The sequence below is a fragment of the Canis aureus genome, chromosome 32, assembly GCF_053574225.1.
Source record: "Canis aureus isolate CA01 chromosome 32, VMU_Caureus_v.1.0, whole genome shotgun sequence".
NCBI classification, from domain to species: Eukaryota; Metazoa; Chordata; class Mammalia; order Carnivora; family Canidae; genus Canis; species Canis aureus.
Window position 1 is genome coordinate 38,872,220 of NC_135642.1, and position 71,024 is coordinate 38,943,243.

Consider the following 71,024-nt stretch of genomic DNA (forward strand, 5'->3'; position numbering starts at 1 on the left):
TTCTTTGCTTCATTTTTATCTAACTTATTAATGAAAATATCACCTAACATTCATGTAGAAACTACACTTATTCATCAATCGTAACAACTTGCTACAGAAACAAGGGTTTAAGAAATATCAACGAAAGGATTTATAATAAAGGGTATTGTATATTTTATTATTTATGTCTTGTGCTATGATCCTTTATAGCCCTAAAATTCATAATAAATTTATGCATGTAGATACGTAGGCATGTATTCATTGCTAGAGCACCAACTGTTTAATTGCCTACCGGGACACCACTGAGTATGATGGAAAGTACTCAGGTCCTGGAATGAGACAGACCTGGGCTAGACGTCCATCCAGCACATCTGCTTATAAGCTGTGTGACCTTGGGCGAGTTACTTGACCTTTCTGAGTTTCATCAAGATGAAGGCAATGTGGGATCCCTGGGTGGCGCAGCAGTTTGGCGCCTGCCTTTGGCCCAGGGCACGACCTTGGAGACCCGGGATCGAGTCCCACATCGGGCTCCCGGTGCATGGAGCCTGCTTCTCCCTCTGCCTGTGTCTCTGCCTCTCTCTCTCTCTCTCTCTCTGTGACTATCATGAATAAATAAGTTGAAAAAAAAATTTAAAAAAAAGATGAAGGCAATGTGCTAACATTGTTGAAACAGTATGGTCTAGAGGCTAAGAACCCATGTTCAGTAATGGGACTGCCTGCCTTAATCCTGGCCCCCCTCCTTACTAAGTGTGTGACATTGGTCCACTTGCTGTGAGCTGGTGTAGTAGCCAGGGTTCTCACAGAGAAGTAGAACCAGCAGGAGAGTATATATAAAAGAATTAGCTTACGTGGGTGTGGGGGCTGGGGAGCCTGAAATCTGTAGGGCAGGCCATCAGGAGCGCAGGATGGAAGCTCAGGCCCAAGCCGAAGCTCCAGTCCACAGCCAGAATATCTTCTGCTTTGGGGAAACCTCAGTTTAGCTCTTAATGCCTTTCAACTGATTGAATCTGGCCCACCCAGATTAGGGAGGATACTCTTCTTTTCTTAAAATCAGCAGATTGTCGACGTTGACCACATTTACAAAATGCCCTCACGGTGACACCGGGATCAGTGTTGCAGAGTCCTGCGGCCTGGCCAGGTTGACACCTAACGCATGACAGTTGGGAAGAAGGAGCGCAGGGTTGAACGGCACAGGAATGGGAGGCGCTGACACCCTGCCTGGCCGGAGTGAGTGCCCACTCCGCGTCAGTGACCACGGTTCCTGCTGAGACTGAAGCTGGCTTCCCGGGGGCAGGATGGCCACCGCACAAGGAAGGATCAGAAGCCCATGTGGGCAGATCCGGTCAGAGCCCCAGAGCACGGACTGGCTGGCTGTGTAGACGACTGTCCGAGGCTTTGCCTGGAGAAGGCTGGGAGGGCAAAGAGACAGAAAGGACCCCCCAGCTCTGGGTCCCACCAGGGCTCCCAATGGAAGGCAGCTATACCTGGGTGGCCCCTTCGGGTCCCCTTGAGGAGTGACTGGCTCACTGGTGGGAGGCCTGTGGCGGAAAGATGAGGTGGTTACCAGGTGACAGTCGGGAGCCCCTGCAGGTGGGCCGACAGACGGGGGCCACCGGGTGTTTCATTAGCTACCGGCTGAGGATTTGTGTAACTTTCATTTGCCGCCTTAGCCAGGAGCTAGGTTTAGAATAAACTCCAGGAGATGAAGCTCAAATTGCCTAACTAGGTCCCCAGGCCCCAGGCAGACTTCTGGCACAGCTGTGTGACCAACAGAACATATCTGTGAACCTCACCTGAAATGTCCTTCTTCCCTCCGTCCAGTGCTCGCTCCTGATCACGTCGACCTTCCTTAGACTCCCTGGGAGCCCGTGTCCCCACAAGCTCCATCCTCCTCCCCCCGGAGCCCTGCTCCCAGATGCCAGCTTTGGGCCAGCCCAGCCCCTCCTGCACAGTGCTCGGGGGGGGGGGGGGGGGCAAGAGCCGTAAAGGACCCTGTGTCCGTCCAGAGCTGACGGGTCCAGGCCCACGGCTTGAGTTACCATCCCCACGGAGGTCTGAGGGCCCAGGGAGAAGGCAAGCCAGGAGAAAGGCTCAGATCACTTCTGGGGGGACGTCCAGCACCTGGACCATCGGTGCGGGAAAAGTCTCGGAGCTCCAGGCATGCTTTGCGCATGAGGGTAGGGCCCACCAATAGAGCTTTCGGAGTTAGGAAGAGATGAGGGGAACGGTGGCCGAGGGAGCAAAATGACTTGCTTTCCCCCAAACAGGCTGCTGCTGAGAAGCAGAGCCAACACCCGATTTACTGGGGTGCGGGCCCTGCCCCGCCACAGCCAGCAAATGAGCAGGGGTGGCTTTCTTGATTCGGAGAGCCACCAAGAATTCTAAGCAGGCGACCCAGATTCCTAGGTGCCGCCCTCCCTGGCCAGCCCCACCTCAGCCGTGACCCGGTGGCCTTGGCAGCTTCCCTGCCAGCCCCACTTGCCTGGGCCTCCGATTACTCTGCACACAAGGGCTGAGCAGTTCTACTCTGGCTTGTCTGGGGGGTGTTGGAGCCCGGCTGAGCTACTCCAGCGGCAGAGGGCTGACCTGGGATGGCACTGCTGGGAAGGTCCCCGGGCCCTGCCTACGCTATGGCCTGGCCACCTCACCAGCTGTACCGCCCCTTTGCAGCGTCCTCCCTGATTGGACCTATCGCACCCCGCAGGCCACACTGTGGCTTTAGACACGCAGCCACTGCTCCCTTGGTCTGTAACACACTCTATTGCTGTCTCTCCGAGTTTCTTTTTCAGGTCACTCCATTTAGTAGCGCTGCCCCTCACCCCCATTTCAACCCCCGCGGTCAAGTTCCAATACCACCTTGTATATTCTTCCTAGCAGCCCATAAAGCGTTGTTTTAGTTTACATACCCTGTTCTTCTTTTAGACCGTGAGCTGTCACTGTGATTTGGTTTCTTCATCATTTAATCCCCAGAATCTAGCCCAGTATGTGGCACTGTTTGGCAAATTAGAAAAAGGATGGACAGAGGGATGGATGAATGAGTGCTGGCTGGATGGCTGGATGGATACAAGGATGACAGAATGAAAGGATAAATGGATTGACGTTGACTAGATAGATGGGTGGAGAGATGATGGTTGGATGGATGAGTGGATAGATGGGTGGGTGTGGCTAGAAGGAAGGAAGGATGGAAGGATGGATGGATAGATGGATGAATGGATGGTTCATCCATTTGATAGGATAGCCAACGCTACTTTTTTACATCTGTGGAACCTTTATTTCCCAGCACAGAGAGTCTTCCCCACTGAAGTTTTAAAGTATAGCCTCACTTACATTTCCAGAGGATCCTTCTATTCTTCATGTCCTCCTCAGCCAGTTCTGAGAGAAGCAAAGCAAGAGTTATTGGCTCCACTTAATGGATGAGGAAGTGAGATCCGGGTTTTGTTCATGGATGCCTAACTAGTTTAAAGCAGAATGGAAATCAGACTGCTCACGTCTTGATTTCTGGCTCTGACAGTATGAGACAGAGAGATACTGGGAGGCAGGGGAGGCCCCAAGCCATATCAGGCCTCAGCTGACTCCCTGTAAGAAGCAGAACAGAAGTTGGTCCCACAGACCTGCCGCAGCTCTGGCCTAGGCACCCCCTGGACACCCCAGAGACAGGGTGAACCCTGCCGTCCTAAACAAGCCATGTCTGATTGAAGCCTTTGGTTCCTCCAGGAAGGAAGTAGCATTACGAGAAAAAAGGAGAGACTGGAAAGATTTAGAAGGACAGAGAGATCTCCTTTGCCCATCCCTGCTGGACCAGGACTGGCTTTGTAAGTCTATGGCTGCAGCGCGGAGGCAGATGGAGGAGAGCACTGAGCCTTCCTCCTCTAACCCCAAAGTCCAAGTTGGCAGTGTCAGGCTGTCTGGGCTTCCTGGGAGAAGTCAGCCTGAATGTGATCTTCTTGAGGACAGGAGTACGAATTGGCCATTTTCAATAGCCAATTAGATGAGTAACAGCAATCTCGCGTATGCGAAAAGTCCTACCAACTTTTTCCCTGTTAATCTTTAATTTTTTTAAACTTTATAAAAATATTTTCGGATAAAAAAGTTGCAAAAAGGACACAAAGGAATTCCCCAACATTAATGTTTTGCATTCGTTTATTTGCTTTGTAATTTCTTTTATAATTCTCTCTCTACATGTACCTGTGTATGTGTATACACATGTATATATACGTATATACACATATACCTATTTGTGTATGTGTGCAAATATATATATATTTAATATATATTCAATTATTTAATTATATTTTTGTATATTTAATTTATACTTATATATTTTATATATATAAACATTTTACATATATATTTTATATATATATATATAAACATATAAAATATATAACATTTGAGAGTAAATTAAGGTACTTTTGCCTCTTGGGATGCCTGGATGGCTCAGCGGTTGAGTATCTGCCTTCAGCTCAGGGCGTGATCCTGGGGTCCTGGGATCGAGTCCCACATCGGGCTCCCTGCTCAGTAGGGAGCCTGCTTCTCCCTCTGCCTATGTCTCTGTCCCTCTTTCTGTCTCTCATGAATACACAAATAAATAAAATCTTAAATATTTCTGCATGTTTTTACTCAAGACATTCTCTTACATAACCATAGTATAGTTGTCAAAGTTAGGAAATTCACATCTCCACAATAGTGCCTACACTCTATCGGCCTGAGTCAGATGTCCCACTCATATCCTTCCTCTGTCCAAGGATCTCACTTGCACTCGGTTGCCGTGTCTCTTTGGTACAGGGTCTTTTAACTGGGAACAGTTTCTTGGCTTTTCTTTGTTTTTCACGACCTTAACATTTTTTTGCAGAGAACCAGCCAGTTATTTTGCAGCTGCCCTTCGGTATGAGTTTGTCTGGTGGTGTTTCCTCCTGATAAGGCTCAGGTTACGCAATGTTGGCAGGCTGACGCAGAGATGATGTGGTCCTTTGCGGTGCCTTGTATCAGGAAGGGCGGGATGATGATTGGTCCCCCCACTGGCGAGTGTAGCCTTGATCACTTGGCTCAGGGGGATCTGCCGAGTTTCTCCACTGCGACGTTATTCTCGTTATTCCCGTTCCCTTTATAAAGTGTTAAGTATCTTGGAAGAAGTTTTCTCGAGTCTACATAAATATTTTGTTTCTCATCACACGCTTGCTCGCCAATTTTAGCCTTGCGGGCCCTCCTGGCCCGAAGCAGTTCCTGCTGTGGTGGTTGCCATAGGTGATTTTCCAGTTCCAACATTCTATATTTACTGGTTGCAATCCCTCTGTAAGTAAGAGCTCTCCTTTCTCCTCATTTACTAATTCACTTATTTCTATCAGTGTAGACTCAAGGATTCTTTCTTTACTATGGGTTATAATCTGTTACTACAATTAATTAATTCCACCGTTTTATTTTGAAATATTTACAGATTCCCAGGAAGTTGCAATGATAGCACAGTCCTACGGACCCTTCACCCAGTCTCTGGATGGTTGCATCTTACATAACTATAGTGCAACGTCAAAACTGAAAACTGACGTTGGTGCATGTCCGTGAATGGCAAACCCTTGCAACCACTGTACTCAAGACCCAGGGATGCTCTATTGCCACAAAGATCTCCCCTGTCCTATTCTCTCATAGTTACGTCTCACCCTCTGCCACCATCCTTAATCTCCAGCGACCACTAATGTGTTCTCCGTCTCTGTACTTTTGCCATTTCCAGAATGTTCTATAAATGGGACCTACAGAATGCGACCTTGTGGGATTGGGTTTTTTTGTTTTGTATTTTTTGTTTGTTTGTTTGTTTTTGTTTTTGCCCTGCATACTGTCCTTGAGATCCATCCACGTTGTGTATAGTGACATTTCATTCATTGCCACAGCTGAGTCGTATTCACGGTGTGGATGTACCAAGTTCATTTAACCACTCCTCTGTTGAAGGCGTTTGGGTCGCTTCTGGTTTGTGGCTATTACACATAAAGCTGCCACAAGCAGTCATGGCCAGGCTTTGCCATGTGGACACGTGCTCATTTCTCAGGGCTAAGCTCCCAGGAGTGCGAGTGCTGGAGGACATGGGGGACGTACATTCACACTGTCAAGAGATCACCAGATTTCTCCAGAACGGCCGCACCACTTCACATTCCCATCAGCACCGGGCGAGGGATATTGTCGCTAGTTTTAAATTTTATATTAACATTCTGGTGAGTAGGCAGGGATATCTCATTGCAGCTTAAATTTGCATTTCCTTAATGGCTAATGATATTGTCTATCTCTTCAGGTGCTTATTTGCCATCCATATATCTTTAGTGAAATGTCTCTTTGTGTCTTTTGCCCACTTTCTAATTGGATTGTTTTCTTTCTTGCTGTTGAGTTTTGAGAGTTCTTTATACATTCTAGATATATATAAGTCCTTTGTCAGATACGTGGTTTGCAAATATTTCTCCCTCATTATCTGTGTTCAAGCCCAAATTGTCCTTGCTGATTTTTAAAAGCGAGTTATCATGCATGCATCTGACAAACTGTTTTCTAGACCTTATCATCTGCTGGGTGGTTGCCCAGGAGCTGTAGATAAGATGGATAAAGCAGGGTCTTTGCTCATGAGGTGCTCACAGGCCAGTGTTGGGGTGCGGAGTGGAAAAGAAAAACCAGTGCATTTCAATGCGACACAGCCAATGGCATAAAAAGGCATGGATGTGGTGTGTGGTAACACAGGGGTGAGGAAGATCGGCCAGGGAAGGTGGGAAAGTCGGAAGGACGAGTCTCCTCCTGAGTGGCAGGCAAGGGATCCTGGGCATCCTGAGCAGAAGCAAGAGAGCTCATGCAGATGTGCTTGAGTAATTCAGAGTTCATGACAGCAGGGCTAGGAGGCCAGAGGGCACTATGGGACAGGTGCCCTGGGGAAGTCCTTGGAGTTGGGTTGGCATCTTGGAAGGCACTCCCTGGTCATGTGACCATGCACTAGATACTCACTTTCCTCAGGCTCAATTTTCTTACAGGCAAAATGAGTTTCATGGTGTCTCTCCTCCCAGACCCCAGCAGGATTAGAAATAATATGCATAACACATCTAGAACAGTGCCAGGGAGATAGAATTAGATGCTTCATAAACACTAGCCTTGGAAAATTCTTTTGGAAGAACAAAGGAAGTTTGAATATTGGCTTGCACGAGGGAACCTCAGCCAGGGTCCTGCCCCTTCCGAGGGTCTCTCCCTTGGGACCCTCCCCTCTGTGGTTCATCCTGCCTGAGGGAAGGGGCAAACCTCCTCCTGTCTACCTCAGGCCCATCTCCCTGTGCCTGGGACCACACCCTTGTGTCTCCCTGGAAGCAGGACCGTCTCCACTGATTCGGACACACTTTTGGCTCTTTAAGCAGCGCTTAACTTCCCTGGGCCACCAGGCAGCCACCCGGCCTTTCTTTCTGAGCCACCTTTCTTGGGACAGTTGTTTATTATCACTGTCCCCACTTCCTTCACTCAGCGTGGCCTGGTTCCCTGCCCCCACCCCAGGGACTTCCCTGGTCAAGGTCATCGTGGCCTCTGTAACACCAACATGATTCACTCTCTTTCACCCGATTTCCCTGCAGCATTCAAGAAGGTTGACCACTTCCTCCTTCTTGAGACATTCTTTGGAGGTTTTCAGAGGTGGGGCCCATGCAAGACTTTACCCGGAGTCCATGTGGGAGCCTCTTCTGAACCCTCAGTAGGTTCTGTACCCACTTCTAAGGAGAGGTGTCCCCGGGGTTCATCCCTCAGCTCACTGTCCTTCTCACTCAACATGCCTGCGCCTCTTCCTGGTCCCTTCCTGAGCCCTATCTGTGCCTTCTGGTAGCTTCTTCAGTTGGGAGCAGGGAATGTCTCAGATCTCTATTCTCCCACCCTCAGCCCTCTCTTCTGAACTCCAGACCACTGGATCCAACTGTCTATTGAATATCTATCTATACCTCAAACTCAAAGTGAGTGAAGTCAAGTCCCCCTGCCCCCCACTCCACTCCAGATCAGCTCCCCCTCCCCAGATTCCCTCTTCCACAGAACAGTACCGACATCTTCCAGCTGCCAAGAACAGGATGAGAAAACACAGGGAAAACAATGTTGGAAAGGCGAGTGACAAGTTCAGTGTCCACTTATGCACCAGGCAAACTGAGGCAGAGATGCCAGGGAGCCACTGTCAGTGTGTGTCTGGAGTGTGTCCCTCAGGGAGAGGGATCATGGAAGGAGACAGGATTTGATGCTGTTCTTGCTGAGCCAGAGACAGAGACACAGGCCCAGCTGGAAACCCCAGCCCCTCCCCTGCTCCCCCCTCTCCTCCCCCCCCCTCCCAGTTTGTGCTTGCAGACTCAAGCCTCCTGACTCTAGGCTTGAGAGTCGAGAGAAAGCGTAATGATGTGCAAGGGCAGAGAAGGAAGGAAGGAGGGGTTCTGCTTGGTTAAGCAAGGGGAAAGGAGAGAGCCAAAGGAGAGGGAACTGGAAGGCTGTAAGTAAAAGTAGCTCCCGGGGAGGGGGGGTGGGGGAGGTACAGGAGTAGAGGCCAAAACAAGAAGTGAACTTGACGCGTTTATGTGGTTTGGAAAGGAGAGACTGAATTACCCACCACCCCACACCTCACTGCGAATCTGTGAATTTGCACTTCCTGCCTTACTCTAAGAAGGTGGGGGCCAGGAGCAGGGGGGGGGGACCACGAATGACAAGACTGAGATAAACAACAATGACAAAAAATAAATAAATGAAGACACCCTATGACACATATACAGTGGCAGAGGGACATTTGTCAGGCAAACAAAAGCACAGGCAGTTGTCTGTCTTGATTGACACCCGACAAACATTTGTTGCGAATACCCTAGTATTTAGCACTTGAGATACCACATTTTATCTTCACTGCCATCATGTGTAGTATTTTTTTATCCCCATTTTACAGATGAGGAAACAGACTCAGAAAGATTACCTAACCTGTCTGTGGTCACCCAGTTAAAAGTGTCGACAGTGTCTGATTCTGATGCCCATGTTCTTTCAGTTGTTTTGTCAAGGGTCTATGTTACCTTTTTTTCATGTTAAAGTTTGCAATCAGGAGGTTTAGGAAGTTAACTAGTTCTACAAGGTATATTAAGGAAAACAGTATTCACCAGCATCCCTCTTTCATAGATAACCACTTGCAACTTTTTAAATGATTTCATCTAATAATTATCTTTATAACTCTATATAGCATGTTTGTATTACTATTTCTTCATATTTCTATTGTAGGCATTGTTGATTGACTTTCCATTATGGCAGAGTGGGTTTTAGCTCTTCCTCTCACACATACACCTGATACACACGTGCACATCTCCTAGTCTCCATCCTAGTCTCCGGTCATATGGTTACTTTACTTAGATCGATAGACAGTGCTATCATTATTATGATGGAATAACTACTACAGCTGATTCATGTAGTAAACTAAGATTCCTTTCTTTTTCCTGACACCTTTTGTGTTTTTCTGGAGTTGATAGTTGCTTTTGTTTTTCCTGTTGCTCGCAGTTTCCTATTAACATATTCATTCAACATTTAAAATGGGCATTAGGAGATCCCTGGGTGGTGCAGAGGTTTGGCGCCTGCCTTTGGCCCAGGGCGCAATCCTGGAGACCCAGGATCGAATCCCACTTTGGGCTCCTGGTGCATGGAGCCTGCTTCTCTCTCTGCCTCTCTCTCTCTCTGTGTGTGATTATCATAAATAAATAAGAAATTTAAAAAATTAAAAAAAATAAAATAAAATGGGCATTAGTTTTCTGAAGATAGTTAGACATATTAATCAACATCCATTTTTCTATTTGTTTCATTTTCATGAACAGTGTTTCATGAGGTTTTCTTATCTTCTCCAGTTGAGACGGGCTACCATCTATGCCTGGGTCATAACTGTCATCTTGGTCTCTCCCATAATCATCCTTTGAGGGATTCCCTTTGCGTCTATATCTGTTTTATGTTTCCCTCTTTCTTAGTTTACCCTCGCCTCCATTTTGATTGATGTCTCCATTTTTCAATATTTTTCTGATCAAAGTGTGCAGGGGTAAAATTTTAAAATCTGAGGATCTTTATTCTTAGGCTGCTGTTTTCCCTCAAAGAAAAGACTTCCAGGGTCTTGCCTAGATAGTATAAATGCAGATGCAGCGTACTGGGAACAACTGAGAGAAGATGGTTATGGTACCTCAACATTACGCATACAAATGTTCTCTTATTCTCTGTTTTCAGCTCAGACCTCCAACCTCAGCTGTGCCTCATTGGTGCAGAGATTCCCTCTTATCTCCAGGCTTTGGTCACGGGAAGAAATAGATAGTTGCCTAGCTATAAGGAACAAAGGGAAGGATCTGGAGTTCTGATTGCCTCTGGGTAAATTGCCTTCACTCAGTAATCTTTACTTTTGCCCTCTCTCTTCACTTGCTTCCAGAAGTACCTGATCCTGCCAGTTCCTGAGGCTTTTGAGGGTTGTACTGTGTAAATTGATTTGGTTCTTAGCTTTTCCTAATACCAGCTTAGGAGTACCTGACATTTCACCTGCTAAGTTGGTTACCACTTCTCTACCTGCTTTCCGGTTTCCAAAATTTTGTTATTTTCTTATTCTTATGGATTTGGGCCTTTAAGATACTTGTATTCAGCTTCTATCTTTACCTGGGAATCTGAGGCCATTTCTACCTCCTCATACACAAGTATCTAGTGTTCAGAGTGGGCGGGTCTTATATACATGAGTCACTTCTCAGTCTCAAAAGTTTCTCAGAGAGAAAGGAAATGAGCTTCTTGGTGTGAAATCAACACATTTCCCACACAGGAGTCAAGACACCTGAAACCTAGACTGACTTGCTCATTATCTTCCTGGGCAACCTCGAGCAAGTCATCTCGCCATTTTGCTGAATCTGTGTTCCCATCAGTAAAACAATGCAAATGTCACCTGCAACCCTGCATGAAGATAATGAGAATCAAATGAGATGATGGGAGATACAACTCTCTGCACAGTTTTGGGCACCACACAGATAGCTGAAATTAACATTCCTGGTCTCTAATTCAGGAAGCACCTAGTATGTGCCTATGCTAGGTCCTCAGGATTCAAAGATGAGAAAGCAGGTCCTTTTCCCTGGAGAAGCTCATGGCACAGCAGAGGAGGCAGATGAACAACAACAACAACAAAAGGATTGCAGTATAGTGGGATAAGCAAGACTGCAGGTGGTAGATGAATGCACTGCAGAGAGAGACTAATACTGCTCAGTGGGTTGGAGGCCAGAGGAGAGCTTCATAGGAACTAGAGAGAATTGTATCAGTCAGAGAAGAAGAAGGTGTCCAAGACAGAAGGACTCATGAGCAAAGGAAAGGAGACAAGAGCAGAGAGCTGCAAGGCCATGGGACTGGAGCTGTGTGACTGGATTGGGGCTGGTTTGCGCCTGCCATCTGTGCTGTGCTCTTTCTCTGTCCTCCAGAGATGGGGCTGATCCTGGGCAATGGCATGGTTGGATCTGCTTGAGGGAAGGTCACTTATGGCAGTGAGATGAAGGGTGGCTTAGAGAAAGGCCAGTTGAGCTCAAAGGCCTATAAGGGTGCTGTTCCCATAGTCCAGCATGAGAGTGATGTGGCCTCAGGGAGGGCAGGAGCTGGGCAGATGCATATATTTATTTGTGGGCTTCAAGAGATATTTATGAGGCTAAATAATCAGGACTTGGTAATCAACTGAGAAATGTAGGGGATGAGAAAGGTTTAGGAATCTAGACTGACTCTGGCATCCAGCGTTGATGGCTGGTTGGCCAGTGGGGCTGTTCTCCAAGTTGGGAGGGGGGCTGAAGGAGGAAGAACAGGCTGAGTAGAGGAAAATGAAAGAAGGTAAATGGTTTCAGTGTGGACATTTAGAGTGTCACAGGTCTACATAACACAGGGAGGGATGACAGTGAGAGAGCTGCAAGTGTGAGTCAGGGGAAAGGCTAGAGATAGCAGCCAACTGAGCATCAGTCACTTAAACATAACCACCACTATCACCGCCATCATCACCATCACCACCATCACCATCATTATTACCACCACCACCTTCATGACCATCAACTCCACCACCAGGGTCACCATCACCACTACATCATCACCACCATCATCATCACCCCCACCACCATCACTATCGGCTCCACCACCATCCTGACCTTTGCAGATTAGTCCCACTCCTCCACCTTCTCAGAAATTATTATCTTTTCCAGGACACGAATCACCGGGGCCCATGCCTGCCCATGGCGGATGTTCAGAAACTATGAATATTATATAGTCAATTCGTGGTAAGTGGCATTAGTGTCAGAAAAACAGAGTCACTTAGTCCTTGCCCACCTCACCCAACCTGCCCAGGGTGTCATTTGAGTGGTTTGTGCATCTACCCAGGCCCTGGGTCTGCAGACTGAAGACTGCCATCAACTCGGGCACGCAGACTGCAGGGACCACTTTCTCAGAGTGGTGAGACTACCGCGCTTCCCCGGCCTGTTTTAATCAGCTGGTACCCAGCACAGGAGTCTCCCACTGTGTTATCTGTCCCTTACCACACCCTTACTACCTTACTTACACTTACCTATTCTGAACTTGCATCCCCCAAAGAAGCCCTCCTTTCTCAACTTCCCACCGGCCCTGCCCTGGTCTTCCAGATATCCTGCTTCACAATCTGCTGCTCCCCTCCAGCTTCATCTGGGACACGGCTGTCCACCGAGGCTACCACCTCTCACATGGCCCTCCTATGCCAGGCACGTCCGTGGTGGTGTGTTTGTGTAGTGAGCTCCTGGCTCCTCCTGAAGATTCTCTCAGCTGCTCCTGGCCAGAATCAGACCTCATTTTCTCATAGAAGCATGTTCTCACTTCCCTTTTGGAGTTAGGCATCAATATGCATTAGCTACGTGACCATGGGCAAGCCACTGACTTCTCTGAGTCTCAGCTTCTTCATCTGTAAGATGGGAATAATACCTTCTCCTTTTTAGGGTTGTCATCGACCTCGATGACATAGCCAAGGTAGGTCAACGGGGACACTGTGTGACACATCCTAAGTGTTAGATACATTTTCATTGCCTGTTTTTTTCTCTAACCTCCAGCCTGTCACCCCAGGTTTCATTTTTATTATTATTGTTATTTATGGTCTTGTCCAATCTACCCTTATCGGGCACTACATAGGAGCAGAGTATGCCTCCCATACACATTCAAATCTCCCATAGCTCTGTGCCCATGATAGGTGCTCCATAAATGTTGGCGAAATGACTGGATTGATCCAGTGGCGGTTCAGCAAGTGCACATCCTTGCTCATTTGTGAGTTACCCTTAAAGAAATGAGAAGGCATGGGGCAGCCCGGGTGGCTCAGCGATTTAGCGCTGCCTTTGGCCCAGGGCGTGATCCTGGAGACCCAGGATCGAGTCCTACGTCGGGCTCCCTGCATGGAGCCTGCTTCTCCCTCTGCCTGTGTCTCTGCCTCTTTCTCTGTGTCTCTCATGAATAAATTTTTTTAAAAAATCTTAAAAAAAAAAAAAAAAAGAAATGAGAAGGCACCTCTTTGAGATCCTTTTGCACATTCTCCGACCAAATGACACCCGTACGGGGGATTTTTGCACCCTGCTCCCATGCAGTTGTGCAGATACAGCAGGCTTGGCCGGATTGTAAGTCGGTATCGAGTGCTCAGAGGACGAGCCGTTTTCACCCGCCCATGGATGGGTCTGCACTCATCAGAGGAGGCTTCCCGGAGAAGCGGAGAGGAGACCAGCAGTCCTCCTGCAGGCTGCACGTCCGAATCGCTCGGGGGCTTTAAAGACCCAATGTCTACAGGCCACACCCGCGCCAATTAAATAAAGATCTCTCGGAGGTGGGAGCCAGACATGAGCAATTTTTATAGCTCCCAGGTGACTTGTGTAGCTGAGTTTGAAAACCTCTGGGTTAGAGGCTGGTTTGGGAAGACTGGGGGAGAAGGTAGGCCCTGGCGGTGTGACGCAGATGCCCGAGTGTCACCCCCACCCCCTCGTCTCTCCCCTGCGGCCTGTGTTCTCCTTCACTTTTTTTTTTTTTCCACTCACCTCCAGTTCACTTTCCCCGCTGACGAGACGGAACATTTCCTTCCAGCGCCTGCATTAATAACACCGTGTATCCCCGGGGAGATTAGGAGCGTCTCTATGTTCAGAGGCCCCTCGCTCATCAAAGGCTGAGGGCGCGGGGCGGGGACGGGCGGGATTTACACGGGTAACTCCAATTAAGACAAATGTCAGCAGCTCCCTCTCCGCAGCCCGCCGGTGCTCCTGCCCAGCCGCGTAGCGGGTCTTGGTGCGGGAGAGCAAGACTGTTTTGCTGTAACTGTCAGGCTCTGACAGAAGCAGCCAGAGGAAGCCAAAAGAGGGCACAGGCAGGAGGACCGTCCTGGTGCAGAGACCCTGCTGGGAGGCGGCTCCCAGGCCCCACCTCCCCAGCATCCTCCATGGGGCGCTGCTTTGGAGACGCGGGGGGGGGGCGTGGGCCCTTCCTATGGGGTGACACTTAAATGCCTGCTTCGAGGGCCCCCAGGATTGCCCTTTTGTTTCCCTGAGGCTGCTCTGGGGCCCCCATCTGCTGGAGGGAAGAGCCCCTCCTGTGCAAAATGCCATCACGTGGAGGATCGCTAGAAATGCAGAGTCTCAGGCCCAGTCAGTAGCCCCCATCCCTGGTCAGACCCTACAGGTTCATGAGCCCCCCAGCAACGGGGACATACGGCAAAGTTTGAGAAGTGCTGCAGTTGTGCATCTGGACTCCGGGGTAAGACAAAGTTGTGTGTGATGAGGGCGAGGAGATGCTGCGCCGTCAGGGGCTCCAGGCCGGGCTCGGCCAAGGACCTTCAGGATCGCCGTAGCCAGATCATTCTGGCACCCATTTTTCCAGTCCGTACAAAGGGGGACAAGGATACCACCATGGGGGATGAGCGACTCATGGAAATGTAGGTTATTATCGTGATGGAGACCCCCCCCCACACACAAACACAAAAAGAGTAGCAAACACGTATTAGGTACTTAGGGTGTCCCTGGACTGTGGGATGGATTATAGAAACGACTCACCTCTCTGATTCTGCTGAAGTGCTATTATTACCCCCAAGTACAAATGGGGAATGGTGGCCCAGGGTGGCAAAATATATAATTGACCCAAGTTTAGACAGGTGGTAAAGGCCCGAGCACACGGAACCCGTTATGCTTAAGCTTTATGCATTCACCGAACCCCCACCCCCCGCCAGAACCACCTTCCATCACTGCTTTCCCAAAGGCTAAGAAGCCTTTCCTCTCCTGGGCATCGCTGGGCTACCTCCAAATGGCAAAGATCCCACCGAATTCACTCTATCCCAAGCCGGAAAGCGGGGTCCCAAGCCCTGTGAGATCCCCCGTAGGCTGTGATCCCAGTCACAGCACTCACGTTAGTGATGGGCAGGGGGCTGTCCTCGCTTGGCTTCTCATCTTTCTCACAAGACTTCTTGGGTCAAGAGAGCGTAACAGTGGGAGGTCTCTGAAAGCTTACAGAAGCAAAGCCATGGTTCCTGCGGACCTTAGGATCAAGAGACCAGGGTTCAAATTCTAATTCCGCTATTTCTGTGGCCCCAGGGAATTTGCTTGATCTTTGCCCGCCTCAGTTTATTCCTCTGTAAAATGGGAATAATAAAAGCCTCATAAATATGTTGAAAAGATAAGCTGTAGTTTGTTCAGAGGCTCTGGCCCAATGTGTGGCACATAGTAGGCACTCGGGAATGGGCAACGACGGTTCCTCGTTATCATCATCAGAGGCAACAGCAAACTCTTCCCCGCAAGGGAACCCTGCGGGTTGAACAGAAAGGTCCTGGTACCAAGGATATCAAAGAGGGATTAGCTGGAGCTCGTTGAGCCAGCGGGCTGGCCACGTCTGGGTGAGGGACGAGCACCGGGTTTCGGAAAGCCCTGCAACCAGGGGCCCCCTGGTTAGTACGATAGCAGAGAGTTGCCAAATGATCCGGAGAAACAGAAATGGTTGGGGTTTAATTTAAAGCGCTCGTGATAGAAAGTGCTTCTAGAGTTTTGCTTTCACTTTTCTCTGCTATCCTGAATAGAGTGCCCTGAGCCTTCCCATGGCGACTTGCAGTCGCAGCTATGAGCAGCGATACGGGATGCCCTCAGGAGCCCTGGACAGAGGGAGGATCCCCCACAAGCCCACAGGAGGCCAATAACAGATCTACCGCTGTGCTGCCCTTACTGTGCCGACAGTGAGGCCTCCTGTTAAAATGGAAACTTCTGAGTGGGAAACACAGTAAGACATCGTGGTCCATGACCTTGGAGTGAGAATTGATTTCTTGGATTAACAGCAGGTATTTGGCAAGGCCCCGGGGTGGGAGTGGTCCTGGTTTGAGAAGCAATGAGGGGGAGGGAAGGACAGGCCTTGGCCTTGGGGCTGCCTCAGGTGCAGACAGGCAGGGACTCAGACTATCCCCATGGATTTAGTAGTTTAGGAGGTGCCACAGGGAGGGTGGCTGAGGGGTGAACTCCCGTTGTCATCACTGGGAACGCTCTGGGATCCCGGGGCCAGAGAGGAGGTCACGCAGGTGGGTACATGGGGCAAAGGCTTCCATGCTGATCGAGGGCCATGAGCTTTTGCTTCCCTGGAGATAACATCCCGGTGGCTCAGCCTTGTCCCCGAGGCCCCCTCTCGCTCTGCATGGCAGCCTGTATCTCTGTCTCTATTTTTATCTATACAAATAGCCTTTTTAAGCCAACAGTTCATACGAAGACATGGGAAGCATGTGCATCAAATCTGCAGATGACTCAACGCTGGAGGGGATGAGAGAATTAAGGTTCAAGATGAGCTCGACAGTCGAGAATGCTGGGTCAAAAGCAACCAGATGAAATTTAACATCAATAAATCTAATGTCTTGAATGCCGCTTCCAGAAAATCAATTGCACAAGAGCAGGACGAGGGAGACCTGGCCTGACTGCAACTCGCATAAAAAAGATCAGGAGATTTCAGTGTGCCTCGAGTACATCTCGGGCCAGGGAGTGGAGAGGGAAGGGGGACGTGCAACAGCATCCTCATGCTTCTGCTGTGTTAACCCTTGGTGGGGGGTGGCGCTGGGGGGTGGGCTTGCGGGGGGTGCCGAATGGCTGTGTCAGAGAGCAGGGAGTGACAAGGGGGCTCAGGGCACAGCGGGGCAGAGCGGCTTGCCCAAGTGCACACAGCCAGTGGGTGGTGCATCCGTGCCCTTGACCGCTCCACTCCGCTGCCTCTCTGTTAGACGACACCTTGTCTGCTTTCTCTTCCCCATTTTACAGCTGAGGAGACAAGGCCGGAACCATGAGCACGATTCGTCCACAGTCGCCCAGTGCGTGAACTGCGGACTCGCCCCTCCTGGGGGCCTCTCTTCGGGCCTCTCTTCCTCCACCGTGCTGGGTGGCTGCCAATCCATCAGGGCGGCTGAATGCTTCCCCTAAAGGAGCCAGAGCCCGTGTCAAATGTTGGGTGGCACTCATCCCACAAGAGGCTCCACCCTCCCCTTCCTATCAGCATAATGCACAAGATTTAGCTTTTTCTTTGTCACCCGGAGTCACAAAGTCAACAATTACCATGCCTAATTGAACCGCAGCAGGATATTTGCACTGCAGAGAACATGAGACCCTATATCCAGTGTCCCTGTTTGTGTGTGTGTGTTTTCTTTTTAAGCCTGTTTTCCAGGGCAACTGCTCATGGCCACACCTCAGGCCTCTACTTCTTTCTAATCTGTCACAATTCACCAGGCTTTCCCATTAAACGAGACATAAGCGGAGCGTCTGCTATGTGCCAGGCATGCCACAGGGCCTTTCACATAGATCATCTAGGTTAAACTTCGTGGTTAAACTTCGTGATCATCTAGGTTAAACACAAGGTAGGTGATGATGCTCCTCGTCTTCCAATGAGGAAGTTGGCTTCATAGGGTGACCAGCCGTACCACCTTGCCTGGGACTAAAGGGTCCCCCTCTTCAGTCTCGGACAAACAGGGACAGATTGGTCACCGTAGGCTTAGAGAAATGAACCAACTTGCCCGCAGTCCCACAGCTGCAGAGTGGCCGCGCAAAGATTGAAAATCAAGTTTCCCTGACAGCAAACCCATCTGGGGGGAAATGAATGCAAACAAGAGTCCATGGATTCTGGTCAGTTCTCTCACCTCTGCTGCAGACTCTTGGGAGACTTGCTTTGCTTATTTCCTTATTTTCTGCTCTGTGTTCAGAAAACCAAGTTCCCGCATACATGAAACAAGGAGAGGAGAACCTACCTCCTAGGATTGTTCTGGGCGTCGGGGGTTGTTACAAAGAACAAGAACAGCGCCCAGTGTGACAGGAGTTCAAGAAAACTGCATTCCTTCCCTTGTACCTTGACTCGACTGCCTGGTGAGCGAGGTACACTGAGGTTTAGGGATGAGAAGTTAGTGGTGCGGGGCTCCGATCATAGTAAGAAACATGGCTGCCCTGCTGTGATAGATTTTGGGACGGGGATGGTCACGTCTGAAGATGGGCACGTCAACTAGGATGCGTGGTTGTGATGAGGGGCCCAACAAAGGAGGTCCCCCAAGCCACAAACGAAGGAACCAAGGAAGAAGAGATAGTGGAAGGCAGATGGGGAGGGTGACTCCCAGGCTTCTAAAGGCTGTCAAGAGGCCTTGACATTGGATTGAGGCCCATCCAGAATAGGGGGCCAAGTTACGGGGAGGCGATACTGGCTGGCTCTCGGAACTTTGCAATGAGCAGGTCAACGGAAGGAGCTTTCTCAGAGGGTGTTGGCCTTCCTTCCCATCACGGGAGGCATGCGAGGAGAGCCTCGGTGACCATCTGCAAAGAGCGTCCCCACAGAGCATGTGATGCTGGGTTAGACGAGCACTCAGCTGTCTCCCAGCCCTGGGACCCTCCAGCAGACATTGGCTCTCGTCCCTACAACTGTAAATATTTGTGCATTCCCAAGTTATAAAGTGGAGCTCTTGGCCTACAAAGGTCAGGACGAAAAGCTTGTTTGGGGAACAGTTTGCTTAGTGTTTCTTTAGGCCGTGTTTCCAAGACTTCTTGTCATCTGTGTTTGGAGTGGACACAAGCTGCAGGATTATTTTTCTCCCCTGCAAGGGGAGACTTGTTCAATAAGAAGGGGCACAAATGGAGATCATTCCAGAATGCAGAAGCAAACCTAAAAGGCAAGGACACGCCTATGTGGCTGTGGTGGTAGGCCAGATGAGCAGAGAGGATCCCATCCTGCCCCTCCTGGTGTAGGTTCAGCCCTGGGGTTTTTTGTCCCGGTGCGCAGGGCTTCCTGGTGGGAGCTGGAGGGGCTACCCCGCTCAGCGCAGTGAGACAACACCCCTTGGGGTTGGTCCATCATCTGTTTTACAGAGATGGGGACATGGGGGAGGGCAGGGAGGGCTATGTTGTAAGTCTGGCTTGATGCTTCTAGCTGGGTGCCCCTGAATGTCAGCTTCTTTCCCAGGAGCTGGCGCAGGGTGGGGGTGGGGCAATGACGACGTCACGCGATGGTTGAACGTTGGGAGAGTCTTAGTTCCAGTGAGGATCACAGCCTCCTTTTTATCATTGTCTCTTTCCTTCACATTCTGGCTCCTCTGCTGTGTTGTCATCCTCCTGAAAACACAGATCTGAGCTCATCACTTTTCCGTACCTCTCAGGAGCTCCTCTCCACTGTCCATAAATATGTCCTACTTTCTCATAAGTATGCCCTTTCTTTTGGCCTGGAACATCCTACCCTTCTCCGTGCTTTAGCTTCCATCTGCAGATGGAGGTAAACATATTTGTCTCATAAAGTTGTTGTGGGGACTCAATGAGTTCATACCAGGAGAGCCCTTAGAATAGCACCTGGCATCTCAGGGTAGATGCTTCTGTTATTTTTTTATTATGATGGCCAACCCCTATTCATCCTGCCTGGTGAGCGAGGTACACTGAGGTTTAGGGATGACCCCAGGTCACCTGCTCCACGAAGCCTTCCTGGTCCTACCCAGACAAAGCCAACCCCTCCTCATCCTGCGAGACCTTGGGTTACCTGCTCCGTGAAGCCTTCCTGGTCCTATCCAGACAAAGCTTTGATTTTGGTTGGTTTTCAGTTTTTGTTTCTTGCTGTTTACTTCGGGGTTCCGTGACATTTACATACTTAACCTCTCAGGATATTTTTGTTGAAAGTATCAACCTATGTACTGGTCTCTTCCATGAGACCGAGGGCTCTTCGGAGGGGGTAAGGGGCAGGCTGTATGCAGCTCTATCCTTAAGAACTAGTGCAGTGTCTGGCACCGAGCAAGGGCTTCAAAATATTGGTGTTGCCCCCATGAATGGAAGGATGAAGAAATTAGAGAAACTGTCTGCTGGTCCTGGGACCTGCCCCTGTGGGTGCTTATTAAGATGGTACTGCTTCCGCCTCAGGAGACCCTACGCCAGTCTGCATCCCCACGCCTGTCTCCCCCCTCTTCCCAACACTGTTGGGCAGACATCTCTTTTCCCCACTTCCCTAAAACGTTCTGAGTTTGGAAAATAGCAATCGTTTAGGAAAACGGGTAATTACCAAGGGCTCAATCATGGAAAACATGCAACTCCTGGAGTCCTGGTGAAATGTCAAGGATTTGATTAGAGCAAGCCCAGTCCCCGGTGACCTGAAGAAAATATGATCTGTTTGTCCTAGAGGGGGAAGAAGGATCACTCTTTATTTACAAACCAGTCCGGCTAATCCCTTCTGACAATATGGGAAGTCATTCTGCTCGGCTGAAGCATTATTTCAGGGCTCCCTTAAGGAAGAACTATCTTCTACTCAATTAAAGCAAAGCCTGAACTTGCTCTGACCCCGTCATTGCTCGGCCAGGAAAGCAGGCTCAGCTCCTTCCAGCGGGGTGGCTGCCCGGGCTTCGGGCCGGGTTCTTTTTCATCAGGATGTCTCAAGCATTTATTGGGGTGAGAAGCAGGGGAGTGGAAACCATTCCTCTCCGGTTCCTTTCAGCCCGGCCCAGGCTTGGGGGCTGGGAGAGGAAGGGGGCGCTGTAAAATGATAGGGATGGTGTATCCCAGCACCAGGGCCCCTTGCCCACCTGTGCCCACCCAGTTCCTGCTTGGGGCCCAGCGGTCAGGATTGATGAACAGCCCCCCCAATGGCCCCACGACGCCCCTAAAAGGCTTTTAAGCCCCCACCTGTGTCACAGGAGAACTCAGCTTCCATCCTGTTCTATGTAGGTCAGCGCCTCCAACTCAGGACCTGCCTGCCAAGTCCCGCCTCCGTCTGCAGGAATGAGCCGTATCGTTATTTAGTGGAGACCAAACCGAGATGCATGATCTCACTGGAAAAGCACACACTCGGAGAGTCTCACCTCCCCCTTCTCCCAGGCTCCCCCAAGTCCTGGGGAATCCGGAGGGAGAGGCCTTGGCCGGGCTGACTACTCTAGGAAGGGGTACATTAGCGGAAATCTGCTGAGGAGGAAAGTGTAATTTTCTTTCTGCTCTTCTCAATTACCAGATAATAAGATTGCTAAAAATCCAGTAGTATGAATGTCAACATTGGCAGGGACAACCCCAGGAAATTTAATTGCACAATGGGTGCCAGTTAAAGATGGTATGTGCTCCTCTCGGCTTTTCTTAATTCTAATTAGGATAAAATTTACTGATCTTACAGACTCACAAACAGAGGCTTGTCGCTAAGCCAGGAATGGGTTCTACCCACACTGGCTTCCTTTTCTGAGTCCCTGGCCTTTCCTCCCCAACACCCTGCCCCGACCCCCCAACCAAACATTATCTCTGATTGGGGCTTCTAGCTGGTCCTGAACATCAGCTCTTCAGTTTCTTTGCCATGTCAGAGGACCAGATGTTTTTTATTTGAGAGCAAATTGACACATTAAATTACGCTGTGCAAACATTAAAGCCAGCCGCGTGTAAACAGGCCGAGATTCATTGAATTTTACGGGTCACAATAATGTTTATGTAATTTAACAAATTCCTGCCCCGCTGCCGAGTCTGTCCAAGGGGTATTCATTTAAGGGAGAGGGGACCTGCCCAGAAGCTCGCCATCCCCATCCGCCCCACCTCTGCCTCTCAGAACTCGCCGGGTTCAGAGCTGGGCAGGAGACGTCCCCACGCGGAGCGGGGGCCACTGCTAGGGCTCTGTCTGTCTTCGGGACATCCCCTATCTGTCTACAGATACGTAGGAGACCCTCTTTGGCACTGGACGTCGCTGGGTTTGCTTGTCCGGGATGCAGGCATCCCTTCTGTGGATAACAGCACTGGGATTTCTTTGTTTCATTCCCCAGCTCCCAAGGCCCCCTTGGGGCCAAACTCCACACCGCCCTGGTGGTGGGCACTTGATTCAGGCCTGGCCCGTCGGAGCATTTCACCCAGCCTCTGGCTGCGGCCTGGCTCGGCTACGGAAACGTCATCAAACCCAGGCCGACGAGCATCAGCCCCAGGACTTGTGCAGAACTGAGCAGAACCCCGAGCTCTCCTTCCGCTGGTCCGGGTAGGTGGCAACAGGCAGGTTGGGAGCTGCTGGGCACCGTTTGCCCCCAGGTGGGACGAGGCTGCTTGGGAATTAGGCCAACACAGAAGGAAGTGAAAATGCAGAAGGACAATTCCCAGGAGGTTTTCTGAGCCCCTGGATCCAGCTGCGGTTCAAGTCTACACTTGGGCTTTTTGGTCATGTGAGTCGATAAATGCACTGTCTTGGTTAAGTCAGGTTGAGTCGAATTTCTGACACTTGCACAGAAGGGTCTTACTCAGTGAGGCAAGAGATGACCCCATAGCACTCTGCGGGACTAGGACCCCAGGACCCCCCCCCCCCACCGCCCTGTTTTTCACAACACTGGCCTCAGCCCCCATGGGTTCCACTCTCATCTCTGATTCGCTAGTGCTTTCCTTGGACTCCCTCCACCCTCCGCTCCAGCCAGGCTGGTTTCTCCCTAAATACCCCGCTTTTCTTTCCTCTCTGCCTTCTCTTATTTTCCTCTTACCGCCTGCAGTGCTGTTCCCACCCCCTCCCAACCCCCCATCTATCTGTCCATCCTTCCAAGGCACGTTTAGTTCTCATTTCCTCGAGGAAGCCCTCCTCCTCTGAGCTCCCGGAGGGCCTCAGTAGGTTCCACATCTCTTTGCCCCTTAATTATATGAATTGAAAACTTGGCACAATTTTGTACCGCTTCTTGCATTGTGTGGTTGTTTTCTTCTCTTTCGTTTCTTCGGAGCCTAAAAATTTCCTGGTACAGTGCTGGGGCCATGAACTGAAAGATTATTAGTATTTGAACGTATGTTAGGGGTTTGAAAGATCACCCTGTCCCCACAATTTACAATGGAAGAAACTGAGGCCCCAGAGAGTTGAACTGACTTGCCCAAGGTCACACAACTAATTAATGGCCGGACCAGAAGTGAAATTCCAGCTGAACGTTCTTTCCACAACACCTAGCCCCATCGATTTGGTTGATTTATTTTCCAGGTAAGTATATGTCGAGCTTGAATTGGGTTGGCATCTTACCATCTATTAATGGTACTGAGTCAGCAATGAGAACAAAGAATGATGGACTTTGCCCAATCAAAAGATCTGGTTTCAACTTCCAGCTGGGCTGGTGTGACCTTGGACAAGTCCTTTCATCTTCCAACTCCATTTCACAACGGCAAAAATGAGGGTCTCGACCTAGGTCTGAGGGCAAGTAAGCTTCGTTTGTGAGACGACTTTTATCGCTTGGTGGGGTTGCCTGCGATGTTGTGTGGGAAGGATCTGAAGGGGCATCTGGGCTCCAAAGGAGAGAAGGTCTGACCTATTAGCCCTGGTTCTCTCAAGATCAGGGGCAAGCGTCAGGGCACGTCAGCAGGCACAACACATATTTGCCCTTCCTGAACTAGATGATTTTTGAGGTCCCTTCCTATTCTTTCACTCTTGGTCATTTCTGTCCTGGTGAAAATGCAAATACAGATCCGTCTTCAAGATCTCCACTGTCATGTCCTGTCACCTTTCTGTGTAGCCTTCATGGTACCATGAAACCTTTGGGCTCAGGAACCCACACCGCCACCAAAAAAATTCACTTGGGCCCTACCCTAGATCCATTGAGCAACTGAAATTTGGGGTTAGCTTGGTAGACGTAGTGTGGATGGGGTCAAGTGCCAGAGAGGGGCATGATGTCATGGAGAGAAGCTGATAGCCCGGAACTCTGGGCGTTTGAGAAATCTACTTCCATTTTTGCAGTGTTTGGCATCGGGCAATACGCATCCACCCAACGCCCAAGGGGAAACAGAACTGGAACAAACGAACCCCGCAACTCTGGTAGGGGCTCCCCTGGAGGGTCAGGGGCCTAGAAATAGGGGGTCGCTTGGGGGGTCTTGTTTGTCTGTTCTCTCCTGCAGAAGGAGGCGTGCAGATGGTCCAGCTTCTTAGGTTTCAGAGAAGTGCCCAGCTAGAAGGCGCACACTCTGTCCTGTTTCTGAAGGTCTGGCTTTTCCCTAGGGCCCTTTCTTCCTCTCTTTACCCATCTTTCAAGTGGAGATAGCAGTCCTAGTACAGCAAGGCGGGGAGGAAACGGTCCACTGAAATAATCTCTGTGAAGTATCTGGGACACGAGGCCTGGTAGGTGCTTGGCAATGTACTTCCCTCCCCTACCCCGAACTCCATTCATCTCCAGTCTAAGGAGGCTCAGACATTCATTTAACAAGACTGCCCCTGCTAGGGATGCGAAGATGAGCAAGGCATAGAGCTCTTGGTGCTTTTCTCATTGTAGGTGACAGGAATAAAATCCAAAATAGTTATAGCCACAAAGGGAGGGGCGATCTATTGGCTCACAGAAGTGAGTAACCTTCATGCACGGCTGCATCCAGAAGTTCCAATGATGCTATTGGGGCTTAGGCCTCACCCCCACTCTCTCTCCTCATCCCTCATGCCTGCTTTCTCCACCTCCGGACTTCTGATTGGCTTCACTTGGGCCCTATGCCTGTGATAGAGCCAATCATCAAGGTTAGGTAAGATGGGGGGTTCTAATTGGTCAGGGTCATGAGGTCAGGGAAAAGGCAGGATGGGCCCCAGCCAAGCCTCATGGAAAGAGCTCCCTCTAGGAAGGAAGGGTTCTAGGATCAGGGGAAGCCAGCCAGGACAGCTGGGTGGAATAAAACCACAGGCATCTTGACAGTGTGGCTGAAGAGGGGGCATCTTCTCATTTAGGAACACGAGTAGGGTGCACACTGGGGTCGCCCTGGCCTTCTGGGGATTCCTACACAGAGAGCCCTCCTGCCGCCCTGGCTGAGCAGGGATGATCACGACTCCTGGTTGGCACCCAGCCCCCGCCGGCTGCCCTGTCCAGGGGCAACCAGCCAGTGGCAGTGTAACCAGAGGTCTCTGGGTCTCTAGTTTTCTCGGGAGGACATAATAACATGGTGCCCACCGCACAGCCGTGGCCTAGGGGCCGGCGGCAGAGGCTTCTGAGGCTTGTGGTTTAGTTCCTGCCAATGCCAACTCCTTGCTGTCTAACTTTAGAAAGCCATGGTTGGCTTCCCTTGCATCAAAGCAGTCAAAGTACTCAACTCCAGAGGGTGTGTATTTTTAAAACAACAACAACAAAATCAAAACAAAACCAGAGACGGGGGAAAAAAAAAATCCAATGATCTCTCAGAGTCCAGGAGACTCAGCACACAGATCCCCGAGCTTCACGGAAATGCCCAGTGACTGTGGTCAGCCCGAATTAAACATATCTACTCTGTTTTTAAAGCTAAAAAAAAATCCTAAATGACCTTTAATTAGTAGCCCAGTTCTTCCCTTCCCATCAAAGCCAAGTGTTTCATGCAGAGCTACATTTCCTAAAAAGGCCTGGGGCTGGGAGAGAAGTTCCCTCACCTTGCACATAATGATGCCCTGTGAGCGGCAGCCAGCCCTTCCCACTGGCTTCCAGGCCGTGCCAAGTGGGTGCTGGTGTGAGGGCAGAGGGAGAAGAAAGCGCCCAGGACGAGGAAGTGCAGCCACAGCGACAGGAGGCCTGTAGGTCCCCAAATCCGAGGAATCTGCTCTGCTCTCTTCCTAGACGTGTGAACTTGAGCGAGTGCCCTCCGCTCTGTGTGTCAGTTTTCCCATCGATGAAGTCGGCGTCCCAACTCCTGGCCAGCCCACCTCCTCCTACTGAAGAGCTGTGGGCATCCTGAAAAGTGCCAGACCCTCTACAAAAGGATGAACTCATTGCTAACCTATTGAATGCCCTGCCTGCCCGTCCCCTCCCCTCTACTTCTTTTTATTTAGACACTCCTCCTCCTTTCCTCTGTCTTGGCCCATCTTCTCTGTCTTCTCTTCCTTGCAGTCCCTCCTCTCTTGTCCCCTGGGGGCCCATGGTCCGTCTGGTTTCCGAGCAATGGAGAGCCTAACGGTGCTCCGGGTACAAGGGAGGAGGGTGGGTTCCCTTAGGGGCCGAGCTGAAGCTGTGTTGGCGTCGGCACTCACTCGGGGACTCCATTTGTGTATCTTTCCAGGCCATCTGGCCTCCTCCCACCGCTTGGACACGAGGGCTGTACGAAAGCATTAGTCCTTGTAGATCCAACGGGTGGCGCAACCTTCCAGATTTTCTTCTGCAGTCTACCCGAGTTGGCCAGACAACTTACCCTCTGATTAGGGGTCACACATCATCCCCAGGGAATCATGATTTTTTCTGAAGGCCGTGGCAGCAGAGGGAGAGGGAAAAAGCTTAAAATAAAACACACACACACACACACAGAAGACCAGCGGGTAACATCGATGGGCTCACACAGACTTCAGGATTCATTTAAAGATGCTGCTTAAGCTGAAGTGACTCGTTCGGGCAGCTGCTGAGTCCAGCCCACGAGCTCCTGGAGGCCCCGACTCAGCTGAGCCTTTGATTCTTCAGCTCTGCCTCCTGCAGAGAAGCACTGACATTGACCGCCAGACCCTGTGTGATCAAGCCCTAGGTCTGCCCACTTGAGGCCTCCTAGAATGTCAGGATCCTAATGATATATTTTTTAACTTTCTTAGTTATTTTACTTTGTTTTGTTTTTTTTTATTGAGGCAAAATTTACATATGGTGAAGTGTACCTATTTAAAATGTGCAATTCAATAATCTTTTTTTTAAAGATTTTATTTACTTATTCATGAGAGACACAGAGAGAGGCAGAGACACAGGCAGAGGGAGAAGCAGGCTCTGCGCAGGGAGCCTGGTGTGGGACTCGATCCCAGGACTGCAGGATCACGACCTAAGCTGAAGGCAGATGCTCAACCACTGAGCCACCCAGGTGTCCCCCAATAGCTTTTTTTTTTCCCCAATAGCTTTTGATTAATAAATTGCCATGTCATCCAAGATATAGAACATCTCCATTGCTCCAGAAACTTCTTTGGTTATAAACCCTTTCAGCTATACCCACCCCAAAGGTACCACTCTTCTGATTTCTATCACCAACCTGAATGTTGTCTATTCTAGAATTTCATACAAAGGGAGCCATACTGTATTGTTTCCTTCACTCAATAGGTCTGTGAAGTTCCTCTCTTGTTGTGTGCATCGGTAGTAGATTCCAATTTCTGCTGAGTCCAGTTCTGGCATATGAACACACCATCATTTATTTATTCCATGCCTCTGCACATGGACATTTCTGTTTCCAATTTTTGGCCATTATGGATAAAGCTACAATGAGCATTCGTGTACAAGTCCCTGTGTGGACATACGTTTTCATGCCTCTTGGACAAATATCTGGGAGAGGAATTGCCCAATCATGAAAAGGCAGAGATTTAAATTGATAAGAAATGTATATGATTGAAGTGGTTGTACCATTTTACAATCTCACCAGCATGGTGTGAGGGTTTCCGTGGTTTCTTATCCTCACCAATGTTTCAGGTTGTGAGTCCTTTTAGTTTTAGCCATTCTGGCGTGTAATAAAAAGGAGCTCATCGTGGTCGTGATTTGCATTTCTCTGGTGACTGATGATGTTTAGCACAGCTTCCTGTGCTTATTGTCCATTCGTATATTTCAAAGTCACAAATGCTTCCTCCTGGATTTTTTTCCCTAAAAACTGTATAGTTTTAACTTCTACCTTTATGATTGTAAGATACCTCAAGTTAATGTTTGGGTTTGATGAGAGATAAGGGTCTAAGTTCATTTTTTACCATATATTTATCCAATTGTTCAACATTTATTGCAAAGACTTTCTTTCCTTCTTCTTCTTTTTTAAGATTTCATTTATTTATTCATGAGAGACACACAGGCAGAGGGAGAAGTGGAGAAGTAGGCTCCCTGCAGGGAGACTGATGCAGGACTCGATCCTAGGGCCCCAGGATCATGTCCTGAGCCAAAGGCAGACACTCAACCACTAAGCAACCCAGATACCCCGTTGCAAAGACCTTCTCTGTCCCGTTGCTTTGGCACCATGGTTGAAAATCAATTGACTTAGATTAGGTCAAAAGTGGGTCTAGTTCTGGTCTTTCTAGTCTGTTCCATTTATCAGTCTTTCCTTTTGTCAATACCATTCTGTCTTGATTATGTAGCTTTATAGTAAATCTTGAGTCTGGTAGTGCAAGTTCTCCAAATGTGTCTTTCTTTTTCAATAATGTTTGGACTATTCTATATCTTTGCTTTTCCATATAAATTCTTAATGACATGCTTCTGGTCATCTTCCACAGAAATCTCTGTTGAGATTTTGACTGGGGTTGTTTTTGTGTATAGATAAATTTGAGGAGAAGTGACATATTAATAATATTGAGTTCCATGAACATGGGATATCTCATCATTTATAAGATCCTTTTAAATGTATTTCAGCCATGTTTTGTCATTTTTATGACAAATATTGTTCACATTTTATTAAATTTATTTCTAAGTATCCTGTGTTTGGGGATATTAATGTAGAACAACTTTAAAATTCCATTTTTTGAATATTTTGCTGCTAATAAATACAACTACAATAGATCTTTGTATGTAGATCTTGTATTCAACAAAGTTGGTAAATTCACTCATTAGTTCAGAGTTGCTTTGTAGATTCCTTAGGATTTTCTATCTGAAAAAAATCATGTTGTCTATAAAGACAGCTTTACTTCTTATGTTTACATTTTTATGCCTTTTATTTATTTTTTATTCAATCTTGTTGCACTGAGATCTCCAATACAAAGTTGAATAGAGGTGGAAGGCGCAGACATCCTTTGTGTAAGACTGAATTTTTTTCCCCTAAACTGTTTAATGAAATTAATGAGTGACATGATCAGTCTCATAAAGTGATTGGAGTTTTTTCTGTTGCGATATTTTTATAATAAAGTCAATCTCTTCAATACAAAGCAATTCAATTTTCTGACTCCTTTGTGTCCTCTTGGTAAGCTGTGCTTTTCAAATAATTTGTCCACTTCATCTAGGTTGTAAAATTTGATAGTATAATGTTTTTCATAACGTATTTTTATTATCCTTTAATTTATATCAGATATTGCAAGTTAGACATTGCATAGACTCTGGATTCTGTTATCTTCTTCTGGAGAATACTGATTTTTTTCTTTTCTGGCTGGCAGTTAACTTATTGGATAATCAGTCAATCCCACTTGAACTTGTGGAGTTGACTTTGCAATTTCTTGCACCATGTAATATTTGGCTTACCTTAGTCTTAGGATGAATCCTTTAGATCTCAGACATTTTTATTCTACTCACTTGTTGGGACTCAAAGTCAATTCTATGCAGCTGTAGTTAGGCCACAACTGAGATCTCTGCTCAGCTTGTATAGCTTTCTAGTTGATGCTTCCATCTGGGCTTCTTGATGGCACCCCCATGCATGCACAGTTCACGGATCAGTCAAGGATTTGAGGGGACTTTAGATGTAACTTGGGGGCTTGCCCCTCAGAGGTTCTCTCCAGGTTTTCTCTCCTGGGTTCCAGCTCCTCTTGCAGAATTGGTCCCAAGGTTTGAGACCTAAGATCAGAAATACTGTGGTTTTCTACTTGGGTTCTAGCTATCCCATGCCATGTGAACAGCAGGACGTTGCACTCAGGAGAAAAGTCGTCTAAACGTGAATCACCCAGTGAGGTTACCTTATTTCAAGGGTCCATCCCACTGCAGTTTCTGCCTGGTTTTGGCAGCTCTCTAATGCTGTCAAATAATTGATTTTTCATATTGTTTATACATTAAAGCTGTTTTATATAAGAGAGTTCATCCAACACAAGCTACATGACCACTTACTACACTTTCCTGTTAAAGTGTAGAGAAAGTGGTGCCCAGAGAGGAACAGTGATTTGCTGATATCACATAGTAGATATTGGCTGAGCCAACTCTGGAAACCATGTTTGCTGGCTCCACTTGATGTATTGTGCTAGATGACCTTTGGGGCTCTGCAAGAGGCTCCTGAATGAGCCTCGTGGAGCTTCGGGGATCTTCACTTGCAGGCACAAGGTGGAAGGCAAAAGGAAATAAAGAAATGATGAAGTCAAGTAGTCCAGGCCATTCAGGGTCCCCAGGGAGCCAGGTGGTAGGTCCGAGAGGCAGAGGCCCAGCCCTCGGACAGGCTGAGAGGACCAGAGAGTCCACAGTGGCTTCAAGTACCACCAAGAAGCTGCTACCTGCCAGGTTTACATCTGTACTCCAGACCCCCTCAGCACCTGAGACTCAATCCTTCCAGAACTAAACCACCCTGACTTTCTCTACCCATAATGCATTTTCTCCCACATTCCTTAATTCTGAACAAGGCCCTATCATCCACCTCCCTGGGTATCTACCCTAGAATTTGAGAGCTAGTCCTTGACTGCCCCTCGTTCATTGGAGGGGTTGACACATACCCCACATTCTGAAAAGCCCAGGAGTCTGTCCCTCCTTTTGACTTCTCTAGTCCCTGTTTTTATTCAAGGTTTCTTCCCTTCCCCTTGATTCATTGCTATGATGTCCTGACAGGTCCCAGCTTTGGAATCTTGCACCCCCTTTCCCATACCCCGCCTCAATTCCACTACTGCCTGAGTTATGTTTGTTTTTTCTCCTTAAGTTCCAAATCTCATCCTTTCCTTTCCTATCCACACAGAGCCCTCACAGCCCAGTGGTGAAAACAGACTAACATGTGGCACTAATACAAAATGATAGATGTGAATAACCGTGACCTTGGAGGGCATCAGAACCCCTGTTCGGACCACCCTGCGCTCTGTCTGAACAGGAATTGTGAGGAGACACCAAGGAAGAAGCGGGCGCTCTCTCAACTGCTCCTGGGCCCCCACCCACCCCGGCAAAGTCAGGAGGCCTCAAGTCTGACATTTTGGCTTCAAAGGGGGAAAAATAGGGAAGTGTACATTTTCAGGAACAGAATAAAGAGCAAAAGAAGCCATGTGGTGGTTTAAACATTTGTAATAATTACTACCTTTTTTTTTAATTTTTATTTATTTATGATAGTCACACACACACACAGAGAGAGAGAGAGAGAGAGAGAGAGAGGCAGAGACACAGGCAGAGGGAGAAGCAGGCTCCATGCACCGGGAGCCCGATGTGAGATTCGATCCCGGGTCTCCAGGATCGCGCCCTGGGCCAAAGGCAGGCGCTAAACCGCTGCACCACCCAGGGATCCCTAATAATTACTACCTTGTAATAAAGTCTATTTCTTTTTTTTTTTTAAGATTTTATTTATTTGTTCATGAGAGACACAGGGAGGCAGAGACACAGGCAGAGGGAGAAGCAGGCTCCCTGCAGGGAGCTCAATGTGGGACTCGATCCCAGGACCCTGGGATCACAACCTGAGCTGAAGGCAGACGCTCAACCGCCGAGCTACCCAGGCGCCCCATAAGATCTATTTCTTAAAAGTAGGGGTAGGAATTCCTCCCAGGCAGCCTCTCCAAGCTTCTTGTTTGAAAACTAAGTGTAAAGATTGACTTCATGCGTTTCAAACTTCAGAAAGTGAAAAGGTCAGAAAACACAAGATGCGGGACTGCTTGCACATTGGTTTCCCCTGCTTTAGGAAAGGAGGTAATCGCCACCATCCTCACCAGCAGCTCGCGGGGTGACTGCTTGTTTCAGATGAGACAACAAATGTGAGCGGAGGCCCTTGGAGAAATCCAAAGCACTGTGACAAAGGGCATTACTATACCAGACACATTTATGTTCATTTTGCCTCTCCTAAGAGCCATCTCTCGTTTCAGTCCTCCTGGGCTGATTAATATTCCAGAGACACAAAAGAACTTGAAGAATTGGAGTAGAGATAGGCCTGGAAGGCGAAAATCATCGATATTTCCAGGAGACAATGGGAGTCATCAATAATTCTAGAAGGCCACAGGACCGTACAAAGATTCTCTTAACCTCATTTGAGCATCCATAATGGCACGTGCCAGGCGGGCCATGAAGTGGAGGGGTCAGGACCTGTGTCTTCCCCTGGTCCAAGGACAGAGTCCCTGGCCAAGAGCGTATGCCCAAACTGGGGTGCAGCATCTCGGCCCCCACCTCCCCACTGCACCATGCTGGGCACCTGGCATCACCCCTGTGACTCTGAGCACGGGTTCAGACCTCCCGCTCTCCATGTCTTCCTCTGTCCTGGAGTTGCTGGGAGGGTGAGTTGAACTCCGGGTTGTGGAAGCTTCTGGTAAACCATTTCTGTCGCCATCATCATCATCCGTGTGGCTTGTCTCTGCGAGAAAGGCCTTTGCAGGTGTCCTAATTCTTGCAGGCCTCATTCGGGCCTCAACCTCCACCAGTAGCATGGTGTGGTTGTCATCAGGAGGGCTGGCGAGAGACCGGACATCACGGAGCCTCGGGACACGGGCCTGGCCCTGCCAGGGCGAACTGATCGCAGACAACCCTCCCACACCCCCGCACCCCCGCCAGCCTTCTGTGCTTGCCTTTCCAGTTCCCCAGTTCCCACATGGCACTGGGTCTTGAGGTAGTCTGGAGGTGGAGGCGTTCTTTCCCTGTCCCCCTCTTTTTTTCCCTGTCCCCTTAATTGGTATCTTTTGTCTCCTTCTAGACCTCAAAAATGCAACCCGCTGCTGCCTTCCACCAGGCGTCTGCTGGCCAAGTGTCTTCAATTAATGACCTGAGAATGAAATCGGGAGCCGCAGTTTCACAGCCACAGTGGGGGGATTGACCCTGCCGTGGTGATAAGAAGAAAAACATGTTGTCAGGCTGTGTCTGTGAGATGGAAGTCGTGAAAGTGGATACCCCAGCCGTGGGTGGTGCGTGATCGCTGGCTGTGGCCGTTCGGGCCGCGTCCCTCACCTCTGAACTGGCTTGCATGCTGCCCGGGGCCTACGCTCCAGCCCGTGTCCAGCCTCGCTCGCCCTTCCCCGGGACCCTTCTGCTTCTCAGAACGCAGCCGGCCCTCAAGGTCCAGTTCTTCGGATTTTGCATTCACTCAACAAACATTTATTGAATGCCCACTGTGTGTGCCACACTCCCCTTTCGTTGATTCCTCCTGAGTGAAGTTAGCAGGTGAATAGGAGAGATACCGCCCTCATCCCAGTGGAGTTCAAGGTTTTTGAGGAACACGGATAATTTAAAAGGCAACTCTCATGTGACATGGTGGGTGCAGGGGAGCGACAGAAACACAGACACGGACTGTTAGGAGGGTCCTGGGAAGGGACACCGAGTTCTGGAGCAAGCGCTATGTTTTGTAAACTTCTTCATAGTGAAAAATACCAAGTATGATGAAATTAGAAGAAATTGTATCCTGATGGCACTCATCACCTAGTTTCAACACCTGTCACCCTACAGCAAGTCTTTTCATCTCTCTTCCCACCTACTCTCACACTATGCTTCTTTGCGATTTCGAAGCAAATCCTGGACAGCATAGTGTTTTATTCTCGATTTCACAGCCCTTCTTTTTTTTTTTTTTTTTTTCTTTTTTTTTTTTCACAGCTCTTCTTACCTGCACCCCTCATTGGCTGTAGGCCAGCGTCGCCTTGGTGAGGGAGCCTCCAAGCTGTCGAAGGAGCACTGGCGGGCCTTGACATCGGGCAAACCCGACTTCAAATCCTCCCTTCCATACCCACACCCCGTGTGACCTTGGTCAAGCATCTTCACCTCTCTGGGCCTCACATTCTTCATCTACAAAGTAAGGCTAATATGACCTAGCGTGAGACAACATATGCAAGCTGCCCGGGGTAACACCTGACACAGAATAGGTGTCCTGTAAATATTTCTTCCCTTGTCCTGGTCTGCCCTGGATGAACAGGAGAGAAATATGAAATGGCTCAGTGCGTTTGACGTTCGAAGATGCCCCTGGAAGTTCCCTGAGGTCGGACACCTGACCACACTCAGTGTAGGCCCAACCCAGACACTGCTATAGTAGGAACTCTTCTTTGATATCAGACCTCCTCGCCACCACGTGCTGGGGCGTGGATCATTCACCGGCCACATTTCCACCATCGGGCAGGTTCACCTGCTCGGAGTTTGCAAAGTTCAGGTGGTGACACTGGCCATCACTTTTGTATCTATAGAGCATCGCAGGGAGTGGTGGGGAAAGCGCTTGGCAAAGGGGAAACATGTGTGCCCGAAGCAAACCTCCCTCCAGCTGGCTTGTAAAAGGCTTGACCTGCTTCTGGCAACGGTCGTGAGCCCAAGACTCCTCTCTACTCTGGGTGGCAGCCGGCAATAAAGCCCCAGTAACTCAGACAAATGTGGCTGACGCCAGAGAGAAGTCAAGGGCCTGGCTGCGACGTCTGGGGCCAGCTTGGTCTTGGACCTCGCTGTGTGTTTACAAGTTTCCCTTTGACAATTCAGTTTTGAAGATGGGCTTCATTAAAGGGCAATTATAGGTTAAGTAACTTGTTGGCTCACTGCCTAATGCGGAAAACTCGACTGTGACAATCAGATAACTCTGAGATTAAGCAAGACGGCAATTGCTACTGAGAGAAGAAGCTTAGCAAGAGGATAAAAGACTCTCCCCAGCCATGACCTCATCCCAGCTGCCCTGTCTGGGCAGGAAGTCGGAATCCAAGGGGCCAGCAGGCTCTGGGAACCTCGGGCATCGGGGGTGACCTCTTCTGGGAAAGGGGACTACGGAAGACAAAATGCTTTCCCAGCGCGGTGGCAAGATGCCCCCCTTCCTATTGGGCTCAGCTTCTGGAGGCTTCTCACTGGGTACTGAGGGCCAGCCTGCTGGTCTCTGCCATGGCCTCTGCACCTTGCTCTTTCTCACCATCACACCTCTGCTTATATCCTCCACTCTCCTACTCGACACCTAGAACGATCTCTCCCTCCACTTTCCTATCCATGAGGCTCTCTTGACCCCGAAAGGATAACCCACATCAAAATTTCTGGAGCGTTTTGTATCAAAGGGGAAGCTTTCGATTATGCATCAGAAAACCTCACCCCAAAATATCATATATGCAGAAAGGGGAATTTATTGGCTTATATGACTGACAAGCCTAAGGATTGTGGGTTTCGGGCATGGCTGGATCCAGGGGCGTTAGACAATGCCCTCTCCTCTGCTTTTCCCTCATAAACTCTATTGCAAGAGATTCCTCTGAAGAAAGGCATTCATTACTCAGGTCTGTTTGGTTGCCAGCAACAGAAACCTCCCCTGGCTAATTTAAGCACGGATTTGGCCTTCCTTCTCTGTTCTACTAGCACATGAGAAATGCTTTAAAAACAAAAAACAACAACAACAAAAAAAACTAAGTTACGGTTCCTACGTGCTAAGTCCTGACCATGGATGGTAACCCAAAATAGACCTGGTCTCTGCCCTGTGGAGCCACAGACTTGGCAGTCATCAAAAAGTCAGGCAAATGAATGAAAACAGGCAACTCTGGGAAGTGCCAAAGATGAGAGATACCGATATAATACGAGGGTATATCGGGGAATTCAATCAACACGGCGAGATGAGAAAGGCAGAAACCAGACTTGTTTGGAAACATCTGGAATAGCTGAAGAACCCACGGGGGACCTAGGACAGGAGGAAGGAAGGCCACACCCACGACTGCCCCAAAGGCCTGCTCCTTGTCCCGGGCTCTGCCTTCCAAGGAGGGATTGTCATTGTCGGTTTTCCCAGGGTCCCCTACTCGAGTGTCAAACTCCAAGGAGGAGGAAACCATAGGGCCTGACCTGAGCCAGGGGTCCTGTACTCGTGGCTCCCTCAGCCACAGCTGGGTGGGCAGGAGAGGACCCATGCAAGTGTCCTGGGGCATCGTCCAGAGCCAAACTTGAAGAGCAACTAACTCATTCTGATGTTCATGGGATTGTTCCAGGTTCCCTTGTCCCAGCAACCTCTCATTGTCTGGCTCAGTCTGGCTCCTCCCAAGTACCTGAGGTCCCTTGGGCCACATGGCCAAGGTCTCCCTGACTCTCCTTCAGCGGTCAGCACCACGCTGGCTCCACCTAGCTTACATTCACGGGGGGCAGCATGGGGTGACGGGAAGGACACGGGAGCTGCGTTCTCAAGCCCACGTCCACAGAGCATCCCCATCTCCTTTCAGTGTACTAGCTTTTCTATTATGCGCATTTTTGTACATGCACAGAAGCCGAAAAAACCATTATATTGATCCCCAAGATGCCCGTCACTCAGCTTCAGTGTGGATCCACGTTGTGCAGTCTCACTTAATCCACACACCCACTGTTCTGAGGAGGGGCTTGAAGTACTTGAAAGCAGATCGCAGACATCCTATCGTGCCTGTCCCCAACACCCTTGTCGGTGTACCCAAAGGCCAAGAATATTTTTTTTCCCCGCGTAACCGTTGTGCCATTATCACACCTAACTAAATCAGCGATGACGTCCGGAGGTCACCTGCTACACGGTCCAGGGTCACATTTCTCCAGTGAGCCCAAAGATGTCTTTTTACAATTGATCTGTTCGGGTCAGGACCCCAGTAAGATGTCCATGTCCGGGCAGCCCGGGTGGCTCAGCGGTTCAGCGCTGCCCCCGGCCCAGGGCCTGATCCTGGAGACCAGGGATCAAGTCCCACATTGGGCTCCCTGCATGGAGCCTGCTTCTCCCTCTGCCTGTGTCTCTGCCTCTCTCTGTGTGTCTCTTATGAATAAATAAATAAAATCTTAAAAAAAAAAAAAAGATGTCCACGTCCTATTTAGTTGCTGTGTCTCATGGGTCCCTGCGGTGCTAAAATGTGCTCTCTCCCACCTTCCCATGCCAGTGACGTGTCCCTGCATCCACAGAGGGGAAACCGAGGCAGAGTTTAAGGTGTCTCTATGGGCGAGGGGCAGAGCCAGCGCGCAGGTTCCTCACGTCTCCCCGCCGACGGATCAGACCCCCTCTCTCCTCGATTCTATTTTTGAACTCGCAGAGAAGTTAGCAAGAACGGGCATCCTCAAGCGCTGTGAGTTCTCAGGATATAATTCACTTTAATCTTTTAAGCATTTGACAGTATTTGCTCGAAAGAAGGAGCAACAAGTACATAATTATTGCACTAATTAAGCTGCCAAAAACACAAGCGTGCGGCAAGAGCACCTTTGAAACAGGGAGCCCACGACGCATTAGCATCTGCTGTAAGCTTATTAATCACCTAACAGGCAATTAGCAAGCTGTTACTGTTTGAGGCTGCTATGTAAATAAATTCTTGGGTTAATTTCTTCCTCTGATAATAAAGAAAACATTATGAAAATTAGCTAAGCGACAATGTAAATGATCTTCACTGTTAATTATATGACGGTGTTACATATGCAAGGACCCAGCGCTGATAAGGGCCTGGCTCCCCCCGCCTCCCCATTGCCCACCCCGGCCCCCACCTTGGCTGTGCCGCTTTAAAACTAAAAGTGTTGACACAGGTAATGTCACACAGGGGCGGGAGAGCCTCGGGGACTAGAGTCACAGCTGTTTGCTTGCGGCTCGCCCGGAGCAACTGCCAACGCTCTCAACCGGGACCCTCGCCTGAGCCTCAGATGCCCTTGGGCTGGGCCTGTGACCCTGGCCGGCACTGGGGGGCTAGGGAAGGGGCGAAAGACCAGGCCTGGGGCCCTCCCCACCCCACGGCTGCCTGTCCCCACGGGCCCCCCGACTGCAGCGCCAAAATAAAGCTTCCCGGGCTTCTGTGATTGTCACCAGGCTGCCGTTCCTCTGTGCGTGACATCTGCTAAACAGGGGCCCCCTGGCTCATCTGTCCGGTCAGGTGCACAGCGTGAGGCAGGTGTGAACCCTGCTCTAGAGTCCGAACCCTGCCCCCGCCACTCAATGGCCATGTGGCTTGAGACCGGTGACTAGACTCCCCCCAGCCCCACTTCCCTCACTTGCAAAATGGAATGATGGCAACAGCCCCTAACGGGGCGGCGGCGAACAGGGGTGAGGGGTGGCCCTGGTCAAGTCTTCAGCACGGAGCCCGCCCGTGGTGATCCCCCCGCCATTCACTGTCCTCATCACCTCTGAGCTGGTCATCTGCCATGCACCAAGGGCCAGGAGCCCAAAGGTGGAGGGCACAGGCCTGCCGCCCCGGGTCCTGAGACAGCCAGGACACATGTGTCCAAAGAACCAGCCCGCCGAGCAGCACAGACCACTAGCCCGGGGAGAGAGCTGACAGAAGCCACGGTGGTGGCCAGAGGGCTCAGGTACAAAACCCGTGTCTCCTGGAGAGCCGGGGCGGGGTCTTGGTGCTAATCAAGTCCAGTAGGGCGTCACGTAATGGGGCAAGGGATGGGCTTGGGAATCCGCCGGCAGCTTGTCTTCCTTTGATACAGCTCTCTGCTCTGAGCCTTCTTTCCTTCGGGGCCCTGGGGATGGAGATGAGGGATGAGACCGGCTTCCAGGAGGCCTGCTCCTGTGGATGCACGACAGGGAGGGCCCCTTAAGCCCTCTTTCTCATGGGGGTCTACTCCCACAGGCTTGCCCCCGGGCAGAGGACAGGGGGCCCTCGTCCCACTGCTGAAATGTGCCCCGACGTCAGCATCTGGTGTGCCAGGGCACGTCAGCTTAGTAGGGAAATTCCATCTTTTTTTTTTTTTTTTTTTTTTTTTTGGGAAATTCCATCTTAAACAGCCTTCTCTTACTGCAGGACTTCTCTGAGCACTTAAACAATAATATGCCCATATCACAGAGTGTCCATGTCTTCTGCACTTAAGGAGCCCCTACAATCAATAATAAGACCAGCAATCCATTTTTATTTTTTACTTTTTTTTAAGATTTTATTTATTTATTCATGAGACACACACACACACACACACAGAGGCAGAGACACAGGCAGAGGGAGAAGCAGGCTCTCTGCAGGGAGCCCGATGCGGGACTTGATTCCGGGACCTTGGGATCACAACCTGAGCTGAAGGCAGATGCTCAACCAGTGAGCCACCCAGGCGTCCCAACAATTCATTTTTAAGTAGGCAAAATTATACTTTTTTTGTACCTTAAATGCACATATATCCTATGACCCAGCAGTTCCAACTCTGGGTATACACTCTAGTCTAAAAATTTTTGCCCCTGGGTGTCAGGAGATGTGTACTAGAATGTTCCCAGCAGGGACGCCTGGGTGGCTCAGTGGTTGAGCATGACTTTGGCTCAGGTGGTGATCCCCAGTTCCTGGATCGAGTCCTGCGTGGGGCTCCCCGCATGGAGCCTGTTTCTCCCTCTGCCTGTGTCTCTGCCTCTCTCTGTGTGTCTCTTGTGAATAAATAAATAAAAATGTTTTTAAAAAGGGAATGTTCCCAGCAATGCTGCAATAATAAAAATTTGGGGGTGACCACAAAGCCGTCAATAGGGGAAAGGATAGATTGTGGTCTCCTCCTACAATGTGATATGTCATAGCAGTGAAAATTAGTAAACTACAACTATTCACAACAACAATGACAGTTTTCAAAAACAATGCTAGGGCTTCCAAAATGTCGAATAAAATAATGTCAGTTGCAGAAGTATATATACAGCTCAACACCATTCCTATAAAAGCCCCCAAACATACGTAACAACATAATATTTAAGGAGATAAACTCTCTCTCTCTCCCCCATCTCTCTCCCTTTCTCTCTGTATACACACACACACACACACACACACCCACACACACACCCATGTATATGTATATACAAACAAAATTCAGAAATGTGGGTACTCTCAGAGGGGAAAAGGAATACAGAGAACTTTAAAGGTATTGCTGGCGGTCTGTTTCTTAAGCTGGGTAGTGGGTCTGTGGATGTTCTTCTACTTTTATGCCTTATGCTAATATATATATACATAAATACATAGATGTAAATATATATACTGAATATACATATCTTTTTGCATACTTGAGACATTTTGTGTTAAAAATTTTAAATCAAGAAAAATAAAAGATACAGTCAGTTCACAGAAACTAAGATGTAAATGACTCTTGAGCGTATGAAAAGCAGCTCAATCTCACAACCTAAAACGTGAAAATTAAAAGACCCTTCTGCAGTGCCATTTGCCACCTGTCACGCTCGCAAAGATCACAGATGTGGTAATGCCCTGTGTGGTCAGGGATGAAGGGGAACGGGAAGCCTCCCGAATAGCCGTTGGGAGACAAACGGGCACAGCCTCCCCGGGGGTTGCGGGGCGGTGGGGGGAGTTGCAGTTTGGCAACATGAATCAAAACCACAAACAGCATGTCACCTTTTACCCCACGGTTCCACCGTTCCATGCCAGGTCTTTAGCCTTCCAGTTGAACCCCCAGGGTTACAAAATGACTCGTGTGCAAGGATATCAGTTGTCGGATTGATTTTATAGTGAGAGATTAGAAACATCCTAAATGAAAAAAAAAAAAAATCCTAAATGCCCATTCATGGGATCCTAGTTAAATAAATTCTGGAATGGCGACAGGAGGAAGTGCCGCAACTCTTCAAATGCGTGAGAGTGCTGACGAGGAAGGATCTCCACGAGAGACTCTACAGGATCTCCCAAGATAGAGGATAGGGCCTGCGCCCATCATATGAAAACACGGGCCCGTGCGTAGTACGTCCACCCTATGCCCCTCTGCACAATCGCTTGTCCATGCACCAAATCTCTCTTGCAGGCTTCACAAGAAAGCACCATTAGCCTCTGACGGAAAGACCTGGGTCATAGGCAAGAGAGGGGAAGAGACTTAGGTTCCACCGCATGGATGTTACACCCTGAATCTGACCCTCCTGATTCCTTCTGCCGACCAGCCCTGCGTGGCCACCAGCCCATTTCACAGAGGTGGGCCCCCGCTCCTGCGGCCCCCTTTTGGCCCGTCCCCTGCTGGGGGGGGGGCCTCCCAGTTGACGTTACCACCACGGGGCCACACCCAGGGCCCATGAGTGCCCCACCCGGACGTCGCGGAGAGGTCACTTGGGTGCAGCACGTCTTCAATCACTTGGAGACAGCATGTGATGGGCAATCACTCCCCCCTTGTCCCCTGCGATACAGTTTAACGTGGCTTCTCCGGGGACCATCCTTTGGGATCCAGCAATCAGCTGCACTTAGCTGCAGCCAGCTAAGTAACACCCCCTCATCTAGGCTCTTCTCTGCTCACCAGGATTGCACTTCCTAATCATAAAGCAAGAGCACAGGAGGCCTCTGCCCCAGGCTTTTTTTCTTGGGAGCTTGGGGAAAAAAAAACAAGCCCTTTTTTGTACTCTAGGGCTTTTGTCCCATGTAATGTACCTAATAATATGTTAGTTGTATGTAACGTAATGCTGATGTGCTGTAAATGCTAATACGCACCTTGAATCTCCAAGAGGGTGTGAGTCTAGTCTAGCATATGTATGTATATAGTCTCTACTCTCTGCTCGGATGGGCCTCTGGACCCCTCTTTTCCAGAACACCTGTTAACCTCCTGGCATTCCTTGGGACATGGTTGGTAAACCACAGCCTGCCCCATGCTGCTCTGAGTCCCAGTTCTGCCCTCTGGAGTCGCCCAGGATGAGTCTCTCCTCTACCCCTGCCACCCGCCTTGCAGATGGAAGGCCTGGCTTGGGCCCCTGATCCTCCTCCTTTCCCAGTTAAAGATCTTCAGCTCTTTTAAAAGATCTCTGATAGGCTCCCAGCCCCTGCACCAGCTCGGCCGTCCTCCTCTCAAGAGTCTTTGCACCTTGACATGCTTTTTAATCTGTGACACCTAGAAATAAGCAAATGTCAGAGAGCGGCCGAGGAGTGCGGCCCAAAGGGAGGCTGTCACTCCTATGGCTCGGGGCGGGCGCACCGCCTCTGCCCAGCTGTGGGCATCCGAGGCCAGGAACCCCCCTAGTTAGCGGCTGCCTCTCGCTGCAGGCTTCCATTGATCTTGTGGTCCACACCGCCGCCCTCCCCGCCCCGGGTCTTTTACACAAGCCCGGCTGCGAGCCAGCCTCCCACATCCTGTACTTAGCCAATCGATTTTTCTGAACCTGAAATGCAAGCCGTGACATCCATCTCTGTGATGCTCTCCTGCTCGATGCTGGGATCACCCGTGGCCCACGCCTGCCAGGGTCGTGTGAATCCTCAAACAGTCAGCATGAGCACGGGGAGGTGGAAAAGCTGGCTCCTGGGCACATGTGACTCTGATCCACTCTGCCTTTACTTAGGAGGAGAGAGACAAGGGGTGACTTGGAAGCACCCGGGGTGCCTCCTCCCTCCCTCCCCGGTGGGTGACAGGCCTGCTTCCTGCGTCTGCATCCGCTCCTCTGCGGGTAGGCGCCTGTTGGTAAGTTCGAGGCCGAGCAGAGACCTCCAGTGACCTCCCTCTGGGCGGAAATGGAACCATCCATCAGCCCACTGGAGTCGGGTTTGTTCAATGAACTAGGAAACCACAAACTGATTTACGATCCAGCCTATATTTGGGCCCATCTTCTCTACACTGGTCTGTCTCGTCTCCTCTGTTTGCCGCTCCTCTGTGGGAAAACACCTAGTGCAGCTTCTGGCCTGAAGTGTAAGCAAGGACTGTGTTGTTTCTTTTTCTTCGATTTCAACCTTATGACTCTGGTCTCTGTTTCCTACCTCTGGCCTTCTTTTAATTCCTGGTGACCATGTGACTCCCTGGGTTTGAGACAGACCTGGGCTCTGTGGCAACCACGTTTGTCCGGTGACCACTGTAGGGTTGTGTGGGGTTTGCCCCCAGGGGTCCCCACGGGCCCATCTCGGGGAAAACCCCACATGAACTGCCTTTGATCACGAACCAAAGAAAGATGCCTTGAGCTTGCTTGCCTGATTCTAGAACTGGGCTGTGTTTCCACTGTCTGGGTTTCTGAATCGTAGCTCCCACCAAAGACCATTCTGAGGACCTCAGGAAAGTGCCTCTTCTTCCAGGGGCACATGGAACACAGATCCAGGAGCGATAATTTAAAAAAGAGAGAGAGAGAAAATTTATCCCCCGATATATTTACGTATTACGTGAACCAATAATACTAATATGAGTAAAGAAAAAGACAAAGCTGCTAGTCTTCACCTTTGAAGGGGAGGAGATCCTCCTCTGGCGAGGTCATTGGAAAGACTGAACACAACAACCTGCCTGGTGTCTCCCAGCACCTTATAGGTATTTAATCCTGTGCTCTTTTTTGCATGCCAGAGATGCCGGTTGTGAACTTTCTGAGCTGGGGGTGGGATCTTTAAAATATGCTAATTTTAAGCTGAGCCCCAGGCAGAGGGAGAAGGAGACGGGGTGCGCGAGTGGTGGGCCCAGTGGTTAGCTCATCTTTCTGCGAGGAGACTTTGCGCCTTTGTGAGGCAATAATATGATAAGCGGTGCTGGCTACACGTGCTTCCTCCTGTCCCACATGAGGCCCTGGCCAGTGTCCCTTAGCTCCTGTTCACTCCTCTCCAGCCACACAGGCCTCCTCGCTAGGCCTTAACTGACCGAGGTCGTTGGCTACGCGGAGCCCATGCACCTGTCATCCCTTCTGCCTTGGACGTTCTTTCCCGGAGTTGCCTGCAGGCCTCTGCACAAACATTAGCTCCTCAGAAAGGCTCTCCGTGGGCATCTAACATTTCCTGCCCCTCTTCCCCTGCGTCCCTCCCCAAGCCCTGCTCTATTTCTCATCGTAGCGGTACTTACCAACACCTGACGCTGATTTGCATGACCTATTTGTTCCTCCTTGCTCAGGGTCTCCTCACCAGAAGGTGAAGGCCCGGAGCACGTGGCTGCCACTCCGCAGGCATCCAGTGACCCACATCCGCGGAAAGGACGCCCAGTGAAGTTGCTCACCTCTTCCAGGGCTCAGGCCCCCCCGTCCCTCCAGGAGAGAGTATCGGAGTGGGCAGGAGGCCGCTGCGTTCTGCAGCCCGGCCATCCGAAGCAACCGCGGCCGGGTCCTCCTCCATGGGGTGAGTCCTGGGGAGCAGATGAGGGTAAGCCGGGTTTCTGGCCAGGCAGGAGAGCAGGCCAGAGGACTGCACCATCAGGGCAAAAGGGCAGATGGAGAAGAGAACCAGGGTCGAACTGAGGTCAGGGGCCAGAATGGGGCAGTACCACTTGTGGGGCTAATGTCACTTCCAAGTTTCCCTTCCTGGGGGCTCAGTGTGGGTGGCCAGGGCTAAAAGCACAGATTCTAGGGTGGCCGGACCCCTTGCTGGCCACGTGACCTTGAGTAACCTGCTTCCCCTCGCTGTACCGGCCTCCTCCTCTGCAAACTGGAGCAACTAATACTCATCTCCCCCGCCAGCCTTCCCGATGTAATTGGACGTGACCCTGGCTGTGCAGCTGGCGGCTGGCTTCTAGTAGTCTGAAATCTGGGGTCCCCCCTTCCCTCCTCTCCTCTTCCTCTCACTTACTCCAGCTCCACTTGCTGAGGCTTCCAAGCTGGTAATACACCCACGAGGCCACATTTACAGACACTTTGGTTGGGAGGGGGGTGTAGGGAGTGGGAATGCTTCTGGACTCAGCGCCCCACAGCTTCGCACACATTGTCCCAGCTCCAGGCGCTGCTCGAACAGTGCATTGCAGGGCCAGGGGATGCAAACTCAGCAGGTTTGTGTTTGTTTGTTTGTTTAACTGAGGTCAAGTTCACATAACCTAGTATTAACCATTCCGGTGGCATCTGGTACGTTCACCATGTTGTGCACCCAGCACTTCCCGTCTGGTTTCAGGATGTTCTCATCAGCCCCAAAGAACACCCCCTACCCATGAAGCAGCCACCCCTCCCATTCCCTCTCTCCTCGGCGCCTGGCAACCACTCGTCTGCTTTCCGTCTGTGGATGTGCCTGTTCTGGATCTCTCATTTAGAGGGAAGCACGCAGTACGTGACCTTTTGTGACTGGCTTCTCTCACTTAGCATGTTCTCGAGGTCCGGCCATGCTCTGGCGTGTATACACTTCATTCCTTTTTATGGATGACTAATATTCCCCAGCAGCATTTCTTCATCCAAATGGAAGGCAGCGCTTTGCTGGTGGGTGGATGCGGGCATATGTGAAAGGAATTCGAAGAGGGAAGAGAGAGGAAGAAAGGAGAGAAGAGGAAGGGAGGAAGGAGGGAGGACAGAGGTGGGGCAGGGAAGGGAGGCAGGGAGGGAGGCAAAGAGGGAGGAGGACAAAGGTGGGGCAGGGAGGGAGGCAGGGAAAGAGGCGGGGAGGGGGGAGGAAGGAGGAGGACAGAGGTGGGAGGACGGCCACCCTGGAACAGGGGTGAGTCTGAGTAGCCCGGCTCCAGCCCGTGCAGCTCCCAAGCCAGGACAGCGAGAGCAGGGTTTGGTGATCCCTGAGGATGAGCAAGGGGCAGGCAGGGGAGTGGGGTGGCGGGCCGTGCTGGGGTCTCAGAAATCACACACTTGGTCCTGTGCTTCTCAGGATCCCCACCTTCCTCACACCTGTCCCTTCTTCTGCACCAGGCCTGTGAAGACAAAGGCAATCCCTGGTCCTCTGACTCCGCCCTGAACTCTGGGAGGTGCTCCTCCTTCCCTGTGCTGGGGGAGGCCAGGTGCTGCCCGGCCCGGCTGGAGCTGCTGGAGCTGCTGGGCTGTGTGTGTCACCGCCTCCCACCCCGTCCTTGGACCCCAGAGCGACTGGACCCGCACCACGTAGCTGCTGGCCGGGTCCGTGGCCCCACGCTGGGAATTCAGGAGACAGGCCCGGCCAGATGTGCCTCCCCTGCTGGACAAGGAAGTGGGGGTGAAAATGCAGCCCCCGTCTCTGCAAGATGGGGTCCCCCAGGAGGGTTCCATTCAGTACAGACCCTCTTCTCCCTGCAGCTTAGGGCACCACTTCTCTGCACCTGGTGCTCAGCTTATGCAGGCCAGGGAGCCCGACCAAACGAATATCGACTCATGTCGGCCTCGAAGGCGTTTGACGCCCCAGCCTTGTTTTAATGTAATGGTTTGGGGAACTACGGATTCCCTTCGGATTCAGGCTGGTTTGGGAAGGGTCCCGTGGTCCCCTCCCTGCCCTGATGGGAGCATAGGTTTGGTAAGTGGCTCTCGAGAGAAATTCGTATCTGGGTTTGGTTCAAGAATTAGCAAAGATACGCAGTCCGCTCTGGTCTTGGGGTGAGGCTTTGGTTCAGAGAGAGGACAGGGCTGGCTGTGGAGCCCAGGAGGACACGGCCGCCACCGCCCACTGGGCCCCGCGCCGCGGCTTGGGGGGTCCTGTGCTGCATTTAGAACAGGAGCCCTGGCCCTCAAACCCCAGTCAGTCTCCCAAGGGCAACACTGTTTGATTGATTTTGAAACTGTGACCGTGAAGCGGTTAATAAAAACCCGATAGATCTGCACGGAGGTGCTTTCCGCACTGCGCGGCCCCTGCTTAGATGAGTGTGATCCGTCACGGCCAGGCACGGACGCCCAGAGCGCCCTGCACGCAGGAGGGGGCTGTGCAACCACCGGGACCCCCGACTTCCCCCGTCTGCCCCTTGCCTCCAGGGATGACGGAAACGTCTGCCTCTGCTGACACAGCTTCTCCGTTCTTTAGGACAATGGTTCTCAAAGTGGGGTCCCCCACGCCACCACAGCATCATCACCTGAGAAAACTTCAGAAATGCAAATTCTTGAGCTCCACCCCTTGCTGCTCACCACCCCTGGGGCCCCCCACCTCTGCTCTGCAAAGCGCCCGCCACCCTCCGGGTCTTCGGCACCCGGGGCTTCCCACCGTGACTCTGGCTCTCTGTCTACGGTATCTGACAAATGCAGGTAACCCTAAGGCTGAAAGTTTCATCCTATATGGACAAGTGTTTACGTTTGAATGGGGGATAAAATACGGAATCTCCCACACTGGAGGTTGACGTCCCCATGGAGAAGAGGGAGGCTCTTTGTTAGCAAGGAAGGGGCCGGCAAAGGGACAGTCTCTGGCCCAAATCTTCCTGCTGCTTCAAAGAATTGGGATACAAGCGGGTAGAAAAGCCTAGAAGTTAGGAGTGTGTGTTCTGGAACCAGAAACCTGGGCTTAGGTCCCAACTCGGCCTTCTGCTGGCTGTGTGACCTTGGGTGGGTCATCTGATCTCTCTGTACTTTGCAGTGCCTTGATCTGAAAATGAGGATAATAATAAGACCTGGCTCCTAGGGTTGTCCTGAGGATTTTCTCAGTTCTGCACAAAGGAGTTCTTAGGGTAGGGCCCTGCCCCTCTAGCAGGGGCGCTCTGTAGCGCTCTGCCACTCCCCTTGGGCCCACGGCTCCCCACCTATTCCATGGCCAGCTCCTTGTCCCCCCGGGGCTCCTGTCCTGTGAGAAGCAGAAAGCCCGAGGCCTGGCTTGAGGATGGTGACGTTGCTCTGTCCCCACCACTGTCACTGAATGGGGTAGCAGATGCTGGCCTGCTCCCGTCTCTCAGCTCCCCAGAGGACACAGAGATGAAAGTCGGAGGCTGTGGAAAAGCCAGAAGGGACGGGAGGAGGGAAGAGACAGGAAACTAGATGGAGACAAACAGGGGAGGACTGGAAGGGAGAGACACACAGGGAACGGGAGAGAGGGAAGAGGACCGGAAGCGACAAGCAGGTCACTCCAGGGAAGCCCTGTCCCTTGGGCTTCGACTTGTCCCTCTGCGGCCCAGTTACCTAACCAAGCTACGGCTGGGAGCCAGAGTCCAACGTCTCGGAGCGCTGAGAATGATGCAGGGGGTCTCCTTCCCCCCCACTCTGGAAACCCCAGCCTCAGGGCCTGTCCTGAGAGCTGGGGAGCGTTGCCTGACCTCAGCCACCTATAGAGCTTGAGGCCCGTGAGTCCCCGGCGAGGAAGCTGGGGTGCTGGGTGCTGTGAGCCCAGGCTGCACTCGGGTCGGGAGCGTGGCTCATCCAGGCTGGAGAATCCTGACCTCTGAGCTGCATTCTTTCGGCACCTGCCAGAGCCTGGGGGGCACCAAGTCTCCCCTCTCCGCTTCACCCCGGCTTTGACCAGCTGCTGGGAGCAGAGAAGGAGCCTGGCACCACACTCTGCCCATAGCCCACGTCTGGGCTCTAGAGAGCCTGACATCCCTGCTAGTAGCTCCAAGGGGATCCGTGAATGTCCCACAGCAGCTGCTCTTTTGGTTTTGCCTGCTGTTTATGGAGCTCCTTTGAACAACAGCAGGTGATGGGGTACCTGCCCTTTGGGGGGGGTGGGTACGGGGTGCAAGGAATCAGGCCTGGCTGGTGCATACTCCCCCCCGCCTGTTCACATACAACAGCCCCTGTGAGGGGACCTGGGGGGATCCAACCCCACTAAGCTCCCCGGAGTCAGTGGGACACTTTCCCTATCTTGCTAGATGCACCTGATGGGGAGGCCGGACCCTAGGCCAGTGGCACACACAGCCACCACGGGTGACGGGTACTCCTCTCCTGGAGAGAGCCCAGCCCCGGTGCTCCAAGACACCCACCACCCAGCACTGATGAAATGCCCCCTCCTCTGGACGGAGGGCACACACCTGCTGAGTCTGACTCACTAAAGTGTTTTCTTTAGCCCATTCAGGGCCTGTTTGTTTCATTTAATTTGAGGGCCTCGGAATGGAATGTGCCCTCTGGTAGGTCACAGTGCCAACCTCTCTCTCCCGTCCTGCCCCCCTCGGCCCCAAGGATCCTGGAGCCTGGCTGGTGTTCTGAAGAATCCGATGGCCTCAGCTGGGCCCGCTGCTCTCTGGGAAAATCGTGAGGGACACAAGCATTTGGTCACCCCCTGCAAACGTCCACTCAGGCTGCTGGCTCTTTGCTCAGCACGGGCCCATCAGGTCCCCCAGCCTGGGCCACCCCTAGGTGAGGCCTCTGGGGAGAAGGGGTGTTCGCAGAGGACTGAGGAGGGGGTGAGGCGGGGCGGGGTGGAGGGTGCAGGGAGTGGGTGGAGGGAGGCCTGATTAGCTCTTCACTGGGGAATGAAAGTGGCTGGACGCCAGCAGAAATTTCAGGCTGGAATCCAGGACATTAAGATTTCTGGAATCTCCCCCTCTCCCCCCACCTCCACCCCCACCCCCACCCCGGGTCCTCCCTCCTTCCTTTGTTTCTCCGTTCCCTCTGGCCATTTCCCTATGGAGACTGGTGATACAGGCCCTCAAAACACAAAGGCCTGTGTGTTTATCTTCCCAGATCTGAGCTGAAGCAAGGAAGCTGGGCGCCCTGTGGCTGGGCTGGGCGGGGAGGAGGTGGCTTTAGTTTAGAAAGAAAGCAGATCACAGCCCCAGAGAGAATAAAGGGGTCAGTGTGGAGGCCGGGGAGGCACAGCGGGCGGGATGCAGAGGGTCCCGAGCCCTGGGATGGAAGAGTCCCTGCACACGTGGGTGACACAGGCTGCCCCCCCGACCCCCCGGCCTTTGCTCACACTGGCCCATCAAAGCCCAGGGTCAGGTGACCCGTCTGAGGGCCTCATGCTCTGCTGGTGAGAGGGCAAGGTGGATGAGATGGAGGATTTCTTGTCCCTTCCCAGCTCACCTCTGCTTCTACAAACTAGTGTCTCCCCCCACCCCCAGCTCCCCCTCCTCCGGGGCTCACAGCTCCCTAGTGTTTTACCAGATAATTCTCACTGTTACCTGGACGCACGTGCTTTTACTCTTGGTGTGCTTTGGAAAACCAGAGTGGCTACATCGAATGGTGGTTTGATGGATTTATTGCCTAGGATGAGGCTGAGTTAAAAATGTGAGTTGATTTAAGGAAGTAGATGAAGTAAATAATAGTACAGGTGGTGTGTAGACAAAGCTCGAAGTTTCGTGGGATGCGGAAGGCTGAAGTGTGGGAAACCCAGTGTGACCCCAGACAAGAATGGGTTCCCCAACCGGACCGTGCTTGTTCTGACTCCACCCTGTATTGCACTTAACTGGGGCGCAGCCCCGGAGACATGGAGAGGGCCGGCATTCGGCGCACATGTGGGGGCCACCGTGTGCCCAGGCTTCCCCGGGGCAAGGGAGCTGCTCACAGGCCTGGTTCTGGGCCTCGTGTCCTCTCCCCCTCTCCGACAGCCTTCACCCTTGGTATTCCGCTCTTCGAGAGGTGCATCCGGGGAAGCCACTTTGCTGGAGCACCCCCGCCATCCTGCTCCCCCAAAACCCACAAGTGGAAAGCAGTTTCAGAGGTGTGCTCGCCCTGCCTGACTCCTTCCTTAGGAGCTGGGAGGCCCCGTGCACCAGCTGGGGGATCTCAGAGCTTCACACTCCTCCTCCGCCAAAGGGAGGTCTCGTTGTCATGTTGCTCTGAGCTGGGAATGACAGGAAGCAGGAAAGCCCACTGTGCCTGGCAAGGCTCTGGCCTCCCGGTCCCCACCCCGCCACCCAGAGCCCCTGTGACAAGCCAGAGGAGGGGGCAGGTGGAAGAGGAGACAGGCCTGCAGCCTCTCAGCGAGCTCGGCGCTGCAAACGTAGACTGCCCCTGGTGCGGTTGCTGGCTTCGTCGGGGAAATTACTTTAGCCCGGCATCATTTTTTCTGTGCCTGCTCAATAAAATAATTATTGATGGCCTCATCCATTTAAGTCACAATCAAAATAGCAGCCAAGATGGGGTGGCCCTGGATTATATCACCAGAGCAAGGAACTAGTTTCCATCAATTCGCAAATACATTCACATTTAGGTGAAAAATTATGCCATCTGGGGTCAAATATATCAGAGGCTGGGCGCTGGGCGGGAGAGGGCCCAGGTCTCAGGGGGTCTCCACGATTCAGCAGAGTAGGGGACAGCCTGAGTAGGCAGCGGAGGAGGCCCGTGCCCGGTGGACGTGAGAGGAGCGGGCCCCATCCCTCCCAGGAGCCTCCCAGGGGGCTAAGGGCATCAGCTTTTCCAAAGGAAGAAAGACAAATACGTGCGGGTTGGACAGGAGAGAGACCCACAATTTCCCAGGTGTTAACAGCCATGTTAACAGGTGTCCAGCAACTCTCAGCATCCAAGGTGGGACAGCAGGTGGGGGAACAGCGGAAAGCTGGAGCTCGAGACAGGTAGGGCAGGAGAACGGGAGGGAGGGGGGAAGGAACACCCCCCAGATGTCGCTGTGTGCCAGGCACTGGGCTGGGTGCTCGGTGGCACCCATTGCTCCCATAGCCCGTGAGGCCAGCAGTGGCATCTCCACGGCCGACGTGAGGACAGGAGGCTCAGAGAGGGGAATTCACTCCTCCAAAGGTGCACAGCGTGTAGAAGACAGAACCTGGCATTCACGTCAGATTTCCCTGTACCTGGGGTCTTCTCTGGAACGGCCTCCGTCAGTCACTTGCGGGTACCTGTTTTAGGTGTGTGTGGAATGGGGACTGGTTTTCTTTTTTTTTTTTTTAAGGTTTTTATCTTGATTTCTTATTTTTAAAATATTTTTATTTTATTTTTATTTATTCATGACAGACACAGAGAGAGAGAGAGACAGAGACACAGGCAGAGGGAGAAGCAGGCTCCACGCAGGGAGCCCGACGTGGGACTCGATCCTGGGTCTCCAGGATCACACCCCGGGCCGAAGGTGGAGCTAAACCACTGGGCCACTGGGGCTGCCCGGGACTGGTTTTCTGAAAGTGGGAATGTAAATTAATCAAGAAGAGAGAGAGGAGACCCTCCCCTGTGGGTCTTGGAGGTCATGTGGGCCTAGCTGGGCCCTGCTGGTCTGGAGACAGCCCCCGTGTATCTCCAGGGCTTTTCTCAGAGCCCTTTCCACTTAAGGCTGGCTCCAGCAAATCTGGCTTCTAGTTAGGTTTCCCCAGACCCACCTCCCCAACCCCGCCACCTCCTGATCTCCGACCTCTGACCCCCACCCCCTCAACACACACCCAGGGGAAGCCTGTTCCTAGAGCTTACGTACTGCCTAGTATGCATGGGCTCACCTCCCCTGGGGGTCTGAGCTTCAAACCTGTATTCTAATTATGGCTTGAAAGGCGGTGACCCCGGAGATGAGATTTCAAGGGTTGACCGAAAGCATTTTAGGGTGTGACATGTCTCCCCTGTCCCCCCAATATCATACCATGTAGGGCATTGTCTTTTCCTGTCTGCTCAGCACCAGCCCTGAGCATGTGCCTTCAATAAACACAGAAGACTGTGGGATCCATGTTGGAGGCACAGGATAGGAAACGCTGGGGGGGGGGGGGGGATCTTAAATCTGCCTCCCCAATGTTTGACCCTTCTTTCACCTCCTTTAACAAGACGTCTCTTTATTGGCATGATCTCACCTGCCAAAGCATTCTGCCTCGCAGTGCTTGTTCTGGAAACTCCTGGCCCCATGCACAGTCTCAGTTTGCACCCCGGCCCTTGGCACCCGCCTCCCCCATTCAGGGGACTGCCTTCATCGTGGCCATTGGGCCATTTTGGAAAACAGCCTGACACTTCCACAGAATGTTAGCTATAGAATTATCACGTAAGCCGGCACTTCCACTCCTAGGCATAGGCTCCAGAGAAATGAAAACAGAACACTTGTCCATAAATGTTCAGAGTAGCATAATTCATAATAGCCCCAAAGTGGAAACACCCCAAATCTCCATCCGTTGATGAAAGGGAATAAAATACGGTATATCCATACCCTGGAATTCTACTCCCAATAAGAGGCGAAGGGCTGAGACGTGGATAAACATGAAAACGTGCTGCTGAGTCAAAGAGGCCAGTCACAAAAAGACCCCACATTGTATGTCTCCATGTATAAAAATGTCCACAACAGGCAAATGGGTAGATAGGAGGTAGATTTGTGGTAGCTTCGGGCTGGAGAGCTGGGGTTGGGGAGAAATGGGGAGTGACTGCTAATGGGGATGGGGTTCCTCTTGGGGGTGATGAATATGTTCCACAGTCGACTGTGGCCATGGTTTTGCACAATTCCGTGATGACACTAGGACCATTGAACTGTTCTCTTAAAATGGGTCAGTGTCGGGTATAGGAATTATATCTCAATGAGGCTGTTTAAAACAAATCACGGCAATGTACATGGCTCGGCCCCTCCGGCCTCTGACACCTTGCTTGCCCCTGCTGACGGCAGCCTTTTTACCTGCCCTTTTGCCACGTACGCAGACCTGTCACCTGGCTCTCCATCCATCAATCACCCAGCTTCTCCTAGTTGCACCTGCTTCTGCCCACCCCAGCCGTGGCTCCCCACCCAAGTGCTCCCTGTTTCCCTGATTCACATGGCTGGGCTCATCGGCCACCTGGGCTGGAGCCTCCTCCAGCTGGGGCCAGATGGGGAATGATGCTGTCCCAGGGTCCTGAGAGCTGAGATCAGCCCTGGGAGATCTCCTCTGCTCCTTGCCCCGTCCTGACCGTGCTCATTTCATGGTGTACTAGTCTCCAGTGAGGCCCTGGGACAGACGGCTGGGTTTGAACCCTGGCTCTGCCACTTACCAGCTGTTATGGGCTAAATTGTGCTCCCTAAATCCATATGTTAAAGTCTTAACCCCAAATATCTGGGAATGTGACTGTATATGGAGGTGGCATGTTTAAGAGGTTATGAAGTAAGATGGGGTCCTAAGGGTGGGCCCTAATCCAATAGCACTGGTGTCCTTATAAGAAGAGGAGATTAGGACACACACAGAAGGAAGGCCACTGAACACACAGGGAGTGGGCAGCTGTCCACAGCCATTAGAGAGAGGACTCCGAAGAAACAGGCCGGCCTGCACCTTGAGCTCAGATCCCTAGCCTGCAGAGCTGTAAGAAAATTGATTTCTGCTGTTTAAGCCACCTGCTCCACGCTACTTTGCTATGGCAGCTCGAGCCAACTATTACACTAGCTACGTGACCTTGGGCGAGGCACAATCCGCTTCGTCGTGCCTCAGTTTCCTTATCTGTGAAAGGAAGATGATACTAGCACCTATTCCTGAGGTCGCTGTGAAAATTAAATGAGCTATACCTGTGAGGACCTAGAGGGTGCCTAGCACATAGTAGGTGCTATATGTGTGTTCCTATTACTAATATTAATAGGAATATTAATATTCCTATTATTAGTAGTATTTCTATTCTGCATCAGGGACACCACTCAATAAAGATTTCCAAGGACCAACGGCATCAATTGAAGGTGCAAGCTTTACTTTAACACTTACTCTTTTAGATTCACGAAAGTATGCCAGGAGGACGCCTGGGTGGCTCAGTTGTTAAGCCTCTGGCCCTTGCTTTTGACTCAGGTCATGATCTCAGGGTTGTGAGATCGAGCCCTCTCCCTCTGCCCCACCACTGCTCTCTCTCTCTCTCTCTCTCTCTCAAATAAATTAATAAATAAAATCTTAAAAAAAGAAAGTATGCCAAGAAATGTGCACAGTTTTCACTGTCTTACTTGATAGAGGAGAAGACGCAAACAAATTCTCATCAATGTGTTAGTCAAATAATGTACAGAACATCCTACAATGAATGGGCCACTATGCAGCTGCTAACAAAAAGAGGTAGCTCTGAAGGTCAGGTTGTGAATATACAGGGACAAGCAAACATACAGAAATGCGTGGACATAGGAGCATTGCAATGCCAAGTACAATGGGTATCGTATGACCCTCTTAATGTAAGTAAATGAATACGGTGTGTTACGCGTTTATAGAAATGTCAATACTGTTACGTATACTTTATTTTCCTAGAAAAAAGCTGTTGACAGAGATTATATAGGAGAGAGACTGGAGTATCAAAGGACACTCTAACAATTTATGTCACACCTTTCTGAAATTAGCGTTTTACTTAAAAAAAAAATCGGAGAAGGACAAACATTATATGGTCCCATTCATTTGGGGAATATAAAAAATAGTGAAAAGGAATAAAGGGGAAAGGAGAAAAAATGAGTGGGAAATATCAGAAAGGGAGACAGAACATGAGAGACTCCTAACTCTGGGAAACGAACTAGGGGTGGTGGAAGGGGAGGAGGGCGGGGGGGAGGTGACTGGGTGACGGGCACTGAGGGGGGCACTTGACGGGATGAGCACTGGGTGTTATACTATATGTTGGCAAATCAAACTCTAATAAAAAAATAAATTTATTAAAAAAATACTGTAACGAGGATTAGCTGGGTAATGAATTATGGATCGCTTTTGGGTTTTTTTTTCCTTTATTTTTCCTTGTTAAAACAATAAACAACAAAGAGCCCTTAAAAGAGACGCTCTTGTAAAACCACCCCTGACTCCAGATGCACTACACTCTCCTAGTCCCTGGCTCACGGATTTGCCCATCACTGTTCCCTACCCTGGGAAGGTCAAAGGCCAGGATTCCAGCTCAGGTCTGCCACAGCTGGGGGTGTCCTGGAGAAGTCCTTGAGCAGCCTCAGCCTCTCCCTCCCCATCTGTAAGATGGAACACTTGCTCCTGCCCCATGACATTGCAGGTCATGGTGGCATCCAAGTCGTGATGAGAACTCAGCTGTCCATGCTTTGCATTCCTCCCGTGGGGTCGGCTCTAGAGCCTTTGAGGGGCCTAGTAAAGCTGCAGAGTCCAAGAAACTCCAGAGAAGAAGCTGTTCTGGGCCTCTTCTGCTTATAGGACTGTCCCATCACCTCCACCTGGTCCCTGGGGCCTTCGACCAGTGAAGTGCCTGTTTGGTGAGAGGCAGAATTGTGGATTCAGGGCACAAGGCCTGAGACAGAGACCCTGGCTCCGGGGGGTGCACAGAACAACTCGGGACACAGGGAAGCTGTGTAAGGGTGCAGAGAAAGGAGAGGTTCTTTCCAGCTGGAGGGTTGGGAAAGGCTCTTGGAAGTGGTGAAAGAGGACAGTGCCTATGCCTGGAGAGATGTGGGGAAGGACATACCAGATGGAGAAAACTGCAGGAGAAGGAGCCCAAGCTGGCAGGAAGAGTGAGAAAGAGCTACCTCTAGGTTCTCGGGGGCCTGGGGTAGGACTCCATCCCAACAGCAGCACCCTGCCTGCCCCGGATTCCAGAACCCCCGGGCCCTACCTGCCTTCAAGCCCTGGTGTACTATAGGCACCTGATCCCTGTGCTTCTCCTTTGCATCCCCTGGTGTCCTCAGCTGGGGGCCGAGGGGCTCTCCCCAGGCCTCTGAATCCTGATACTCAGGGACAGAAGAATCTTTCCCTCAGGGGCCTGTTATTCATCCAAAGGCCACCAGACCCCTCACCAGTGCCTCCTTTTAGAGAAAGCATGTTTGGGGACTTGCTCAAAGCCTCAGCCCACGCAGGCCAAAGGCTGGTGTCCTTGAGCCTTATCGGCTGTGTGAGACCTGGTCACAGGGAGCCAGGAGTGGCCTCTCCCTGGCAGGTGCCTCCCCAAAGCACGGGGCTCAGGAAGGGAGGAGCTGCCCAGTGTCACACCGCTGGTCAGTGGAGGAGCCAGGGTAGGACCTTGGTCCCTGTGCTCCTCATCTGGGGCTTCCCTCCACCATCACTGCCAGGGAAGGATCTCGAAAGACAGCTGAGCTGTTACTTGCCCTCAACTCCCCAAACCTGCACCATTAGCACCAGCCTCTTACAGATGAGAGGGGACAAGCCCTGCAGAAAGTAAAGCAGCAGGACTGGAGGGGGGGACCCAGCAAGCATCACTGCTCTGGTCAGATTCCAATTCCTGGGTCACCCCCCCTCCCTGAGGGGAGAGCCCCGGGCATCCTGGCATCGGTGCATCCGGGCATCCCTCCGGGAGGGCCTGGTCCTGGCTGCATGCAAGGGCACGCCAGGTAAATCAACAGCTCCCCAAGTCAGGAGATCCGGAAAGGGCAGCGGTCGCGGGGTGTAAACGTGGTGATTGAAATAATGCCTGTCTACACAGCGTCCTCATGCTGGAGCCATCAAATGGGGCTGCTCGGGGCTGCCTGAGGGGAGGTCTCCGGGTCCTTCACTGGCGGGGTGTACGAAGGTGCAGTGCACTGTGGGTGGCACCCCTCAGACCACAGGGGGCAATGATGGGGAGAGAGGCTTGAGTGAGGGGCTCCTCCTCCCAGGAGGGGTAGAGTGCCTGCCCAGGGGTGACCCCCCACCCCCCCTGAAATGGGCCGGGCAGAGCCTGCCTGCCCAGCAGTGGGACAAACACCAGGCCCTGGCCTTCTGGGCCCTTCCTGCTTGCCCGCGGGTACCTGCTGTAGCTCCAGCAGTGGCTGGAGAGGGGCTGGGGCCTGGGAGCACAGTGAGGGAGTCCCCTGCCCGGTGCTGGGGCTCCCTGTGTGAGCAAGGTGTGCATCCACACACACGCAGACACGGCCCCTCAGGAAATAGTCACTCTACACTTGGCCCCGGAGCTGCTTCTAGGGGTTGGGAGCATAGTAGTGGGGGGGGAGGGGACCAAAAGGCTATCCTTATGGGATTTAAATTCATGGCGATTAGAAGGAAGACGCTCTCGGGTCGTGTATCTGTCCAGTGTTTCAGTTCAGTCCCACAGGCCACGAGCTCCTGTCTCACTCTTCTTTCTGCCCACGACCCACTGCAGACCCTTTAAATCTAGAAGGCCCTCACTAATGGTCCCGCCCCTCCCTCTCTCCTCCTCCCCTTCTAAATTAGCTTTGCCATTAACTCTTTTTTTTTTTTTTTAAGATTTTATTTATTCATTCATGAGAGACACAGAGAGAGAGAAGCAGGCTCCCTGCAGGGAGCCCGATGTGGGACTCGATCCAGGACCCCAACCTGAGCCAAAGGCAGACGCTCAACCGCTGAGCCACCCAGGCGTCCCGCCTTTAACTCTCGCCTTCTGTCTCTTCACCTCTGCCCAGTTCTCTGCACACCACCCCCACCTCCTGAAGGTGTCTCCCCGGAACTTTCTCTCCCGTGGGGAACCAGGAGGCAGGAGCCAGCTGGCCTTGGGCTCAGACCTGCCTGGGGAGCTCAGAGTACCTCTGCCCGCTGTGGCCTGGCTGGGGGGTGGGCTGTGAGGGCTGGCCCACCTGTGAAGTCAGCCAAGTGGCTTTTCTGCGTCCCCAGACATCCCCTAGGTCCTCCTGGGCTCCAAATTATAGCAGCCACCATTTAGCCAGTGCTTCATCCAGGTCAGGCTCAAGCTCAGGCCTCATGAGCCTCAGCTCATTTAAGCCTCTGACAACCAGACAACTCCGGCGAGGGGTGGGGTGGGGGTGGGCATGCACCTTCCCTGTAATTTCATTAGGGGGACCTCCAAGGTCACAGAACAGAAGAGTAGCAAGGTCAAGGTCGAGGCTAGAGTCTGCTCTGCCTTGACCCCCACTCTCCTGTCGCTACTCTGTCTCCCTGCTCTCTCCTGACTTTCTCTCCGGGGGGGCTTTTTGTCCTCCAGTGGTGGCCAGTGAAACCCACCACATGTGCCATCGAGGTATCTCCATTTCATATAGTGAATGGCATTCTGGACCTAGATAACGTATCTGCGGTGGTGGAGTAGGAGGTAGATGGGGGCAAAGGGGAAAATTTTCATTTGGGAATAGGGTTGTCCCAGAGGTCCCATCATCACCCCAAACAGAAGGTTGTCTCTTCTGCTCCCATAAAACAGGCCCCTCCCTGCCAAGTTAAGCAATCAGACAGCTCTGTTCCCCTGTTCACTATTTACCCAGATTGGCTCCAGGGCAGATGTTCTAGACCTATTAATTATCACAGGATAATTAGGGATGGGGAAATCCAAGCACAGATAAAATCAGCGCCTCCCCCACCTACCCTCATATTCCCTTCTGGTCTCCCTGAAATCCTGGGATGGGCTGTGTCTCCCCGTGCTCCCTATCCCACGGCTCCCACCAGACTGAGCCAGGCCAGTGCCAAAGTGCCCAGAGGAGAGCTGAGCCATGCTCAGGCCTGCCCCGGCGGCTCTAGTCATGTTGAAATTCCTGTAGAAAGCCTCCTTCCTCCCACCCCGGAGGTCTGGGGCCCTTAAGGAACCATGTCCTTGCTCTTGCCCCGCTCAGAGTTCAAACTCGTGTCTCCGCCTTCTCACCCCCCCACTGAGATAGGATAAGGGTCCTTAACCGGGCATCTATGCACCTAAAATGGACCACTTAGTTTCAGGACCCCGGAGACTGCAGGCAAAATTTTTCATACAGGTTTCTATCTGCATTTATCTCAGAATATTCTAATGGCTTATGGAAGATCTTCAAAGAGCCCTGGGCCTCCACCCACAAAGGGGTATGAATCTCTAGGGTAGGGCAGCCCGGGTGGCTCAGCGGTTTAGCGCAGCCTTTGGCCGGGGGTGTGATCCTGGAGACCCGGGATCGAGTCCCACGTCGGGCTCCCTGCATGGAGCCTGCTTCTCCCTCTGCCTGTGTCTCTGCGTGTCTCTCACGAATAAATAATAATAAAAAATGAATGAATGAATGAATGAATGAATGAATGAATGAATGAATAAATAAATAAATAAATAAATAAATAAGTAAGTAAAATAAAATCTTTAAAAAAAGAAAAAAAAAAAGAGTCTCTAGGCTAAGGTGTCACTGAGTGTTTGGGAGCAGCAGCCACAGTAGCAGAACTGCTTCTCCCCAGCACTGGCCGCTACTTGCCATGTCACCTCAGTTTCCTTCTCTGAAAAATGGGATCACAATGATCTTTACCACCTGGAGTCGTCATGAGGATTAAAATAAGAGGGGTACACCAGCAAAGAACTAAACCCTGTTCTTGGCCCGTAGTTAGTACATGTTAGCTACTATTTATCATCCCCATTCAGGAAAGGAAAGCAGCTGAGAGAGGCTGATTGACTTGCCCCCCCCCACATTCAGCACGGCCCAACGGGGAGCCCTCCCTGGAGCAGAGGCTGGGCTGCAAGTCTGAGTGCCACTGGGCAGCGGTACATGGAAGATGGTGTGCCAGGGGTGGGAAGTCAGGTCGAGACGGGCCCAGAGAGCAGGGATGCCTGTTGAGAGGTTGGGACACAGAGGGAGAGCTCAGGCCTTGCTTGGCTTTTGAGCTCAGGAGAGCCGAGTTCCGCTCTGGCCCCATCTATGGGCCGGACAAGCCCCCTTCCGTCTCAGGACTCCTGTTTCTTGTCTCGAACATGAGGCAGGTGCAGAACCAATCTGGGACCTTTGATCGCACATAAAGGCAACAGAGACATGAGGCTCCAGAGTCTCAGGCTCTGTATAGGAACTCGCTGACTGTTGGAAATGTCGGCTGCTGTGGGGATGCTGGAAGCAGCTGGGCCCGGAGGAGTCCCAAAAGCTGGAAGCCAGTTGCCTGGGATGGGGACGTGTCAGGCACAAGCGTTAGGACTTTGATGGAGTCCCAGGCCCAGTGGCACCCCGAGGCCTTCTGAGCAGACTTGGGGCAGCTGGGGACTTCGAGCCTCAAAAGAGGCTGAGGGATGCAGTGCTTTGGTTTCCTCCTTGGGCCCCTGCGGCCTGGCCACTCTAACTGGAACTTTAAAATCACTGGAGAGAGGCTAGGGTCACAGCCCAAAGGAAGAACGTGACAGTCAACGACCTCTTCCCCTTGGAAAGACCAGTCCAGAGTCTCTCCCTGGGCATCCTGCGACACCCTGTGGGGTCAGCCCAGCTTCCCTCCCGGAAACACACTGCAGAGCTGTGAGGAAGCCCTCCCCAGCCTTGCTTCTGAAGGCCTCTCTGCCCTGGGGGAGCCAAAACACCACTTGATCGCAGCATCAGGCCTGCCATGGTGGGTGGGTAGCTGCGGCCAGGGGGACTCATCCAGCTGCACACATCTGGTAGGCATCCTGGCAACCCAGGAGTCACTGCAGAGGGGACTGGAAAAGCCGGTCCTGCCTCTCTGGGATGGCCTGGGCTGCCTGTGCAGAGCTCAAAGGCCAAGCAGAAGCTGCGACTCCTCCAGAGGTCACTGGGAAGGCGGCTGCTTCAGGGAGGGAGGAGGCAGCAGGGAGGAAAGGAGATGGGGAGGGAGGGAGGGGGAGGAAAGGAGAGAGGGGAAGGAAGGAGGAGGCAGGGAAGGGGATCCACAGGGGAGGGAAAGAGGCCCTTTAAGCTTCCCTATGGCTCCTTCTCCCGTGCAAAATATTCTTTCTCTAGAAGACAACAACAACAACAGCAATAATAATAATCTCCCTTTCTTCCTTTTCCTCTCTGAGCAAGAGCTTTGTAACACTAGATGGCTGATCCGAAAATAACTATTTTGCCCTTAGACAGAGTCATTTTTGAACAGGAGCAGCTGAGATATTTTGAAAGCCACCCCCGAGGCGAGGAGGTTATGCATAAGGCACTAATTGTCAGCGCTCCCGAGGGCAGCCCCGTGTTCCTGGGGCTGTCAGCGCCCCGGTCCGGGGGGAGCCGACCTCCCCCGCTCAGCCGCCCGGGCCAGCCTCCCGCCGCCCTGGCGCGGAGGAGATAAAACACAGGAACACAGATGATCTTACATAACCGAAGCGGGACTGAACATTTTCAGCAAATTACCTCTGTTATGAGCTCTGCCATAAAATCGCCTCACAAGTGAATTTAGTTTTTCTTCCCTCCGTGCCCAATCAATTAGCACATGAGTAATACCAAGCCCATTAGGACAAACCGATGCCGGGGGAGTTATGTCATCCGCTATAGAAATGATTGCTTAATATACCCGTTGGCTCCGAGGAGCTCTTAGCCACACGCAGTCTTGCCATAATCAATAGCAACAGCCAGACGAAGCTGCTTCCACCCGGAGCCGCTGGGCAGCGCGGGAGCCGGGCTCCATGCAGGTGGCAGGGCAGAGGGCGCCCCCAGCCCAGTGTCACCGGCCCCCCGGCCCCCACTCGAAGCCAACAGGAGCATCCAGGGGTGACTCAGGGGAATGGAAACTCACAGAAAGACTGGAAAGGCACCCGGGTTGCACTGGGATTTATATGCAAGAGGGAGAGGGAAGGGGTCTAGACCTCTCTCATCCTATTCCCTAGCAACCGCCCCATGGGCTTCCCGGGGAACAGCTAGAGACTCCTGTAGGATTGAAACCCTATGGGGTTGAGCAGGTGGGATGAGAACGTGTGTGTGCGCTCATGTGCATGGCCATCAGCAAGGACGAGGACCCGTGTGCATGTATTTACACGTATGTATGGATGTGTTGGGTGAGTGTGCAGCTAGGCATGTGTGTGTGTGTGTGTGCACGTGTGTGTGTGCATATGCTGGCAGATATGCACGTGCCCGTGGACATCTATCTGAGGGCAGGCGTGTCCTGTGCGTCCATCGCTCCCAGGATGCGGCAACCCCGCACGACAGACAGCCTGCCACATGGCTTGTCCCATCAGAGCCCCAGGCCGAGGGAGCCAGAGGGTAAAAGCTAGGGACGTCCTCCCCTCCAGGACGGAGGAGAGAGGCGCCAGCTGTGGTGCCAATCCACCGGGGAGGCAGCTGGAAGGGCTAGTCACTAGCTCTCCTTGGGCCTTGGTTGCCTCATCTGTGACACGGAGATGTCCCCGGGCCCCCGGAGGGTTGCCGTGTGACTCAGTGCACAGAAAGGGTGGAGGGTGCCCGCAGGCTTGTCCACTGAAGCAGGGCTGCTGTTACTAACCATCCAGCTCCCGGCCTCTGCTTGGGTGCCGAGAGCCGATGCCCCTCCTCGCTCCAGGTCAGGACTTGGGAGCCGCTCCATGTCCCCCCCCCACCCCACCCCAGCTTTACAGAGATTGGGTGACAAATCCCAAGGGAGCTGAGTGCCTGTAGGCTGCAGCCCCAGGCCTCTCCCCCACTCCCCCCAACTCATGGTGCTGGCTGCCTGGCAACAGAATCGCTGGCCTGCCCTCGGGTGTACGGCTTCCAACCGACTCGAAGCCTCAGGGCCTGGCGCTGGAGGAAGGGGCTCCGGTTTGCTGGGGTTCCCGCATCTCAGATGCGTAGCACGAGAGCCACGGGCCTCGGAAAGTCTCTGGTGCAACCCCTTCCTCCTTTACGGGTGAGGACGTGGAGGTTTCTGAGGCCCAGGGATGTGAGTCTGGGCCCAGGGATGTGAGGCCCGTAGAGCTGGAGGTTGCACCAGGCCCAGGGATGTGAGTCTGGCCCCTGGACAACGGGTGGGGGGCACAACGCATGCTGGGAGGGAAGTGGACCTGGGGCTCTGAGGAGGGGCTGATTAACCCCTGGGTGCTGGGGAAGAGCAGGGAAACGGATGCAGAATTGCTCAGTCATCCGAAACACTGCATTTTGGGAAGCATACAGGCGAGCCTCTTCTCCGAGGCCAGGAGGCACTCCTTGACCCCCCCCCCCACCCACACCCCCATCATGAGTGAGGTGGGAAAGGCTTCTCTTTTTCCTAATCACACGCAGTAGCTCCGGGCAGGCAGCCTGGTGGAGAGGCAGGACGTGCCTCTGGATCTTTCACTCACTGTCCAACTTCCAGTGGTTTTTCTTTTTTTCTTTCTTTTTATTTTTTTTTAATGTATTTATTTATTTGGGAGAGAGACAGAAAGAGAGAGAGAGCAGGGGGAGGGGCAGAGGGAGGGGAGAAGCAGACACCCTGCTGAGCACGGAGCCCTATGTGGGGCTCAATCTCATGACCCCGACCCTGAGATCGCCCCCCTCTCCCGTGGTCTTTCTGAGGCTCAACCTCCTCGCCCGGCAAATCACATTAAGGTGAGTGTCTCCCCTGGGGGGTTTGGGAAGAGTCAGCGAGGGTGGTGCAGTGAGGACCCTGCAAGAGCCAGACCTCACAGCTAACAAAGCAAACAAACATCTCTGCCCTCCCGAAACCACATTGGAGCCTGGGCAGGGGGACGCATTAATAAGAAAAGTAGAAGGCCAGGGGTGATGGGATGCCAGGGAAAACCCAGTTAGGGAAAGGGGGAGTGTGGGGAGGGGGTGGGTGCAGGGAAGGTGTGGGCGCCATTTAGCGGGTGGAAGGAAAGGGTCTCAATCTCCTCATTTATAAGGTGGGCACAAGACCACCAGCACACCAACCTCCCAGGTGTTCTTAGGGAATAATTATGGTCCCCAGGGCTTCATGGGAAGTGAAGTGTGAGAGGTGAGAGTGGACAGGGGGTGACCGGCATGTAGGAGGCAAAGGGCACGTTGGCTTCCGTTACTGTGGATCAGGGCCAAGGCTCAGTGCAGGGCTGCCCTCACCCCACCTGCCCCTCTCGCCACGGAGCCAGGCTAACACGAGCCTCCCCACTCACCCCCCTGCTAAGGGAAGGTCGTGGCTCTTCCTCCCTGGGCGCTCTCTCTCACCCACCGCCTCACCCCCGTGTGTAGCACAGAGCACGGGGCACACTCAGGCCCCCCAACACCTCACCGAGAGGCATTTTTGGCAGGTAGAGCATTAATTAGACCTGAAGACAGGGGTCTAATTCTAGCACCAGCCCTGCACCCGGCTGCCCCCAAATCACTAAACTCTCGGGGCCTCAGCTTCCTCACCTCTACAAGGGGCGCTATATCACCCACGCTGCCTCTATCGCAGAATTCTTGTGAGGGAAGGATCAACCTTCGACTCGTGGTAGGCAGCTTGGTAGAGCAGAAAGGTCCCCAACTTTGAAGCAGCAGCCCTGGGTTCTAATCCCATGAGCAAGCCTTTTCCTGGGGCTGCTTATTCATCTGGGAAGGAAAACCCGCGCTGGGGCTCCTGGACACGGTAAGTGGGCCAGGCGGGCGCTGGCTGAGGCCCTAGGGAAGATGCAGACTGATCCGATGTGGCAGGACACGGTGCCCTTCTGCGGTCCCCTCATAGCCCGAGTGGGCTGACCTTTGTCACCCGAGCGTGGCTTCCGAGGCTGGGTTGTACAGAACACTGCGGCCTTCGCCTCACTCCATCTGGCTCACTCACTGGCTTTCCAGGCGGCATGTTGTGAGGACACTCAAGCAACCCCGCGGCAAGGCTCGGGTGGCAGAAACAGGCCTCCTGCCAACGGGCAGCCACCTGGCAAGCAAACCGTCGGGCTCCGCCAGGCCTTCAGATGCCCACAGCCCCGACTGACACCTTCGCCACCACCCCCTGAGGCCCACCTGGCAGGCCTGGTCCCCAGTAGTACGCGGGGTAACCAGCACACCCGGCCCCCTTCAATAGTTCCGACTTTTACCGCTGTGCGCTGTTACACACGCCACCCGCATCGAACACGGTGCCCCACACGGATGTCGGCGCGCTGGCTCCCTCACACAGCCACCTCCGTGAACCCCAGGGCTCCAGAAGCACCGGCCGCAGGAGCGCGTGAGGCAGTCAGTGGTCCCCGTTGCCTCCAGCTGCTGCACCGGGGGCATCGCTCACTCAGATGTAGATGATGACGAAGGCCCGTGTGGCCTCTGCCTCTGTCACCTATTCCAGAAGGCCGAAACGTGCACGGGGGGGGGGGGCGGTGACAGCAGGAGGCAAGTGTGTGCGTGTGGCCAGCGGCCAGCTGACGGCAGCGTCGGGAGCTCCTCGGTGTGCGGGGTCCAAGGGAGGGATAATAGGAGCCATCGCTACATTCAAAGGCCTGCGACGTGATGGACCAGCAGTGATCCAGAAAAGCAGGCCACATGCTCTGCTCCGATGTGAAAGGCTTTTTTGCACCGAGAATGGGGGATGCCTGTCACGGGCCTGAGAGCCTGCCTCTGGGCCCTGCCGCCAAGGGGACAGCAAGCAAGCTCGCTTGCCCACCTGCGAGGGGCGTTTATCGGTGTCCGGCATCGGCGGACACCGTCCCCTCGCCGGGTACTTAGATTTGCAAAAGCCCAGAGTGTTACGGGAAGGGTTGCTTTGCCGTGATTTTGAGAAAAGGAGAAAATGGGCTCCTCGGCTCTCCTAAAGGCCCGGCCGCTGCTCTCTGATTTCCACAGGTAATGGGGCAGGAAATTGCCTGTGGCAAATGAGCAGGACCTGTTACCTGTGGGTGGAAATGGGTAATGAGACCTTAAATCCAGGCGCTTCACCGGATCACATTAGGGAGTCAGCTTGCAAAAATGATTAGGAAGGTTTTAATATCCACCGATCGGATGGGTACCTACCTCCTGCCGCGGCCTCAGACTCATTAACCTAGCGCTCCTGCTCTTGACAATCAATCTCTGGTGCTGGTGGCGTGGCCTCCGTCCCCGACCTCTCGCGGGGCCTCCCAGAACCCCGAGATTCAATATAATTAAAATCCTACGTGGCGTGGTGCAACCAGCTCTCCTTAAGTGAAGCTCAGATAATCCATCAGGCCTCGCCTGAGCAAGCGGCTCTAACCTTCGTGCCCCTCTTAGGAAACTGAGTTGAGGGGCGAGCCGCTGGGGCAGGACTCCACTTCCCTTTCTCTCCCTGGAGAAGAGCTGCTACTACCACGAGGCCGCGGGCGCAGTGGTAGGAGCACCGGAGACCTGGCCCCCAGGCCCTGTCGCCTCCCGGACCCCGCACGCGGAGACCAGGAAACCCGCCTGGCCCAGCTCGCTTTTGGTCCTTTGTCATTTGACGGCCCAGAGAACCTGCCGTGTGTTCTAGAGTCAGTTCCTCACGCTTCCTCATCCCGAACTCACCCTCTCCTCCCCAGCCACCACTTATCATTCTGTACTCAGTTTGGTACTTTCTTTGCCTTTATGTGTCTCTGGCAAATCCCATCATCTGGTCCCTGAAAACGCGTAATCCATCCCTCCCTACACCGGGGTCTGTGCCTGAATCCTATCAGCCTCCTCCTCTGAGACTTCCTCCCTCAAGCCTCTTCGTTCCGCTGGATCTGCTCTTGGAGGCAGCTTTCAGCACATCACCCTTCTGCCTAAAACCAGCAGAGGCTCTGTGGAGCATGCTGCTCTCCATAATCCCCCCGGGGTGGGGGTGGCCTTCCCTCCCGCCGAGGGACATGCACCAGAGTCCCGGGGGCCACTCCTCCTTCCCCCCTGGCTCACCTCCAGGCTCCAGGGTCTCTCTCACCGGGCTGCCTGTCTCCCTACCATTCCCCCACCTTCTGTGGGACCTCCTGCCAGTCTTGGCATCTTCTTCCTCACTCAGGAAGCTGGACCTCCTGGCTCACCTCCCCCACCCCCGACTGGGGGCTCCTGCGGCACTACTGAGGATACCTGGAAGCTTCAGACAAGCTCCTCCTTCAGACAAGTGCCACTGCTTATTTTACTTTAATCCCTCTCTCTGAACATTTTGTTTCTGCATTTTGCCAAGATCTTTGAGAATCCCGCACCCATAACCCTGGCAGGGCCCAGAGTGCGTCTCGTTGCGGGTAAAATACACAGCCAAGGTTGCTTTTCGTTTAATGACTTCAGAACATGCCTTCATGAAATTTGTATTCTCAGAATCAGCTCAAAGGGATCCAGGAGACCTCTGTCCAGATAAGGAACTAGCCCTGTCCTTCCCCTATTGCATGGGGGGAGGTGGGGAGGTTAGAGTATAAGATAAGAAGCAACATTCAGGCTTTTTCTGGATCTCAAAAAAATTAAAAAAAAAAAAAAAAGCACCAGCGGGTTATCAGGAGAGGTGGGTTTGGATCCAAGCTTTACCATTCATTTGCTTGAGCGACGTTGGGCCAGTCATTTGACCCCTCTGGGCCTCAGCGAGGAGGCTGGGCAAAATGTAGTCCAAAGTGTGCATTATTTTAGTATATGTATATGTAAACATATTCATACACCTGTGCTCCCGCGTGCGCATAAGCACATGCACACACACGCACACACACGCACCTTTGTTTTGCTTGCAGGGCTTTTGTGGAGTCACTGGCTCCAGGCTGAGTAATGGTAGAAGAATGTCACCTGCAAGCTTCCTGAATCCAAGCAACTCAGAAGTAGCACCCACCCCGACTGCAGCCACTGCCTTCTCCTCCCCGACAGCCCCTGCGCCGGACGGGTCAGCGCACTCTGATGCCCGCCGGGGTCCCTTGGTAAACCCAGGCTGTGGCACATCCTCCCTGAAATCTGGCAGGGAAGGGCCCTCACGGGCCAGTCTCCTTTCCAGACAGGATCCTTGCACAGAACTACCTCAGGCTGGGAGCCTGGAAGCTTTGCCATCTTTTGAAGAGGGAGCAACCCATTGAGTGTTCCCCAGAGGGCGAGGTCACCTGGCCAGGCCCCTCCCCTGGCAGCAGCCTGGGCGCCTCTGCCCTCTTCACTGTGGGAAGCCACCATGTCCAGGGTTTCCAGGCCAGGATCCTTCATGGAAACCAGACAATTTTGCAATCTGAGGGCATTTATTTTCCTGAACCAATCCGGAAGGGCTGTAGAGTGGGTGTGGATGGCACCCTAATGCAGGTTTAAAGAGGGGCGGGGAGGTTCCTAATGAATGTGCAGCGGGAGGAAGTTCCCAGAGAAGGAGACCCAGAAGTCCAGAAGCCAGTCCCTCGCCCAGGGGCTCTTCAAGAGCATTCCTGGGCCTGGCTGCCACGGGCCCCGCGGGAAATCGGAGGTCTTTCTTCCGCAGCTCTTTATTTTGATAGAAATGGCCACCCATGATTAATACATGGAGCACTGTTGGGGAGGAGGCCACTGGATACTTTCTGAAATAGCACCCAACTTCCAGAAACATGAAAGGCCATTAATTATTGATGCTCAGGTGGGGGATTTGTGTCTGTGGGCAGAGCGGCTCTGAGATGCTTTTCTATGTAAAGCTGACATAACCCACAGGGAAGGCAAGCGCTTGGTGGGGTGAGGGGCCACGTGTAGGCTGACAGTGCAGCCAGGGGCCCCTCTCCCACCCCTGCACCCCCAACCCGCCTGCCCGGCCAGGTGCAGGGGCAGCCCCCTCCCAACCAGAGCCAAATCATTGTTATATTATCACCATTATCATCTATTAAAAAGAACCCCCCACCAAGGCAGCCCACCTTCCAAAGTGGGGCGCCTCATTAAATCCCCGTTGCAAGCAAGGCCCGGGCTTTGAGATCAAGAAAAACCTAGTGCTGAGAAGGAAACAGACACCACCTCGTCCTTATTTATGACACAGCACGTTGTATATATATGAGAAGCTGGCCATAATTTGCTTATAAATAATTGACTTCTCCTAGATTAAAATCTCTGGAGGGGCTCTCAGTTTATCCACAACAAGGCGCTCTGCCTACAGTGCAAATTAGGCCCTTTCAGACCTGTCTTATCTCAACCCCCAACGTTATGAAGAGTGATTTTTTTTTCCTTCATCCCCTGTAATAACCTTCAACTAACCTTTAAACCAGAGTGAATAATTTAAATCTTATTTTCATATCAATGGAAGAGTCAAGCCAAGCAATTATCTTTTATCTGTATACTCTGTCGTCAGAGCGGCAGGCATAATCAAGTTTTCCCAAGCGAGCCAGATGAGAGAGGAAGAGTGGAGAAGGAGAGATGGTATCTGAAGACATTAACGCAACAATGAATTATTCAATAATGAGTACAAGATCTGTCATAACACACACACACACACGCACACGCACACGCGCGCACACACATTCAGCTCTACATCTGCCCGTTGTTCCAGGCGAGCCAAGGCTGGTGGTCTGGGGGAGGGGTGCCAGGAAGGGGGTCCGGGCTAAGCATGACAAATCGGCAGCTCATCTGCTCAATTAGGACGGAGAGCAGGTGCGCGGGGCGCCTTGGCGGCCCAGGTCGGCACTGTTGTGGGCCAAACAACAGGCTGAGGGAAAACACCTAATTTGCGTGACAGTGATGTAGAGCCGCTCAGGCTCTGATTTGGCTAAAGGAAAGGAGGGCGGGCAAGAAAAAAAAAATTCAGGGAGGAGGTATGGAAGAGAGAAGGGAAGATTTAAAAAAAAAAAAAAAAAGAAAGAAAGAAAGAAGGCGAGGAAAGGTTGAAATTCCCCACGGTGCTCATTAAAATTCTACTGCACGCATTTCTTCCCCGGGTCCCCCTGGACTGCCCGTGATCATTTTTATTAATTCATAAAATATCGCACCAGTGATTGAGGCTGATGATTAGTGGAGCCGACAAACACAAGAGCCGGTGAAATATTGCAGCAGCTCCTATCGGGTCCCTCCGAGTGAAGACACAGACGTCACATGAAAATTCATCCTCCAGCTCGGCCTTGGGCGGCCGGGCGGGGGTGGGGGGGTGGGCAGGCGGAGGAACTGATGCTTCTGCTGCCCCAGCTGTCTCCCTCGCCGAGACACCCAGAGGCACCAGCAGACATCTCCCATCCCCATCTCTGAGTTGACGGAAACGTCTGCGGGAGATGGAATGTCCTTTAACCTCCCGTGTGAAATGGACCGTCATGTGCCGGCAAGCGGCCGCGTGGAGGTCTCCCCTGGAAGCGCAGCTCCTGGCCTGGCAGGTGTGATGGCTGGTGTGTGATGCCACCAGCGCTCACAAGAGCCCCCACTTGTGCCCCCGGGCCCTTTGTGAGATGTCCACTCCCCTCCCACCCTGCCCACAGGTTCCATTTGATGACTGTGGAGGAATGCCACCCCCATTTTACAGGTGAGGAAGCTTGAGGCTGGCAAAGTGCAATAGTAGGAGTGATGACTCATGGGTCGCGGGGACAGAGGTCTTGTCTGCAGGGAAAGCGAAGTCAGGCTGGTGTTGGATTAGAATGATCATCCCCTCAGGCTTCTCCTGTAACCCTCCTTCTAGTCCTCTTTTCCTGATTGTTCTAGTCTTCATTTCTTTCCATATTTCAGACTCGTCATCTACATTGTGATGTGAGATGGGACAAAAGACTAGTTCAGTTTTCCTCAACACTGGCCTCACCCTGGGGGCTTGCTAACTTAGAGTCTCAGGGAGGGTGGGAGGCCCAGGAACCTGCATTTAACTGACTCGCAAGGTGCGTCTCAGGCACTCAACATTGAAGGCCACTGGCCCAAGAGAGATGGAGCTTCTGGTCCTGGCTGCACAACCAGAAGACCTTTTGAACAAAAATAACTCCCTAAACCATACCTCAAGGATTCAGATCCTACTGGCCTGGGGTGACACAGAAACACTGGTGTTTGTTAAAGAGTTCCAGGTATTTCCTGTCAGCTGCCGGGATTGAGAAACAACTCAGAATGATGATACTGGAAGAGTTTCCTTGTTCCTACCCTCAGTTCCCAGTTACTAAATATGATCCCACCCACCCATTCCCATTTATACGGTGCAACTATAGTGGGCGGGAAAAACATAAAAGAGGTGGAATGGATTACTTAAACATTTTTTTTTTTCACGATCCCTTTTATTTTAGACCTTGGACACAGGATCCAGGCTAACTTGTATACACAGATGCAGTATTTCAGTTTCTACTTCGAAAACAGCAATGCTGTCCATAATGTGGGAATGAAGATATTCTAAGTTCTTATCTGCTCTGCTTAAAATCCTTTCTCCTTCCGGTTAGCTTGTATAGACATCCAGCTTGCAATGTACACATTTTGCATTTAATGTATTTGGATAGCTTCTGCTGGGATCG

At 51.9% G+C, this 71,024-nt stretch overlaps 2 long non-coding RNA genes across 5 annotated transcripts; one reads left to right on the forward strand and one right to left on the reverse strand.

Annotated features, from left to right (window-relative positions):
* Positions 1–39,377: 39,377 nt before the first annotated feature.
* Positions 39,378–43,354, reverse strand: LOC144302896 (uncharacterized). Its single transcript, XR_013369896.1, has 3 exons — positions 43,121–43,354; positions 42,084–42,974; positions 39,378–40,789 (listed from the first exon to the last, which is right to left on the reverse strand). It is a non-coding gene; the product is annotated as an uncharacterized LOC144302896 (long non-coding RNA).
* Positions 43,355–43,462: 108 nt separating this feature from the next.
* On the forward strand, positions 43,463–54,215 carry LOC144303476 (uncharacterized). Of its 4 annotated transcripts, XR_013370524.1 has the most exons (8): positions 43,463–43,995; positions 44,758–44,906; positions 45,495–45,698; positions 46,570–46,787; positions 48,642–48,818; positions 50,905–50,977; positions 51,159–51,269; positions 51,372–54,215. It is a non-coding gene; the product is annotated as an uncharacterized LOC144303476 (long non-coding RNA). The 4 variants fall into 4 exon arrangements; XR_013370523.1 differs by having other exon boundaries at positions 45,495–46,068; positions 50,905–51,269; XR_013370525.1 differs by having other exon boundaries at positions 48,335–48,818; positions 50,905–51,269.
* Positions 54,216–71,024: the final 16,809 nt, after the last annotated feature.